A 72089-nucleotide genomic window follows, 5' to 3' on the forward strand; every position below is an offset into this window, starting at 1 on the left:
TGATACTAAAAGTGTGGACACATGACACTATGCATTTATCCAAATGCACTGAAACTTATAACACAAAGAGTGAATCTTAATGTATGCAAATTGAAAAAAATCATTTAGGAGGTTAAGGGAATCCCAGGATGGGATGCAGAATGTGACAAAACAACCTAACTGCATTAAAATGCATGAAGCAACCTCACTAAAGGGAGTGGGAGAAAAGGGTGCGAACCTGAGTAACTTTGGAAGTGAGTGGACTGAATATAAACACTGTACTGGGACAAATGTGAGGCTTAATCAACTATTATGAACTAACTCCATTGTAACCACACCACCATGTTATTCCTTTTTCTTCTGACCTGAAGTTTTGCTCTGAAAATTTCTGATGGCAATCTCCAATTTTTTCTACTATAACTTACTGGATAATTTATTTGAGTACTGAAGGGTTTTTCTTCTTTAAAGTATAATAATTTTATTATAATATGTCCTGTTGGTAATTCTGGGTCTATTTATTTAGTTTTGGAATATTCCATTTCCATGTGTACTTTCAAATTTGGGGGTTTTTTAATCTTAGGAATGTTTTCTAGAATTATATTTTCAATATTTGTTCTACCTCTTTGCTTTGGTTTTCTTCTTTGGGGAAACCTCTATTATATGAGGTCTGTCCAGAAAAAGTCCAACTATTGTTAATAGAATGAGAATGATTTGCACGACATCAATGTAAACTGGCAGTCAAGGAGAGTGGACTGAGATGCACATGTATGAACAATGGCAACTTCACTGTACTAGTCAGTGGGGGCAGTAGATGCCATTGAGTGAGCATGTGTACCATGTGGCTATCACATTCAAAATGTCTGAGCGAGTAGACCAACAAATCTGCATCAGATTTTGCATTAAACTTAAACATTCCTCTGCGGAAACTAGTCAGATGATTCAGAAGGCCGCAACTATGGGCAACTGGTGATTGGCAGCTTCATCACAACAACACATCCACTCATGCATCACATCTCATGCAGTTTTTTGGCAAAGCATCAAATCACCCAGGTGACTCAACACCCCAACAGCCAAGATTTGGCACCCTGCAACTTCTGGCTTTTCCCAAAACTAAAATCACCTTTGAAAAGGAAAAGATTTCAGACCATTGATGAGATTCAGAAAAATATGATGGGGCAGCTGATGGTGATTGGGAGAAGTGTGAGGCCCCAAGGTACCTACATTGAAGGTGTCTGAGATGTCATTGTCCTATACACAATGTTTCTTGCACTTTCTTGAATAAAGTCTGTTTTTCATATCACATGGCTGGATACCTTCTGGACAGACCTCATATAGATGTTGACATTTTTTTGCCTGTCTTCCGTATTTGTCGCCTTCTTTTCAATCCTTTTCATTTGTTTTACTTTGAATTTTTTAAAATTTCCTTTTACTCACCTTGTACTTAAGATATTGTCATGCTTGTTTGCGTTCTTTTTTAGTCTTGTTTAAAACTTTTTTTTTCCTAATTCTTTCCTGGGTTCTCACTAAATTTTTCAGCTTTTCTAATTGTTTTATATTGTTCCTGCATGTAGTGTTTTTAAATCTGTAAATGAGTTTTCAAACACCATCGTTTCCATCTGTTTTATGGGCATGTCTTTTTTATGTGGTTTCATTGCATGTCATTCTGTACCTTTTCAAGTTTGCATAGCTTTTTAAAGATTTTATTTATTTATCTATTTAGAGAGAGGGAAAGGAAGGGATAAAGAGAGGGAAACATCAATGTGTGGTTGCCTCTCATGCACCTCCAACCAGGAACCTGGCCCACAACCCAGGCATATGCCCTGACTGGGAATTGAACCAGTGACCCCTTGGTTCACAGGCCAGTACTCAATCCACTGACCCGTGCCAGAGCTGTACAGCATTTTACCTCAATCATTTTTTCTGTTATTTTTTTTTATAGGAAATTAATTTTTCTGAAGTTCTAGGAGGCTTGAACATGAATAGTTTTTATTTAAGGCTCTTAGACCCTTTCCCTCACTTTTGTGGTTGATTTGATGATGTTCAAAGTACAGTGCTTACCTTCTCCCATCTCCTGGCTGGTCCCGGACTGAACTTCTCTTTCCTTTGTCTCTACTGCACCTGCCTGGCTCCAGTTTGGACCGTTCGGGCAGCTTCTTGTCAGTGCGTCACTGTGCCAGCAGTTCGCAAATCCTCACTCACCAGCTGGAGTGTGCGAACAGCTCCCGGTTCCTTGCTGTTCTGAGTGGCTCACTGGTTATCCCACGTCCATCAGACCACTCCACCCCCACCCCAGTCACTTCCTTCAGCTTCCTACTGCACAGATGCTGATAGCAAGCTCATTGGTCTTCACCTGCTCATACTAGGGGGATGTGGGTATACTTTCCACCTATATTTGGTGTAGTCTCATACATGAGTCTTAGTTTTGCTATCCCAGTTTCTCTGTTTTCATGTAATAATCTGGAGAAATTCAAAAACTATACCTGCCACCATTTTGCCAGAATCTGCATTTGTTTTTAAATTATGACCCTATGTAGTTAATTTTTACTCTCTGTACTCCAAGTACTTCCAGCAACTATGAACACAGCATTGACTTTAAAATTGACAAGCACCCTCCCACACCCCCACACCCCGCCCACCCTATTCCAGCCCTCCTATTGCATTTTGTGTCATGTCATTGCTGGGATAGATCCCCCAGCTGTGGAAATACCATAGGCAAGCCCTCTCTCGTGGTTTGAGTACAACCTTGGCTCCTCTCACAACTCCCCACTCCCATCTGATGAGAAATGACTGATAGTTGTCAGTGCCAGGAAGTTAGATGCCAGGATGGGCCCTCGGGCTGAGCAAGTGCTGAGAACGGGGGTGGTGGGGCCGGCCCCCTCACAGGACACGCCACACAGATGGGTTTTTTTTTGTTGTTGTTGTTTTTTACCAGAGGGTGAACAGCTTCTGGAAGGGAGCCCCTGGGTGTTGACAGCAGAGGCCCTTCCTTGAATCCTCACTGTCTTGAACATAAAACTTCTCAAGGGTATGAAGTGAGCAAGACAAAGAAACAAGACCAGCTTCCCTAGAATTGTTCCATAAACTTAGCATTGGGTTTATTTTTGCACCGAACCTTTTTCTAAATCACTTATCTAAAAGGAAAGAAGAGAGTCTTTCGATCCGCATTTTTCTCTCATGTTTCTTCAGAGCTCCTGCACAGTACAGTTTTATCCTGGTCCTTCATCTTTCTGGGGCCACCTCACCTGGTTTGTGTCTCTTGGACTTAAATGCCAAGACAGGCTGGTCAAGGCAGGAAGCTCCAGGAAACTTTGCTTCTTGGGCTTGGGCTTGAGCCAATTAAATCAACTTTGCCCTCAGGCTGCCTTGGGAAGTGACAGGCCTAACAGCCTGATGAACAAACAGTGGATGTGCCGTCACACTTGAGTTACACTCTGTTTAAATTCCAAAATCAACTGACTCACAACCCCTATTTTCTGCGAGAGGGAAACCTTCCAGGTACCAGAGACGATGGCTGGAATCCTGAAGGGGAGGTCTTTTGACTTTTAGAGAAATGACAGATGAGAAACATCATTAACACATCCTATCATTTGAGGAGAAACTTTTAAGTCCAATCCTATGGAACATATTAGAATTACAAGCAAGTGGGAGCCAAAGGCATTCAAGAATTGATCTTGGGTGAGTCAAAATATATCCTGTTATTGTGAGACCACATTACAAACACAACCTGAGAACGGGCCATGCTATTTCACTCCCTCCCACAGAGCACGTTGGAATCAATGATCCTTGAAAGAAGAAAACAGAGGAGGGGCGGTGAAAGTTGGCAAGATTGTTTTTCAGCACTGTCATTTTAGGCTCACCCTATCAGTAACATTTTCTTTGCTGCCACCCTGGTTCTAAATGGTAAATATAGATTAGTTCCTTTCATTTCCTGCTCAGCTAGTTGGAGAAAGTAACGGACTTTGCCAACCATGCTTTAGGGAATGACAAAACTGATTATATTTATTCATCTTTCAAAGCCACCCAAAGCAGAGATTAGTTTTTTAAAAACATAGCCATAGAGTGCAATAGTCTACAGTCATTAAAAATAATTAGATCTACATGTACCAATATGGAAAAATAAACTGGCTATATTGCCAAGTTCAAAAAGCAAATTGGATATATACAGAATGACCCAATTTTTGTACAAGGGATATATGTGTGTATGAATATATTCCTTCATACCTACACACATACTCATTCTATATGTAACTGACTACTGAATACAAAGAAAGAAATCAGCAAATATATATAGCATATATTATTAAACATATAAATATACTCATATATTAGACATATATTTATATATTTAATGTATAGTATATATATCATATACAATAGTGGTTATACGGGTACATCATAGCTTGCCCCCTAGAGAAGCACACCCTAAAATAAGGATGTGCGTGTAGTTTGCTGAGGGAGAGCCCCAGGAAACAATGGTGGGAGAAAGGCAAATGAGAACCCAGACAGAAAGGAAGAAAATAAAGAACGTGTTATTAAGTGGGTTACCACGGTGGACAACCAGAGCTCAATCCCATGGAAAAACCTCAGGAGACAGTACAAACCACGCCTCAGACACCCCAGCCAAGGGGTGAGAAGTGAGTTTTCCCATCCCCGGCCGTGATGGTCTAAGGTCGCCAGGACATCAGCTCTGCCGGCCCTGTAGGCTTGCCGCACGTGTGCAAGTCGATAGAAGCCCATTGTCTACAAGTAATAAGACCGTGAGAGCCGTGGTGCTACGGTGAGATACCTGCCACGTCTACCGTAGGGCGGGCTGTGGAAGACTCTCTTTTGACATTATGTTTTTTTCATTGTTTTCTGCATATCAGTGACATTTTAAAATCAGGGGGAAAAACTGTTCATAAAAATATTCACCAAAATGTTAGGTTTTCCAAAGAAAAAGAGGCTTACCACTAAGCCAGACAATATACAGGGAGGTCAGGGATCTCTCCTCAAAGAGGGCCTTCCACCTGGAAAACGTCTGCGCCGGAGGCCACCAGCCCTGGAAACGGACTCACCTGACATGCAGGGTGGGCAGTGCCGTGAGGAAAGAGCCGAGACAGAGCACCTTTGGACATTTTATTCATTGGTCATAAATACCATCTCATGAGCAGCAAGTGATCAGGAATAATGTCCTAGCACCTGGAACTTGACAGTCACAGAGCACTCACTGTTTCACCACCACCAGCCAGAGAACTCGCTGTGGCTGCTCAGGCGGCTCCCCGATCACGCGTTCAGCTTTGTGGGGCCCCTGCTTCCGGTGCAGCAGGTTTATTCTTGGCTCATTCTCAACAATTTTTAAAAAATCATAAAAGATCAAGTGTTTGCAAGAAAATATCAAAGAGGATAAGAAGATTTTCAGGTCTTCTTAGAGTCTCAAAGTAAAAAGTAAATAGATTACTGAGTAGGAAAGGAGAGGAGTAAGGGGGAGAGGCCAGGGGCTGCCGGGTTTCTCCCTTCCCCAGAGCACTTTACAAAAGCAAACACCAGGGAGGGGTTAATGCCGCCTGGAGATGGGCTGCGTCTCTCTGATGAGCCACTCGAGCGCTTCCTGGCGGCCCTGCCTCTGCAGTTCCTTCCCAATCACGTCCCTGCAGGTCTGGTGGTAGTTGTTGAGCCAGTCACACTACAAGAGGGACAAGGACAAAAAAGCACAGGGTGTTCACCATCACACCTTTACCAAAGGCTACGCAGGCAGACAGGGAGGGCTCCCCGTGCTGAGATCCCAGACGGGAGTCAAACTCTTCCGCCCTGCTCAGGGACAAGGGACTTCCTTGTGTCTATTTCCCTAGGAAGAGGTGGGATGAGGCCACATCACTTATGGTGGAAATGCTCCCCGAATAGTCTACTACATGTGGATTGGCAGTGACTGTGAGGGGACCGTAAATACCCAATGGCAGCCATGGCCTTGGGCTTCCAAGAACAGAGAAACCTGTGACCAGGTGCTCCTCCAGCAGGACTGTGGGAACCATACCCAAAGGCCATTAGGAGAGGGAGGGGACAGGGGTCTCATAGCTCCTGCAACCCCACCCAAGTGGCCTCATTCCCCTACACCTGAGCCATCTTAGGGTGCAGGGGTGGAGAGGGAGGGCCTGAAAAATAGCCCCTGGGCTGCTATGAAGGCTTCTGCTAAGGGACACGCCCGAAGCTGGCCTGCCAACCCGCTGAGCTCCTATCCTGTACCCACTGACAAAGCTGAACAAGCTAGGCTGTGGGTCTTGGGAGCTAGGGCCAAGGACTCTGATACTGCAGGGTGGGGTAGGGAGAAAGCTGGACTGCCAGGCTCTCAACTGAATGCCGCCACCACATCAGGAGATAAAAGAGGTAAAAAGGAAGAAGGTCGGGCAGGACTTGGTGCCTGAGGGCAGGCTGATCCACTGGGTCTGATGGTTCAGGTCCCACATCTGTAAAAGGGTGAGACTGACCCCTAGTTGGGGGACAGGGTGGAGGCTGGAGTGAAGTAAGTTTCTACCAAGAGGACAACAGCCCTCTCCCGTCACTGTCCGTAAGTGGGCCTGACTGGGCGCCCAGCTGCAGCGAGGCTGGCAAACTGCCACCCCCATGGGTGTGGTTGTTGTGATGAGCCAAATGCCATTAAGGAAGGTAGTACTGTGACAAAATCATGGGCTCCAGGGACTACTGTCTGGACCAGGGACCAAAGCCCAGCCAAAGGGGTCAAGATATGAGAACAGACAAATGGGGTGATGGTGCCAGCTGGCTCTGACCTACATCTGGGGCTCTAATCCCCACGGATGAAAGGCCTACTAGCTCCTGCTGGCAGCTGGGGAAGGGGCAGTGTCAAAAGGAAGCTACGTGCTGAGTCTGCAGCAAGGCCAAGCCGGGCTTCAAGGCAGACTGCCGTCAAAAGCAGCTCAACAGTGAAGGCCGCAGCAGGAGCCAGCCATGGACCACAGCAGAGGTCCCAAGGCCCTTCTAGAAGGGAGAGGAGGAGGAAGAGGGTGTGCAAAGACAGCCTCATGGCACCTGAGCAACCTCCCAAAGGCTCTGCAGGTTCACATCCAACCCAAATCCTCTGCTGCCATCTGGTGACAATACATGGGAGTGCTGGCCCAACCCCAAAACCCCCAAAAGTGACAGTTAAGAGTAGGCTTGGGAGACAGTAAAGGGCCACAACCACGTATTTTACTATCCCAGTGAACAGAATCTTATTGTGGGGTACTGCATCATACTCTGCTTGATATGTTAAATACTACTGTCTATGGTTATCTGTGGAAAATGTTTATGATCCCAGAGTAAGAAGTTATCTGTCCTATAAAAACTAAATGGACAAAAGATAGTTAGTTCAGTGATCTGGGTGTTCAAGGTATAGTAATGAACCCTGGATGAGACGGAGCTATCTGGCTGCTCTGTCCACTGTCACAGGGCAGACTGGGAGTCATGGGTTAATAACACTCTCCTTCAAGGAAACAAGCCCTCCCTTAACCTTCCTCACGCACTACTTCCCTAGAAGTGGGATGTCACATGGGAGAAGTGCCTGCTAATTCGCACGCTTTTTGTGCACAGCAAGGACTGCATGACATAGAGAACTACTTGGCAGGAAGCCATTCCCTTGGGTTTCCAACAGAACCCAGTGACTTATTCCTGGAGAGTGTCTAGCTGAGACACTGGAAGCTGTGCCCAAGGGCCATTACACCAGATTGTTTCTGATGGGACAGAAGCTTCTAAGCAGGGTGGCTCCTATGGCCACGGGGTGTTCTCATCCCCTTTCACCTAAGTCCTCCCCCATGGGGCCGGAGAAAAGCCCCTGGACCGCTGCAGGGACTCTCAGGGCTGAAGAGACACTGCCAACCTTGTGCTGCAGGCAGCTTCCTGTTCTGCATCCGCCTACAAGCTGAACAAACCAGCAGCAGTGAGCCGGTTCGGGTCCTGAGACGGGGAACATCTGGCTGAACCACGGACACTGGTGGGCAAGCGGAGGTGCCCAAGCACAGAGGGAAGCTAAGCAGAAAGTGGGTGACGGTCCTCCATCACCCACCTGTGAGCCAGATATGGCAGAGAAGGCTTCCAGCCGGGAGGCTCCATGCCCAGCTCTGTAGGAGGGGCTCCTCGGGCCTCAGAGGGACTCTCACATAGCGCCATGCACCAGGCCCAAGCGGGCCCCCAAGGATGCTCCTGCCTCAGAGGCCCCAGGGCTGAGGCCAGTGGCTGCCTCGGGTAACAAAAACTTCTTATTTCTCAAGTAATCACCATGCCTGTCCAGCTTTTGGCTCCCGCCAGGCGCTTGCCTTCTGACGGCACTCCTGACCCGCCTGGTTCTGGAATTTGTGTCCTGGCTTCTGTCTCCCTGGCCTGGGAACTATTTTGTCTGTCCAGTGCTGACTGCTCCTGCCCTTTTCTGACCCTTGTCTCTGCTCTGACCATGATCCCTCAAGCCTTCCTCCAACATCCCGAGCCTGCCAGCTCCCTTGCCTTGTGAGCCTGGGGAGCCACCCTAAGATGGGAAGAGGTTTCAAGACCTGTAACCCTCTGAGCTAGACAGGTGATCACCATTGTGCTCCTGCTTTGTGAAGGGTGTCACAGCCCAGAGTGAGCCGAAGAACAGGCATCACCTCTATGTATGAAAACTAGGCACATGAAAATAGATTTGCTTTTCTTTTTCTTAATGTTTCACACAACCGCAGACAACAACCTGCTATGTGCAATAGCCAACAGACCCCACCACCATCTGGTTGCTGTAGGGAAGACACATGGCCCTTGTTTGCTAAACATGTCTCACAGCAGCCATGGCTCCCGCCCTCCTGGTGAGCAATGGCACACGCTTCCACCCAAAGAACTTGGGGGGAGCAGGGCTATCTCTACCTCGAGGTCCCACAAATACAGGACAAGTGCCTCTAGTGCTCAGGAGACCTAGGATCCTAAGACTCAGTTGGCCTGGACCTCTGACTTCAAAAGGGAGAATGCAGTAGAGAACACAAGGGGGCGCTCCACCCCACCCCCACTGCTGCCCTCGCCCGAGACTCGCTCATTACCTCTTTGTCGGTAAGAGAATCCACATCTATCATTTTGGTCTGTATGGGAACCAAAGTCAGAGGCTCGAAGGTCAGGCTCCCCCGGTTACTGAAGTTATACTGCGGGAGAAGGAAGAGAACAGAAGTTTTGACTCCTCCTTACCACAGTGAACCATCGCGAGGCCAGTCCCACCGGTCACAGCCAGCCCTCAGAGCCGGGTGGGACTGGCACCCAAGAACTGACTAGCTGGTCCGCGTTTCCGACAGGTACAGGAGCCATGATGAACACAACTGAGGCCACACTCTCCACGAGCTGCTCTAGGTGCAGACAAAGCCTGTGCCACCAGGAGAAGCCCTACCCAGGGGGCGCTGAGGGGCTCCCAGGAGCAGGGCCACAGGACTGCTCTCCACCATGATGGCGAGGAAGCAGGGCAGGGTCTGGGGCTGTGTGTGTTTGGGAGCTTCTCTGGTTTTGACTCTCAAGACCCTGATGAGGTATAATACCTAAAATCACTTTTTAAACAGTCAAATATGTGGCCAGCCCTGACCCAGCTAGGCCCAACAGGTGACAGACAGAAAGGGTGCCCCTCTGAGGAATATGGGACGGCCTGGGCACGTAGCAGCAGGCTGGGTCTCTGTTCCTGGCAGGGTCTTTGGGAGGGAGGCGAGAGGCGACTTTCAAGAACAGTGACTTCACTGCAGAAGCAGAGCACAGACCCTGCAGTCAGCCACACTGGAGGTGAAGGAAGCTACATCCCTCCACCTGTGCATTTCCATAGTCGCCAATGCAGGAGGAACAGACATGTCTTTCAGGTAAGGCTTAGCACCTAAAGCCCTGTGACCTCAGAGCAATACTGATGGGGGGAGGGTGAAACACCTGTCTTCCTAAGGGCAACACACCTGTCCTACTGCCTGCCCATGAGGCCTAATGTGTGGGTTCCTCGGCCTTACCTGAGAAAAAGAGCCTGGGGCATTTGTTAAAAATGGTTTCTGGGCCTGAAAACTAATTCGGGGTCTGGGAGGGGCCTTTGAACAAGCACCCCCAAGCAGAGGAGACTTCGTGACAAGATGCTGCCTCTAGTAAACTCAGAGCCCCTGACTGAGGCTCCTCGTATTCCATTTCCGGGTCCCAGCTCACTAAGGATTTTCTTTCTGGCTTCGCAGAGGAGAGTGAGTTCCACAAAAGTCCCTGGTGTCAGGGAAAGGACACTCCATTTTGGCTCCAGTCAAATGGCACAGTCTTGGCTCCAAATGTAAAAGTCTTCACCTTCCCCCATTAAGGAATAAAGAAATTTTTAAAAATAAATACATCAATTACTCACCTTGGTCTTCACAGGAACCACTAGTACAACATTCTCAATGCGAATTCCAAAAGCTCCATCTTCATAGTACCCTGGTTCTGAAACAGACCAAGCCCCCACATGAGAAGCGGTCCGCGATGAAGAGGACACACACAGCTTTCCCTCCTGGGGTGGCAGCCCGCCCCAAAGAGGGGGCAGTAGCAGATGAAGGGCCCGCTCAATCCACATGCAAGAGCCCAGAGATGCCCCCTTCTCCCAAGTGGCCACTTCTAGTAAGCACTTGAGGTACCAAAACAGGTTATGAGGTTCCTGAAAATGGGCTACAGAGCAGGGAAGACAGTAACCAGGGACCCGCCAAGTGAATCATGATACATATCCGAGAGGCATGATGATACTGGCATTACAATATATTCACAAGCATTTGGTGATGTTATAGGAAAAGGCAATATATTAAGAAAGCAGAATACAGACAGTAGGTCCAGTATAACCTCAATTTTAAAAGATATATACATATACGAAAGACCAAAAGCTAACATATCACAATATTAAGTCATGTTTTCCCTGGGGTGGTTAGATTATAAATAGTGATTTTTTTCTTCATACTGCTCCAAATGTCTCCCTTTTTCTACAATGAACATGTATCACTTTTATGGTCAGAAGAGGTTGTTTCATTCAAGGTGACAAGGAGGGGAAATTATTTCCAATTTACTTTAAAATAATTAAAATATAAGAAACAACAAGGAGCTTTCAAAGACACTGAGGATCCAGACACACATACAATTGGGGGGGGGGGGGGGTCAGGGGAAGCACCTACCATCAGTGACAATCATGCCTGCCTCCAGGGGCTCATCGGAGAACGTTTTGTAACTGATACCGCAAGGACCCTCGTGAACGTTCAGAAAAGACCCAACACCATGGCCTGTTCCGTGCAGGTAATCCAAGCCAGAATCCCATAATGCTGAGCGGGCAAAAGAGTCGAGAAGGTGGCCTAAAAGACAAATAAAGGACCATTGGCTTTTCAATTTACAAAGCACTTTAGAGATCAGACTTATTATGTTTAGCTCCAGAAGGTGAAACAGAAGCCAGGGTAAAAGTTACTAGAGGGTTCAGATTTCAGCCCAGCACCAGGAAGAACTTTCTAACAATCAGGGCTCCTGAGGAGGGCAGCTCCTTGGCCAGGTAGCTCAGTCTGATGCTGGAGGACCATCTGCCCAGGATGCTGGTGAGGGGATGGTCACCTGCAGCCGGTAAGGGCTGCATTACATAACATGGACGTTCCTTTCCCACTCCCGGGACCCTGGTGTTTCAGAATTACAAAGACAGGATTCTAAGCAGTCTACAAGCAAGTAGGTATATATATCTAAAGTCCAGTGCCCAGTAAAATAAATCCCACCAAAGGTCCTGAAAGAAGGCACTGGTCCAGGGCTGAAGGACAGACAGGAGGTTACCTCAACTTCCACTGGGGCCCTGAGGCCCTCCTGCCCTGCTGCCCTCTCCTAGAAGCCACCAGCCTGTGTCATCCAACACCAGCAGTGGTCAGGAGTGATGCCCACAGCTGATACAAGGACAAAAACCCTATGCCCAGCTCCTTGGGAGGCGCTTTGAGCTCAGTTAGCAGGTCCAGGAGACTCACTCTCTGCAGCACCCCACGCCTTGCCCTGGGCTAGGGGCCGACACAGAGAGGGAAGGAAATGTTCTCCACTCAAACTCAGGCATTTGTGATGCCTGAACAAGAAAAAGCCTGCCATGTGGCAGAAGGAACCACCTACCTTTGGTTCCAGCTGGGAAAATGGCTGCGCTCACAGCTATGTGGCCCTTGAGGACATACGTGAAGCATTCCTGCCAAAGAAAACCCAGGGGACCGTTAAAGAACAGGCAAGGGCACTTCGATCCAGTAGTTTTCTGGTAATGCAGAAAGCCTTGCCTCTGAAGCATTGTTAGGAACACCACGCAGGAAAACAAAGTAAAAGTTTAAAAATCTGGTGGAAAAAAGGATAGTCTTGGTACCAATTATCCAGAAAGTCTTGAAATGAAATGTAGTAAAAGAAAACTGTCAGAGAGATGAGCCCACAGGTCTTCCCCTTATAATGAGCATTCTGACACACTCTACTTCATCTAAGCCTTAGAAAGACTGGGAAGAGTAATACAGTGATCCCTCACTTCTCACAGGTATGATGTTCTAGACCCCCGCCCCGTGATAGGTGAAAATCCGCAAAGTAGGAACCTTACATTTATTTTAGTATTTATATATATATATTTAAGGCTTTATAAACCCTTCCCACAAACTTATAAACTGTTTCCAGTTCCTTATTAACCTTATTGCACACTTTTATAAACACTACTTATGTTCTTAAACATATTCTACACTCTTAAACCTCCGTAACTTTAACAACATACGTATACAGTACCACAAAATCCCACGATATAGTGGAAAAATCCGTGACAAATAATTAAATATAATATTTTTTAAATCCTGCAATACAGTGAGGCCGTGATAAGTGAACCGCAATATAGAGAGGGACTACTGTACTCAGTACTGATGACACTAGCTAACATTACTAAGTTATTCCTCAGTGCCAGGCATGATACTAAACACTGTATGTTTCATCCCAAGCTTCGTGACTGAGCACTACTGTCATCCACTTTACAGAGAGGAAGGTTATGTAATTCTTAAGGGGCAGCACCTGGGCTCAGGCAAGCCTGCTTCAACACCTGTGCTCCTTACCAACATGCTACACTCAGGGGTTACCCCTACTGCCCAGACAATAAAAGTGCTGTCTGGAAAGTTAGTGGCTTACGGACCCTGGTCAGGTAGCTCAGTTAGTCAGAGCAGTGTCCCAATAACACCAAGGTTGTGGGTTTGATCCCTGGTCAGGGCCAAGAATCAACCAATGAATGCACAAATAAGTGGAACAACAAATTAATGTTTCTCTCTCTCTCTCTTTCTCTCTCTCTCAAAAATCAAAAAATAAAATAAAAGAGAAAGTTAGTTACTGGCCAGTAAGGTGCAAAGTCAAGACTAAACCCCACACTCCTCAGTCTGGTCTGGGGCTCTTTCCACAGCTCAAAAAGGGTCACATCAAAGGTGTCTCGACCCAAGGTCACTCTTATAAGACACTGGTGCCTACAAAGAGACAAGGCAAGGGACCAAGACAATGAAATCTGCCCCACTACATAACCTAAAACCCTCCTTCCTTCGATAAACTCCTGAAGGAGCTCCCTGAGATTCACTCAGAGACTCAGCCCACACTTACTAGGCAGTGACTATGACCCAGGAGCTTGCTCAGCTCAGGGAACCTTCACAGTCAGCCTTGGAGGCGGGAACTTTTATCCTCATTGTTATGGATGGTCCAAGTGTTTCATTCAAGGCCATGGAGCCAACAGACCAAAGAGAAGATCTGAAGCCTGGTCTCCAGACTCCTGGCATAGCATTCACTACCTCAGAGCTGTTTCTTCCTTTCCTTGCCAGAAAGACCAGAAACTGAGCAATGTACAGCACTGCAGAGGATTCCTACAGACATGAGCCCATAAACAGAAAGGCTCAACTTGAAAAAAATCTAGATACTTTTTATAAAGAGCATATATTTCACCATCCCACTCCCATCCTGAAAGAGATTTCCTGACTCAAGAGAAGGCCAAGGCTGTTTAAACTTGAATCTGAGCTGCTTTGACCTGAGCAGACAGAATGCTTTTAAAAGTTCACCAATAATTAATTAAGTGAATATCATAAAGCAGATAAGCCTGACTCTACAGTAATGGGCCATTTCACTATCCCACACATAATTTTTACTGATTTATACTCTCTCTTTTCATAAAAGCAATGCTCTTCTGAAGAAAGAAGAGGGCTTCTCAAATCTCCTGCCCCACCTTACCTTCTCATAGGCTGTAGGGGTCCCAAAATGCACAGTCCTGGTCACGTCTGTGGTCCCATCCCTTCCCAAAAGGAAAGGAAAAGTTAGTTTTCAGTCAAAATAAGCTTTTGCTCAAATATGAGACAGGCAAGGATGTGGAGAAATTAGAACCCTCATATACCGCTGGCGAGCTTATAAAATAGTACAGCCACTTTGGAACACAGTTTTCAGTTCCTTAAAAGGTTAAACACCAAAAGAATTGAAAATTTTGTGTGTCCACACAAAAAACCTGTACACAAATGTTCACAGCAGCATTATTCATAACACTCAAAAAGTAGAAACAGCCCAAATGCTCATCAGCTGATGAAAAGATAAACAAAAGGCTGTCTATCCATACAAGGGAATATTATTCAGCAATTAAAAGGAATGAAGTATCGATACATGCTAGGACATGGATGAACCTTGGAGACATTATGCTAAGTGACGGAAGCCCAACACAGAAGTCCATATAATTCTATTTATATGAAATGTGTAGAATACGTAAATTCACAGAGACAGAAAACATAGCTGTGGTTCCCTGGGCAGGGGAAAACGGGAAAGGACCGGTAATAGGAATGGGATTTCTTTGTGGGGGTGGTGATGAAAATGTTCTAAAATGAACATGATGGTTACACAACTCTGTGAATACACTAAAAACCATGAATTGTACAGTTTTAAGTAGTAAATTGTAAGGTATGTGAGTTGTACCTCAATAAAGTTGTTAGACAAAACAAAATGAGACCATGTGTGAATGCAAGGATGGCCCAAGGCAGTGGGAGTGAACTCAGCTAGGCCCTGACACATATGCTCCTGGTCTACAACTCGAGGACTGTTCCATGGGAGACTGCACCACTGGGATTAAGAAGAAAAGGCAGGAGGACAAAGTCAACAGGAGCCCAAGTCCAATTCGTCCTATGAGGACAGCAAGGAGTTTAGTGGACCCTAAAAAGATCCAAATGCAATGAACACCCTAAGCCACACCCCTGACAGAGAAAGGATAACTTTCTGAGTCCTGCTGAAGTTTAGAAATGAACCAGAGTTTACCCATTACCCAAGTAATCCCAACACCCAAGGCTAGGATGTGGTCTCCACACACCTGGCTGAGCTCATTTAACAACTAGGTTCTCCCTCAGCCAGGGCCCCAGAGGCAGTGGGGAATGGAACATTAAAAGGCCTCGTTTGTGCTTAGTGTAGACACCACCTATCCCAGCTCCTTCTCATGGGTTCTATATCAAGACCCAACCGAATCTTGGGTTGTCCTCTGAGAAGCTATTCTAGGGCAGGACTAGGAAAGCAGCAAGACATAAAGAAGGAAATTCAGAAATTCAGGGGCAGCCTTCATTCCTCATTCATTCATTCAAAATTAAACTCCCACTTCACAAGGCCCTGGGCCGCTTGCTGCAGATCCAGGGAGACAGCAGGCAGTTTATGGGCTGGGGCAGAAGACTTTCCAAAGGCTCTGAAAGCTTGCTTTCGATTATTTATTTAGTCTCTAACAGCTTTCAGCCAAGGACTTAATGTTTCTATCAAACAGTCTTTCGTAGGAAGGGAGTCACAACTGGACTATTTCAACTAGGGGTGAAATAAAGGACAAGACATGGGAATGACTTCATTAATGGCCGGTGAAGAATGAGATTCCCAGCTGAGCACTCTCAGCCGGAGCTTGGCTCATCCCCCTACTCAACTGCCTTGACTCAACAGAGTTAAGTTCTACGGCAGCCCCAGTTCACTTACTTGTATTGAGCACCCGAGTCGATTAGGTAAACCTCATCTAGCGACAGGGTCCTATTCGTCTCAGGGACCGGCCTGCAGAAGTTAATTAAAAATTAATTATTCCACAAATGTAAACCCTTGCTAAGTCCGGGAAGAAGGCACACTTAATACTGTTCTTACAACTTCTGTAAGTCTGGAATTATATCAAAATGAAGTTACCCAATAACTTAATTATTCCAATATTAAACTTCCACTATTTAAAGACCCAGTGAACCTATCTCCCCAACTAGGTAAAGAGCTAAGAAAAGGAAGAATAACATGCTTCTTTATACCTCTCTCCATTTGTGTCTGGAACAAAACGGGTATTCATGAGATAATTGTAAAAACTACAAAGATAATAATCAACAGACACAACAGGACCAAGCCAAAGTCTTGAAAACTAGGGAGAGAGTGGCCCGGAGTCACTTGTCCCTGCGTGTGGGGGTCCCAGGCCCCTGTCTCAGCCACCATGTCCCTCCCTCAGTCCTGACCCGATCAGGTGCCTCCCCACTTGCTTCTCAGACCACCAGACAGACAGGTGAATGTCTCAATTTGGGAAAAAAACCACAGGTATTTTTGCTGGGAAAAGGAGTGGATCATGACGCTCTTATGCCAGACTACTTTTTCAAATGATCATGAGGTATTTCTAAAAAGTGATCTCATTTCCTGTGCCTCTTTCCACACGAGATCACTGCACTGGGAAACGCTACAAGGAATGAGAGCAGTCCGAGTCCCCACCCCGCAGCTGAGAGAGGTGCGCCTTCAGGTCCAGGCACCCCACCCCCCCTTCATCAGTCAGGCATCAGGAGCCTCTCCAGCCACACGTGGAGCCAGGTCCAGGACCCTGCTCTCAACAGGCTTGCAACAGGCTCCAGTGAAGAAATGCCAGAGGAGAAGCAAATGTCTCCCCCTTACTCTGACATTTTTTAGTGTGCTAATTATCTGGAAATTCTAGGACAGTATCCAGCCAGGGAATTCATCACCTAAGTTAAACACAGACAAAAGCTGAAGTCCTTTTGACACTTTAACGTCGGAAGAAGCATTCATGTGAGAGAACCGTGCGGTCGCATCTGTGACTATCTCGAATACACAGCTTCAAAATTTGCCCCAAGCCTAAAAACTTGAAAAGCAATTATCGCAAGGCGGGTGGGGAACCTGTGCCCTAGTACAGAACAGTGAGACAGACCAAGTGCTTTCACTGGCTGTGCACATCACAGATGGGGAGCAAAGAACTCAAAATGCCCAACGCAAGGCACAGCCATCCGACTGGGCAACGCAGAAGCTGGGGCCCCGTGGCCAGTCCATTTCCCACCAGCTGACAGGCAGAGCCACCAGTCCTAAACCCAGCAGCGTCCTTCCTGTCTCACAGTTCCGGGGTTCTGGGCTCTGGTCCACAGGCTCATGTGGATCACCTGGGAACAATCCCCACAGGCTGGGGAGCCAGGCTTTAAGCCCACGGGGAGGGGAGAGAAGGTGCTGATTATCTCCCTACACAGCACAGGGTGTTCCACAAACACAGTGACAAGTTTTTTTAGCACAGAGTTTTTTAGAACTAGTGCATCAAGAAAGCTGACGTTATCAGAAAAAGAAAACACACACTAAAAAATTCTAATCATCAAGATTCAAGGGCTATGACTACAGCTTCTGCAGCCTCGGAAAGGAGGGAGGAACAACCAGTTGACTACCTCGTGGAGAACGTCAATATCGTACACCTGAGCCTAGGAGGAGGCTCCCAAAGGCAGAGGCTTGGGGACTGAGAGCAAATAAGACCTTAAAGGTCTTAATTCCCATGTAAGGACACTGTCAGCAGACACACGGAGTGGGCTCTGGGGCCTCTGGTAAATAATGCCTCTCCCCGGCTCAGGCTCCTGCGCAGAAGCAGCAGCAAAGCCAGGCGGCGTGCTCCTCTGCAGGCCTTACGCGTAGTGAATGATGGCACCGTTGGGCCCCGTACTGGAAATCGTCGGGAAGCTCAGGTCCACAAAGTCAGCCTGCTGCCTGAAAAAGGAAGACACACAGAGCAGAGTAACTGAAAAGTCTTTTATTGTGCTGAGAATCAGGGCCCAGCCTCACTGAACTCGCCCAGGAAATGAGCACAAGGTTCATCGGACCCCAGACACACCCTTACCTGCGAAATTCCTCGGCTTTGTCAGCAGCTGAGATCTCTGTCACGCCACCTTTGGGAACCTAACAAGGAAGTTGTTCATAAATTACCTGGTGTGATAATTCACATGGCTCCTACTTATTAAAGAGGATACATTGAAAGCTTGCTTTTCCCTCAGCTCCCATGTCCCAACTGTCCGATGTATAGAGCACAGCTCACGTCTCATCTTTAACAAGGAGGGAATTTCCAAAGGCTCTCACCAAAGCTATCTAAGGTGAAGGATTTCTGTCTAAATTTCCACCCAACTGTTTTAGACCTCGGTATTACACCCTGAAACCTCCCAAAACTAAATCCACCTAAGTTTAAAGCTTCAGAAGCATCCATCCCCTCTAAGGAAGTCATCCTAAATAAATAATAAAGATCAATGCAATGATATTATTATAGGGTTGCTGATAATAGCGAAAAAAATTAAAAACAGCCTAAACATCTAGCCACTAAATGCAATCTCCATTTGGATTATTTCTTAAAAACCTCAAAGCATATGAAAATGCTCACACTATGATAGCAAATAAATATAATAAACAAAACAAAATCATGTTTGTGCACCGACAGACGAGTAAAATGATTTACACAGATGAACAATAGCCAGAGGGGGAAAAAAGACTAACACTGGTGGCAATAAGGGTGATATTTTCTTTTTCAAATGTAAGCTACTTTTAAAGAGTTGTTTATTTAATATTTAAAAGGAATATGATATTACATAATAATGGTACAAAGAAATCACCCACTGTCAACTCTAGAGAGTGAACTGGCAGGAAATTAATGGCCAAGAGTTGATTTAACATAAAAAGGTTAAGGGCTTAAACTGATGTTCCAAATGTATAGAAAGATGTTTTTCTCTTCATACAATTTCCTTATAATTTTATCATGAGAATCATTTTTCCTTATAATGAAATTCCACTCAGTTACAAGACAATTCCTTAATCCTAAAAGGATCCAGTCTGTTAAGGAATTTCTTCATCCTTGTTACTACTTTCTACAATTAAAGAATCTTTAAAAACACACACAGAAAATTTCCAGAAAAAAACTATTGAAAGAGAGTACTAAAATCAGATCAAGATCTTAGACACCATGGTCACCAGAGAATGGAAGTCTCGGTTAGAATCACACATACTAATTTCTGAACAAACTATATCTATATATTAAACAAACACTAAAGAACCAACCTCTTTCTCCAGCCAGTTAAAGAGTTCACAGAGGGCAACAGCATCTTTAATCTGTGCAAACAACGGAGACATTTTTTTAAGTTAAGACTGAAATTCAGATGAGCAGATTCAGAGCCCAGCCCCAGTGTGATACTGAGGGGGCTGCACCTTAAGGGCACAAACCACCAGCACATGGGGCTCCACACACACTTCCTGGGACAAGTCTGCAGCAATTCCCCTATCAGGGACAGGGCTCCCTGCTGTTCAGCAGTTCAGGCACAGCCAGGGAGAGTTCCCCTCAGGGCACCCGCAGCTCCCTCAGAAGGTTCACTCCTGTCCTGTGGGGGCCAGGAAAGACAGGCCACTGTCAAAAGCCATCTCTGGGCCCCAAATCTTTCTAGAACTTTCTAGGCCCTGCATTGGCTTTGAAACACAATCTGGGCCTTTTAAGAGGCTTCACCTTCTTCATTTTCATCTTCATCACCACCACCATCATCTACACTATCATCAACATCTTTTTTTGTGTTGTATGTTGTAGTTTGTAAAGATCTAGCCCATCAAGTATCTTATTTCATTCTCTCATTAAATCTAGAAGGCTCAGAGAGGTTCCAACCTTGAGCCAAGCTCAAGGCCACAGAGCAGGTGAGGAGCTGGGCCTTCCCACCACCACACATCCCCTCTTCTGCACAGGCTGCTTTACTCACGTGAGCTCGCCTCATGCCTTCTGATTCGGCAGAATTCTTCACAGCTTTGGCAATGCAGATGGGTGTGTAAGGCATATAGCAGCGATTCTCCTAGGGGCAAAGGGCAACAGGATGGGAAACCGAGGCTGCTGACCAAGGTGATCACCTTTTTACCCAGCACACCGTGTAAGACATTCATTTAAAGAGTTCCCACGCAGGACCCACCCAAGCTGGCCAAGCCGTCTGGCCGGAAGACCTGCTTTTTTCGGTTGATGACTCTGAGAGGAATGAAAGGGGCTTGAGGTCATCGAAAAAGAGAAAGTACCTCAAACAGGCTATTTCTTTTCGATCCATTCCCCCCTTAGCTCTTTGAGACTGCTGTCTGCCAGCCATCAGCAAGATACTGCTTTCCAAGCCTCCATATTTGTGGTCAGAGTTCACTAAGGGCTCAAAGCTTGACCGAAATAACCTCTTTATTGCTGCACAAAGGAGCCTTTTTCCCAACATCTGGGGACACACATGATTAATGAGGGAGGGCTCCTGCTCCTTCCCCCTTCTCGCTCAGGGATCACACATCAACTACCATTCATGGTCTGACCTTAACAGGCTGAGAAGACCCTTCCCAATTTGAGAACAAGTTAGAATCCAGCCTGTGTTACAGGGCAGCGGGACTCAGCAGCACCTCGTGCTTGCACAGAACTTCTCTAAGGGCTTTCGCTGCCTCCGCTCTCATTCATTATCCTCTCTCTCACATACACACCCTTCATGAAACAGAGAAGGCAGGTGTGATCCCCACTTAAGTCAAGGAAGAAAAGCTCTGAGTAACTGAGTATCTCACAATGTGACAGTGACATGAGTGTGATGACAAGCCAGGTCTAGGGGGCAAGGTCTGCGCTCTCCCCAGGTGACCCACAGCTTGATGGAGAAGAGGGACATCACTGGGCTTATCAATGGCCACCTGGAAGTCAGAGGCCCAGGGCGGGACAGTCAAAATGGTGACATCTAAGATGGCTTGGATTCCAGTCCTGCCCTGGGCCCCAGTTAAAATCAAGGGACAGGTATCACTCAGCAGAAGCTCAGTCAAGGGCAGGACTATCACTATTATTTGATCTTGGACAAATCCCCAATTCCCGAAGCTTCTCTGGGCCTCAGGTCTCCTTATCTATAAAATGTTGGGAGGTTGGGGGTGGAGTTATGGCCCCCAAACTTCACGCATTCTCTCATACCACCTGTACGGCTCCTTCCCTAGCCGTCTAACCCCTGGATTCTTACTTACTTAATGCTTTTCTTTAAACTATCTTTAAATCAACTTAGTTTATTAAACTCAACTTTGTCTTAAATAATTCTTATATCATGGTCTCACATGCTAGTTAAGTTTTTTCTAGTATACACTGAAACACTTTTAAAACAGACACATTTCAATAAACCAAAGTATCAAAGTGTACCACCTAAAATCATCTCTCACGCCACACTCTGGAAAACACAGGACTCGATGGGTCCTAAAGGCCCTCAGACTCTCCACAGGGCTCCAGCCCAGAGGGCTTATCCAGGGAGGCAACACCTCTGACCCAACAGCCAGCCTTGGCAATCTTCCTGACCAACCTCTGCTTCCAAGACAAAGCCACGCCATGCCAGGACTGGGAGGGGGCAGCAGTTGGAGCGTGGCAGGGTTTAGATGGGCTCCACTGGGACTACCAACCTTGGGGATGGCTTCGCTCACAGCATAGCTGGCCTTGTCGCTGACCCACACCTTCTCCTTCGGGGAGAGGCTGGTGCACAGGACCTTCAGCTCGCTCAAGATGGACTTATAGGGAAGCACCTGGATTCTGTATTCGGCTTCCTGGCTCAAGTCCAGAAGCAGGTGCTCCTTCACATTGGGGGCATCTATGCGGTCACCGTCAATGAAGAGCCTACAGAGGGGCAACAGGTGAGGTGACAGAAAAGGGAGGGCTCCGGAACAAGAGCACAGACCCACACATTCCACAGGCTCTATCCTCTGGCAATCAAAACCTAGTAGTTTTTCCTTCTTCCCCATTCCTTTCCCAAGTCCTTCTCTGCACACTGCACCCTGTCCCAGTGTATATTGTCACCATCCACCCAACTCCCCAAATCAGGACCTGGGCATTGTCCCCCTTGATCCCCCCCCTTAAGATCTTTAGGTCAGTAGCCTAAATGCCTATCAAATCTGTCCAGCTTTAGCGACCGCGGGCCCAGTCACTGCCCTGGTTTGAGCCACTGCCATCTCTCAGCTACGTTAGTGCCACAGCCTCCTCCCTGGTCTCCCTACCTCCAGCCTTTCCTACCCATACAATTTTTCACACCCATAATGTTCTTTAGGGTTTACAAGGCTGACCCATCATGGGTTCCCTGTAAAAAACACATTCAACAGCTCCCCAGTGTCCTTGGGGTAAGAGCCAAAGCTCCTGAACGTGGCTCACAAGGCCTCCCTCTCTGTGGCTCTGCTTACCTGCTGGCCTCACGCTCTTCGTTCCAACCACACTGACCCACTCTGGGTTCTCCATAAGCACTGTGCTCTCTCCTGCCCAAAGTCTCTGAAACATGCTTTCCTGTGCGTAGACCGCCATTCCCCTCGCCATCCTTTCTCCATTCACCTAGCCAGCTCGCATGCATCCTCATCTGTGCTTCAGTATTGCTTTCCCCAAGAGTCTGCTCTGACCCCAAGTCTAGCTCAGGCCCCTCCTACACAACACCTGTACCCATCCCACTGACCAGCTGGTGCCCACTTATGCACCCGAATCCCCCGAGGAGACCCTCATCTCCCCAGCTCTAACCAGGGCCCTCGTCTGTCTCATTCAGCCCAGCATCCAACAGACACTCTAGCACATAACAGGCACTCAATACATATGTTGTCTGAAAGCAAAAAGCCATCCAAATAGAAGAGCCATGGCAAGAACGCCACAGGCAACACTTTCAAAGATAAACTATGATTTGAAGAGGTGCGACTCCGGGGGGGTCTTCCTACGTCATTCAGACCTTGAAAATGACTGGGTTTATATACACCCCTTGCACTGGCTGCTAGAAAATTTGGAATCAAATGTGTAGCCTTAACAACACTTTGCAGTGGGAATTTTGTGAACTAACCTCACTTGATTTTGTTCTGAAGTCCCTGACTACTTATTCTTTTATCTCACAGTACTATAGAGACTGTCACAGATTTCAGTCATTTAGAATAAAAGCAGGATATTCGTAAATACCTACTGTCAATGAAGACAAGAAGGGAGAGGACAACAGAGGCAGGAGAGGAAGACCAGGAGAAAAGCAGCAAGTGGCAGCTGTTAGGCAGTGACCAGAGGGCTTCGGCCAGAAGGAGGGTACTGGGGATGCCAGGCTGCTGTGGGGGAGGACTTGCAGGGGTGGGGCAAACTCACATGATTGTCTCTAGTCCAATGATTGCATAGGAGAAAAATACCGGATTGTGTTCCACATCTGATCCTCGGAGATTGAACAGCCCTAAAAAAAAAAAAAAGGAGTCCCTGTCACCTTCCTGACCTGAGATTTTGAGAGGTGGCTTGTAGGAGAGTTGAGCACTTCAGCTTGCTATGGAAGGAGTCAGTGGCCTCTCCCAGACAGGCAGGGCACTGTGTTTCTTGGCTGCACCTCTGAGCTGCAGTCACTCGTGTCCACCAAATGGTGGCACCAGAACTGTTTCTTATGTGGCCACCTCACTGTCCCAAGGAAGGGAATGGAGGAGTAATTAGTCAGAAAACACAAGAAATGCCCTCCAAACAAAGAGCTGAAATGGTCTGCCTGGTGGTGACCTGCCAGGCCTAGACGCAAAAAAAAAAACCCTGGCGCTGCCAAATAAAGGAGAAGGAGCCAAGCACTGCCTCCCTTCTGAGGCAAACAACCTAGAGCAGAAAAACTGAGACCCACCAGGACCGAGGCCAAAAGAGGCCCTCCCTGTAAGGGTCAGCAGGCCCCATGGAGGTGGAGCTTCCCGGCAGAGGAACAAAAGCAGTGAGTCAGAGAGGCCCACGGATGAAACCTGAGCCTGCAGCCCACCCATGGGTTAGCTGTGCTGCCTGGCTGGACGGAGGGCCCGCCTACAGCCCGCGTCAGGGGGTTCGGTGAGGTCACTGCCTGTCTGGGAAACCAGAGGGATCAGCAGAGAGCACACAGCTCTGGTCCCTAGGCTTCTAGCTGCCGAAAGCTTTCTCTCCTAAGGATCAGAGCGCAGAAAGACTCTGGAGTAAAAAAGACTGCCTCTGTTTTAAAATAATGCCTTCCTAAAGTAAAGCAATGAGGCAGCATTTTTTTGCCTATTAGACAAAACTAGCACTTAAAGAAATATTGTACCTGGGGCTAGCAAGGGTGGGGCAGGGATAGGCCTATTCATATGTCCCCGTACCAACCTTTCTGGCAGGTAAATGGCAAGATAGGTCAAAGCCAAACCATGCACATATTCTGGAACCCATAATACCACCACTAAAAGCTGGCCCAACACAGCAAGAAAGTTATCAGAAACTAAGTCACACATTTTGATGCACCAAGATTTTGATAGCAGTATCATAATAAAATTGTGGCAATATCGGAATTAACCAAAGGTCATCATTAGGGGAATGGTTAAGTACATTATGGTATAATCATATGCTAGGATATCAGTAATCATTTAAAATCATGCTCATACAGGATTAGCATATATTGATACATTGGTAAAAATCAAGCTACAAAATTATATATGCACAGAATGTTAAAGGTGATTATCTCTGGGTAACAGGATTATTGGTGATTTTTTTTCTTTCTACTTCCTCTGCATTTTCCAGGTTTTCCACAATATCAATTGTCAGGGCAGCCATGCCCTGAGAAATCACCCAGAGACCACTGTGGGATCAGGCAGCAGGTTTATTGCGGGAAAGAGGGGAAGGCTGCGGAGGCAACTCCGGGACCAACTCGAGGGCCCATAGGAGCAAGGGGAATGGGGAGCAGGGAACAGGGAATGGGGAATGGGGAATGGAAAGTAGAGACTCCCGGTCCACCTCATGGCCTGTAGGAATCTCCTGCCTGTACTTCTGCAGGGGCCTTTTTTATACTTGCTAAACACAAATTTCAGTGAGGGTGAATTTGCTTATCAACATATTCATTAGGTCATTTACATCTTTCTGCTTTTCCCCAAAACTTGTTAACATATTGGGCTAGGTCCATTACCATTTCCTCTCGGAACCAGCTAGGACCAGGTTGATTTGCATATGGTTGATTTGCATATGTCAAAAGTCCAGGTGGGCATTCTAGCTGCCTCCATGTTCTGACAGCAATGTGGGGTTCTTTTAGTAATCAAGGGGAGAAATTAGCTTTATATGTTATTTTCTCAGATGCTGAGGTTATTAAGTTAATTAGGGATGTAAATCAGTGATACATTTGACAAAGTTTGGGGGCTGGGGGTTGGAGAGACAGGATACTTTGGGGTCTCTTTCAACAGAGAGAAAATAAAAAGTTAAGGCAGTGCCTCTTCAGTTATCCTGGGTCAAATATAGTCAGAAAATAGCAAACAGCACAGGAAGGCTTAACCTGATTTCTCCAGGCTCTAGAACAGGGGTCCGCAACCTCTGGGCTATGGACCAGTACAGGTTCAGGTCTGTTAGGAACAGGGCCACACGGCTGGAGGTGAGCTTGAATGTAATGCACTTGAATCATCCCGAAACCATCCCCCCACCCCACTCCATGGATAAATTGTCTTCCACAAAACTGGTCCCTGGTGCCAAAAAAGGTTCAAGACCGCTGTTCTAGAAGATAAGAGAAGGTATTGAATAATTACATGAGAATAATTTAAAGCTTAAAATTTGAGAAACGGCTGTTGTGTCAAAAAGCTTCACAAAAAACTCTCAGTCCCTAATTTTTCTGAGGTAGAAATATTTCTAGAATATTCTTACTGTAAAGACCTTAGGGAATCACAGGAAAAGTATATAAAGTAAAACGTGTCTCCTATGACCCCTCTTGCACAGCTATAGAGAGACATGGATGTTGACAGGCACACAATGTTTAGAGAAGATGTCCTTCCTCATAGGTGTCACAATCTAGAAGAGACTGGCCAAAGGTGGACATCACCACACATGTAATTAACATCAGCCCTGGCTGAAATACTACGCAGGGCCAGGCCACCCCTTCCCCCACTCCCTGGAGTTCTTTCTCCATCCTACTTGGCATATGCATAACCATTTGGCGACACAGCCTCTTCAGTCTTCACCGGCCACGCAGAAAGCTGAGTGGCATGAGAACACGGATTCCCAGAGAACCAAAGGGGAGATTAGGTAACGCACCCAAACAGTGAAACCGGAGCACTCACATGCGATCTCATCCAGGGCGGTGACCACAAACCACAGAACGTTCCTCTCAGACATTTTCGACCGAAAGTCCGCAACTTTGTCCTTCCAGGAGATGCCTGCAAAAAACAAACATGCTTGCAACTCCAGCCCTGGTCCTAGGGACCTGCGTCCCAAACATCCTTACCCAGCACAGCATCCTAGAGAACGTGTTGTTTGGGCAGAGAGGAAACCTGGAATCAAGCCCTACACAAGGTGTGATTCTGTCCAAGCCAGTTAGTTGACTGTTGAGAGGCCTGGTTACCTCACCAGCAAAATCAATTCATTTGTTTATCCAACAAATGTCTATGAAGCACCTAGACTTCCCAGGCATAGACATCTGCCAGGCACTGCTGGTCACTGCTGCTACAGCTCTGAGCTAGACCCAATCCCTGCCCTCACGGGGCATACAAATCTAGAAAAGAAGACAGGAATTAAACCAGCAATTAGTTACACTGTTGTATAAAAATTAATGCAACAGAGGAAGCACAGGGAGCTTTGAAAACATACTACCCTGCAGAGAGAACTCATCCAGTCTCTGGGGTGAGGGGAGAATCACCCACCACTTTACATTCCTGGAGCAGCAAGACTTGCCTTCCTTGCTAAGACCACAGGAATTCCCTGCAGCCTGACTCACTCTATCACTTCCAAATCATGCTTGCCCTGTCTGGTACAGCCAGGGCCTCCCCGCTGCTACCCAGGATGAAATCATGGCCCTAGAGGAGCTTACGCCACCGCCGCCACCAGCACCTGCCATCAGGCAGCACTTGTTACCCTGGTTACAGCCACCTGTGAAAAGGGGAGACATCTGTGCTACTCATCCGGCACCTCGCACAGTGTCCTGCACTCACACATTGGCCGAACAGAAGTCTCACCAGCAACATTTGCTCCCCCTCTCCTACAAGCAATAGGTCAGAGCCTCTATTTCAGTTTTGTTTTGTTTTTTTTAATTGCAAAACACACTGATGGAAAATGTTTAGCTAACCTGGGCCACTCACTGGACCCATCCCTCATCCCCCCCTCCCATATCTGCAATACTCTCCCCCTCACTGAGGGTGTCACAAGGAGAGTGAGCTGGGGCTGCCCCCAAACCAAAAGCTGCTTTGAAGCTCGGCACAGGAATGCTCTTTAAAACTTGGCTGAGAGTCTGGGCTGTAATGCTTTCTTCCCAGGACCCCTCTGGGCAATCTGCCTACATTCCAGACATCCCCCATCCGCCTCTCCTCTCCTCTTTCGACACCCAGGCTCCCTCCCCTGCAGCCCTACCTCCCAGGCCTTTCTCTCTGCACCCCTCACTGTCCCATAAACCCCCTCTTGCATCTTCCACAAACTGGTCACGGAACCTGCACCTCGCCCACCACTATCACACAGGCCGAAGAAACTTACCCACACCCAAAAGCCTCTAAAGCAGAAGGTACAAGAGGGCAGGAAGCCTAGGAAGGTAAGCCTACAAATGCTGGCAGAAGAAAAGGAAATGGCACCTAGAAACCTCTAGGCTCTTTTTCCAATATTAGATACGTTAAGGGGCAATTAGCAATTGCGTGGTAAAAAAATAAAAATAAAAATAATAATAATAATAATAATAATAATTTAGCAGCACCCAAAGGCTGCCCAGAAGAGCTTGGCAAGAGTAAACTCTGCCAGATAAGTAGGTGGCAACAGTGGGAATAAGTAAAGCTCCTGCTTTCATCAAAGGCCCTACTGTACCAGGGTGGGGTGAACCCTCCCGTCAGCTCAAGCTTAACTTTGATTCAGAGGACTGAGGTGGGGACGACGGTGACATGCAGAGGGGCAGCGGCTGGAGGCCCTGTTGGGCACAGCTGCAGTTCTGACCTGTGTAATCCAGACCCAGAGTAAGGAGGGGCTTGCACGGGCGCTCAGGGCGGTCTGTCCAGATCTTGTCCACAAGGTTCTCCTTGACAGGAAGAAGGTGGTGGCCAGCGCTTCTCAGAACCTTGGCCATCTTCTTCCAGTAATCTGAGGAGAAACGCACGTGGCCCAGCTGTGAACTGAATGCCTGTAACAGACCGCAGGGCTGTGAAAGCCTGGCAGCTTCTGAAAGACGATCCTTCCGTGGCCCTGCGCTGGATGTGCAGGGTGAGAAGCTGTAAAAGGGCATCTTCACCACCAACGGCCTTCCCCTGCCTCTGTGCTGGAATTCATCTCCTCACCTTGATCTCTACTGTCATATCAAGTCTTGATGAGCCCACAAACGTTACACAACCCACAAGCAAACAAGGAGGGTACAGGGGCACCTAGAACCCCTTCCTCACGCAAGCTGGAAGGCTGCAAGCTCACTCACCTGTAGAAATAATCAGTGGGTCCACACCGACCCTGGATCCTTCAGGAAGTACACTCACCAGCCAGTCTTCCTGAGTTGGCGTGTCCTTCAGACCTACAGAGGGAAGAACTGATACGAAACAATTCCCAGTGCGCCCAGGCTCACTGTCCCACCAGAAGGAGGCAGTTCACCAACAGCATGACAGCAGGGTTGTTATTAAGCATCTTCTTCAAGTGGATTGGCAGGATGTGGAAAATCTGACCCTCCCTTCCCTCTGGAAGGCTGCAAGAAGTCTAAGACGGTATGTGAGGAAAGTATAAGATGAGGGTGAGAGAGAAGAAGAAAAGCGGGATTTTTATTAGACCCCTGGGAAAAATGGCATCCTGGGGCTCACTGTATCATAGGTGCACTGTGTCAGCACTATGATCATCTCATCAGCCTTCAGTCCCTTGGATGGTGATATGGTCAGGGCTGGAAGCTGGGAGCTTCCCTCACATCCACACCAGGAGAGGGGAGCACAAGCCACGGCACCCTTCCATCATCGGGAGGGCAGCGTCGAAGAGAGGAGACCCTTGCCCCACAACCACACCTGACTAGAGGGCCATGCACAAGTCTCAACAGCAAAAAAAAAGAATCTTTCCAGAGATTTCAAGAGAAACATATAAGAACTACCACCACCTAACATGGCTCCCTGGGCTTCCCAGCTCCCAAGAGAAAACAGCCCTTTCGATTTCCAAGAGACTAGTCACAGGACACCAAAGAAGCTTCAAGAAAGGAACTGAAGTTATTTTTGATATCCCAGTTTTTCTTTAATCTAAGCCATCTATGTTTGGGATGTATACTTTTTAATCATATTTTTGCTAAATAAAATATATTCATATTTAGAGAGCAAGTTCACATATTCTAAAACAGTACTTATCTTTACTATTTTCTCGACCGAGACCTGATAACCTCATAACCACTGAAAGGAAGTCCAAAGGTTTAAAAGGATATGAGCTCATGAATCTCAGTTCTAAAAAACTTCCTAGAAGCTGGCACTGAATTATTATTTTGCTATTTGATTCTTTCTTATTTTTTTCAAACAGCTAAACAAGCCACTTATTAACGAAGTTTCTTTAATGCCCCTAGTATAACTTCCACAGGATGAAGTCCTGTCATCTCCTACCAGACAGGTATTTGGCAAAGGCCCAGGGATCAATCACTCACCAACCAAACCCACCAGAATCTCCCGACACAGGACGGATGCCTGACGGAAGGTGGACTTAGGGGTGAGCTGTCTCAGAAAAGCAACTAGAGAGGGGCCTGGAAGGAACAAGGACACAGCCCCTGGGGCCGCCACACACCTACTTTAAGGAGCAGGCAGACAGTGTTGCTCCTCTGACACTCTGACCCCGAAAGTGCCAACAGACCTAACAGCTGGAGTTCTGGGCCCGAAAGGGTGATGCCCATGCCTCAGGGGTACGCTAAGTGATCTACCGGGGTGCACCAGGAAAAAGGAGAATTTCTATTTGTATTTAGTTTCCTAAAAAATAAATTAATCTTTGTTCATATTTGAAATACAGATGGACACTAGCACATATATATATATAACATATAAACAAATACATGTATGTGTTTAGGATGCATGAGTCATTACAAAGGCATATAATTAGAAGTTTATAGGCCTAGTGGCCTATCCATTTATCATTGTCCCACAGCCCCAAATGTGTGTGAGAAAGAGAGACAGACAGAGAGAGAGAGAGAGAGAGAGAGAGAATAACCTCAGCAATAAATCCACTGTCAGACAAAAATGTTCCTAAGGCCTCCCTAAGATAAACAACACATATATATGAATAAGGAGAGGGTGAACCCCATGCATGTACACACAAAAACACATGCACGCAGACCCTCCGTAGGTCAGCTGCTTGGATCTTGGTGTCACCTCAACTCAACTCAACTGTAGTTCGTACAACAAACAAGAAATATGAGGTATTTGCATCATCTTGTCTTCCTGACTCGGCCCTGGTAGCCCCTTTCCCCTCATCTTCTACTCTCCAAGTTCAAAATTCAGGAGAAGGAGATCTTTGTACAACCACTAAAACCATGTTCCCACAGACTATTTTAATGACAAGAAAAAACACACACAGCACAAAATTAAATGAAAAAACAGAGTAGACGTACACACACACACACACACACACACACACACACACATATGCACTTATTATTCGATAAACACTGAACTCAATGCTTTCCGTGTATTATTTCTTTAATTCTCACCATTTTATGTGACACTTACTATTATTATCATCCCATTTTACAAATGAGGAAACTGAAGCACTGACAGTGGAGTAACTTGTCCAAGAAAGTTCCAGACCCATGCCCCTGCCCTGTGCTCTTCTCCAAAGCTGAGCTGCCAGAACTGAGTCCAGGATCCTCCGGGGAAGAGCTTCCTGGCCTCTGCTGTCAGCAGACCTTTAACTTCCTCTGAATGATGAGGCAGCAAAGAGCAGTGGAGAGGCCCCCAGTGCATGAGTCAAGTGCATGGCAAGCTCTGTGATCTGCAGCAAATCAGCTGTCCTCGCTGGCCTTCAGTTTCCCCTCACTCAAATGAGAATCCTGAATGAGGACCTTCCAAAATTAAATGCACAATGGTATGTATACACAAGCATGCTATTTTCTTGGTTTTCCTTGTGCCACAACTTGGACTGTGTCCCCTCAAAATACATACGTTGACACTCTAACCCCCAATATGACTGTATATGGAGACAGGGGTTTTAGGAGGTAGTTGAGGTTAAAGGAGAGTCATAAGGGTGGCGTTCTAATCCAGCAGGACTGGTGGGCTTCTAACAGGAAGAGGGAAAAGCGATCTAGCCATGTAAGGACACAGTGAGAAGTTGGCAAGCCAGAAAGAGAGCTCTCACCAGACCCTGACCACACTGGCGCCCTGATCTTAGACTTTCAGCTTCCAGACTGACCAAATAAATTTCTGTTGTTGAAGCGACCCAGTCTGTGGCATTTTGTACGGCAGCCGAGACGAAAAAGGGTCCATAATCCCATAAAAGGGTTAAGATCTAAGAGGCCTGAAGAGCTCTAGGGTCCCTTCCCAAAACTGGCCAACTAAGGGTGGGATGGCCCCGCCTCTACACACCCATCTTCATGAGTGTCCAGTTGCTGTCCATCTGCTTAGCAGCCTGGAGAAAGTAGCGCCCGTCGGTCCACATGGCTGCATGCTCTTCCGTGATGATGGCTGTTCCTGGAGCAAGGGAGCAAAGAAATGAGAAAGTTTTCTGACAACCACCCACAAAACAACAGCAGATGGACAAGTACGGTGAGAGTACCAGCTCTTGGGAGGCCTAGCCACCAGCAGCACTCTGAATGGGGAAGACAGGCCTCTGACTCCAGGGTAGCCTCTGGGCAAGAGAACACAAAGCCACTGAGCACCAGCTGTACACCACGCTCTAAAGAAGACAGTCCTGAGATAGCCCAGGCTGCCTGGACACTGATCCCTGCACAGAAAGGCCCCGACCTATGCAGCATGAGTCAAGGCCAGTAGAACAGAGGCTTGTGAATCTACAGCCCAAATGGCTTCATAATCAGTAAGAGAGAGGTAGAAACAGTTCTGTGCAGCAATCGCTGTGATCTTCTCCACCAGACACCCCAAAGGAGTGTGTCACCTTTCCCAAGAAAGACCAACCAGACCCTGTTGGTGTTCCCGATGATTCAGTGGGAATTTGTGCCTTCCACCTCTACCTGCCCTCAGTTCCCACAGACCTGGCAGAACTTAGGGCTTTTGGCAGCGGTGTCAGCCAAAACCAATGCTAAGTGCCAACCAACACAAGCACTTACATCAAAGGAAGCAGTAGGCTGAGAGAGGGGCTCTCGCCAAATCTAGCTAGCTTAAGGGATGCAAGAATCAAGTGGGAAACACACCCTAAATCTCAAGTGCACAACAGCTTTGGAAAAGTCAGGGCAGGGACCAAAGAGGCTAAACATAAACATTACTTAAGTCAAAAGTGAAGCGAGAAATCAAAAGCCAGCCATTTGGAGATTTAAGCAGGACCAGTAAGATAAGGTGGGGGTGCTGGAAGATATTAGGGCCCTATTTATTATTTGTAGTGCTAGTTGCACAGGTATATTCAGTCTAATTGATGATTTTCTGTACTTATGTTATATTCAATACAAAGTTCAAAAACATTTTTTAAGTAAAAACTTTTTAAAACTTTAAAAGCAAAGGCATACAGAAAAGGGTCACTAAAAGGGGACTGTCGGGAGCCAGAGGACGCTGGAAACTCACACTTTTCTGGAGGGGCTCGATGGGGAACGTCTGGTTTGCATTTTCTTTTTGGTACTATATCACAGGCTGGAACTCGTGCCAGTTATTTTTGGGAGGTGAACAAAAGTACAGAAAGAACAGAGAGAATTTAGCGACTCACCCGCAGAGCCATCGAATCCAGAGATGAAGGCCCGCCGACAGTCACACGGAGCAATGTACTCACTCTGGAAAACAAAGGGGAGGCACTGGACCCAGGCAGTCGCGTGCTGGCGCGGACCAGCTCAGCCGTGTGCTAGGCCCAGCACAGGGTACCAAGGCTGGCAAGTCCTTGGCACCTGCCTTCAAGGAACAGACGGTCTAGCTTAAAAGGCAAGCTGAACATTAAAAAAAAATTCAGCACACAGTGCATAAGACCCTAATTAATTAAGGGCTCAAAGAGCTTTTCCCATTAGCCTCTATTTCCTCATCTGCAGAGCAAAGCAAGTCAAGAGAAACAGATCAAAACTGCTCTTTCCTCACTGAGATCTTATTAAAAAAACAAACCAATAGCCTTCCCTCTTCCTTACCAGTGGCATTTAGGCATCTGTTATTTTTCTGAAAAGTAAGGCTGAATTTTGGTTTAAGTGCCAATAATTCTGTAACTTAAATCTCTTGTTTCTGAATTTTCTGTTTGTGTTCCTTTCTAAGGGAGCGTCACCAATTGCTCCCATGCAAACAGACCCTGTCCCTTCTTGTTACGGAAAGAGGGGAAACACTTCCTCCAATCCAGGAGGCTTTAGCAAAATAAAACATCATGTCCAAATCCAGGTCCTTCCCAGATGATAATCCCCCAGCCTCTGAATGGAAGGGAATTAGGGACTGAATTCCTAGGAAGAGAGTATGAGGCGACAGTACGCAACTTCTGGTAATAGTCAATGGGGCGTGTAACTTGCCCGAAGTCTCGCAGCTAGTTAAGTAGCAGAGGCAGGATTTGAACCTGGGCTGTCAGCTCCAGAACCTAGATTCTGAAGCCTTACACCATGCTGCCCCCATTTGACACATTATCTCATCCCCATGACGACTCTCCAGGATAAGACCAACATCAAATGAGAAGAGGGAGGTTCAAAGATAGAGTCTTTAAGTAACGTGCCCACTGCCAGGTCAACAGCAGGGCCAGGATCTCCTTGAGAACATACCTGCTGCTCTTCCTGTTAGTAGGTTTCTCCGAGCTAAAGTACCTGACAAGGTTAAGAATGCTTAGGATACAATATGGGGCTTCTGGCTAGACCCTGAGGCATTTTAGGTGGTCCACATGATGTCAGGGGAAAGGGTGCCCATGATTCACTACTGCTGTGTGAGTGAGAGCTTCTCTTTTCACCAAGGCAGCCACAATCATGTCCTCAAAACAGCCACAAGACCACTACCACAGAGATGCTAAAAAAAGCCAGCAGGTTAAAGGAGCTCTGAGCCACACCTGCCCTCTACCAGCCCAGCTATGTGGTCCACAACAGGTCGCATCACCCCTCCTGGGTGCAGTTCCTCATTTTGGAAAAGGGTCATTTCAGATTGTTAAATGCAACAACAGCAGCTGCCTGTTTTATCCCCAAACCATAAAGTAACATTTCATAGTTAGCACTAAGGACATAGAAATAAATAGCTGTCAAAGGTATCAACTGTAGAATCCTCATTCGTTTAATTAACCCAGTAATCATGGTGCAAGACTGAAAAAGGGGCAAAAATGGGTGGAGAGAGGGGTGTCACCCTTCTCCTAGGACTACTTTGAGGAACAGGAACTTAATGTTTAAAACAACTCACCAGGAACATAAGAGCGCTCTATGTTTGCAGTGGAAGGGATATTGTTAAGTTCCGCTTCCTGGCAGGTGAAAAAGCATCTAACAGGCTGGGAACACTGGATTAACAAAAATAACTCTTATGCTAAAAATCACAGTGCAGGAAGGCGCAGAGAGGATACTCTCGATCGACAAGGATGTTCCCCTGGCTTGGGGTTCTTCCACCTGTGACACACAGTGAGGACACTAACAAAGGTCTGGCAGAGAAAGTACTACTCATCTTGGCCAGCTGGGCTCTTCCACTCAGGGACACAGTTCTGGAGGAATGCTGCCCCCCAATCTGGGCAAGCCTCAGAGGAAGGACAGGGAACCCACAGGGTTTACCTAGAGTTTACGTACTCATCAGCAAAGGCAGGAGGAAGGTTTCTCTAAAGGAAGGTGACATATGAACAACAGGTGGAAATGTTGGGTTTGGAATCAAGATGAGGTCTGGGGCAAGAATGTCTAGACATGACCTAAGTGGTCAACGCGCCAGAGAGACATTGTTTACCAAATCTGTCACCTCCACATCAGCAGGCTAAACAGAGGCCAGACAAGCACTGGGCCCAAGCCTCCTATTCTTCCCCCAACCAGAAAGCTGGCAAAGCCCGGGCCCATTCTCCCCTGAGAGCAGCAAAAGGTCTAAAACAAGCCAAAGTTGTAGCATGCAAGTAAAGAAGCACAGAAGCACAGCTGTTGACTTCTTCTCCAAAATCCATCCAATTCCCTCCATCTGTAATATCAGTACTGAGTTCAAGCCTCCACCATCTCTACCTGGACCACTGCCCTTACAATCCACTCTTTGCACACACTCAGAGTGAGCTTTTCAAAACACTGACCACTTTAGACCTCAGACCTACGGAACTGCAAGATAATAAATTTGTGTTGTGTAATCCACTAAGTTTGTAGTAATTTGTTATAGCAGCAATAGGAAGGTAGTACTTTATCCAATAAGAAAAAGATAAGAAGAAATTATAACTGGAGCTTCAAACTCAGATGCCTTAGGGTACAGGCTGGTAAACTAAACTAGTGAAGCAGGACAAGGACATGTGTTTAGAGAGAGCGGCTCCTACTCAGCTCTGAGTCCTGCCGTGAAGGAATGCAGGCCACTCCCTGACAACCATCAATATTTTAGAAGATAAAGATATGTGTGTTCATGAGAGATCGCCCAATTTTTAAATTTTGGCATCTAATTCAAACAATGTAAATATTCAATAATACACAGCCAAATAAAGCATATCTGTAAACTAGAGGGATGATGGGCAGGGGGCGGGTGAAACTTAGCCATCTCTCAAACCCCAGCCTAAATGCACTGTCTTCCACAAGGCTTTCTGGCTCATCCAGTTTTCAACAACCTTCCACATCTCTGAATTTTACAGGAGCATCCTCGCTGGCATTTATCCATGCCCTGCCTTGAACGATGATAACCCTTCCTATTCACCTGATCTCACCCCGAGTGACTTTTTTTGTGTGTGCCCAGATGAAAAAGTCCTCAAAGGGAAACGTTTTACCAATGTGAAAGAGGTGAAACAAAAAACAGCAAAAGCAGTAAAAGGCATCAAAATAGGCGAGTTTGAATACATCTTTGCGCAGTGGGAAAACGTCTTGATAGGTATATGTTGCATCAAATGGAGAGTACTTTAAAGGTGACTGAAGTTTAAACATGTAAGAATACACAATTTCTTATAAATAAATTCTAGGTTTTTGGGGTCCCTCCTCATAATATTGGCTAAGATTTACTACATACCTACTAGTTGCCAATAGCTACATTCATTTCCTCCATTTCCTCTAATTCTAATCCCCAAAACTGCTCTGGAAGGAATCATCCTTCCCATATACAGACTGTTTAAAAATCAAAGTTCAGAGAAATAAATTATTTCTCCAAGGAACCACTGCTCTAAGTGGCAGAGCTGAGATCTGAGCTCAGGTCTGACTTTCAAAAGCCCTTGCCACACAACCAAGCGGCCTCTTTTATTGTGTAGAGAGACTGTGCACATCTGGTCTATACAACTGGATTGTAAACTCTGAGGAAACCAAGAACATGGCCTACATTGCATTTAGCTCTACCTTCATCAACCACATACAGATTTCCCCTATACCCAGGAGTCACACCTGTGGTTCAAGCCTGGCTCTCCCACTTAGTAGCTGGGTAAACCTTGGGCTCAACTTCATCTATTGATGACAAAAATGCCCACAATGGAGGGTTGAGGTGTCACATAAAGCAATCGACACATGACTCAGCAGGTGATGCACTAGACTCTATAGGAAACATAATAAAGTATGTTCCTGGAGTAGACAATCTAGCCAGCAAAATAAGACAGATATGCATGAAATATTAGCCCTAATAAATAGCCACATAAACTATGCTGGATATGCAACATCGTATTTACTATAGTTTCAAGGACACTCAGATCTGCTGTGAATCCATAGGCTGAGATCAGGGAGTTGACTGAGGCCACTATGGACAGGTAAGGAGAAGCCGAGAGCCATACAGGGAGGGGGAAAGATGCGAGAAGGCCAAGAAGGAAGAGGTGGGTGGGTGTGTGAGGGAGAGAGAGCGGAGGGAGGACACCAATTATCCTGACTGCTGGGGCAGAAAGTTCAAGGGAGTGGCAGCCGACAATCTTGGAGAGGGAGGCTGAAGACAATGGTCAAGGACTACAATCACACTTTTTTCATTGCTTTTAGAGAGAAAGGAAGGAGAGAGAGAAACCGATGTGAGAGAAACATCCATCGGTTGCCTCCTGTACGTGCCAGGACCAGGGATCAGAGGCACCCGGGCCAGGGATAAAATCCATAACCCAGGTATGTGTCCTGACTGGGATTCAAACCCACAACCTTCTGGTTACAGGACAACGCTCCAACCAACTGAGCCACACTGGCCAGGGCAATCAGAGCCCGGTTTTAAGAAGGAAAGTCAACGTGGCCACATGCAGATGACAAGGGCTAAGCAAGGCTGATAGCTGAGTGGAGAGATAAGCATAACTCAGGTCATTAGGGCCCCTGCTGCAGTGATGCCTTTGCCACTCCCAAGCCTTCACCCTCGTAAGCCGTGAGTCTGGCACGGTGCCTCAGACATACTAGGTTCTGAAACTAAATGAGCAAATGGCTACGTGTCCCACAGGTTAGATTGTGACCGGAGACAAGGGCTACTTGTCCCCAAATACTAAGGCAACGTCCACTCTTTGGCATTTTCTTCTCTCTTAAATGAAACCAAGTCAAGGTATGTGGGAAAAACAGCTTTATACCTTTTCCTTAGTGTATAGTTGCTGAAAACAGGCTTTCCATCCAGGACTTCATTTACCAGGCCACCTTGCATTTTGGAGGGTCACATGACTAGTGACTAGTTCTCACCAATGAAATGTGGGTGGAAATGATGCCTGGGTCAGGGTAGGGAATATGTGTGTGTCTTCACCATACTCCTTCCCCTCTGCCAGCTGGTGGTGTCATAGGATGGAAAGAGCCTAGATCCCTAAATCACTCTTCTTCCTGGTGAAAGGCTCCACACAACCAGGCCACTGAAACTTCAAGGCATATCACCACAGCTAGCATTACTCTGATTAACAGAATGGATAAAATTGCCCTGGGATGAAAATCACCACCCCCACCCCAGGAGAGAGTCTGTTTAAGAAATACAAAACAAAACAGGAAGCCGACTCCAGGAGGAATGAGAATAGGATACAAAGAGTTTAGGAAAATCTGATTCATGTCTTCCAGAAGGAGGAACCATAAATACAGTCAAAAACTCAGTTGGCAGAGTCACCCCTGACAGAACGTGAACCTCTGGCTACCCTGATCTTAAGAGGGGAGTGGGGAGCCTTAAAGATGGGGAGGATGAAGAATTCAGATTTCTAAGAGGTTCAGCCCCAACCAATGCCTCTCCTGGTTGGGCTCATGGTGCCCACCAACCTCAATGTTTGACTTAGATGGTCCCCGAAAGCACCCAGATTACCAGAGAAAATGGACAATTTCTCACTGTAAAAGGCCCCCTGGGCCCAAACTCATTAACACCACAAGCCTTGTTAAGAGTTTACATAGAAAAAGCCCTACAGCTGCAGAGAAGCAGACCCCTGGTGTGCCAAGTCCTTGCGTAATTATGCATTTGGGGTACGTTTTCTCTCTAACACAGAACAGTGTGTGGGTGTCTGTATTTGTCTTTTAGAAAATACACAGAAGACAGAATTCAAGATTCCCCTTCATTCTCCAGCACCCTCCCTTCTCCACCCAGAGGAGAAATTCCATCATCCCTGAATCTAGCCTGAAATGAAACAATTAGGAACAAGGGTTACAAAGAACAGCAAGCTCTCCATTACTGAGGAGGCAGATGCGGCAGGTCACACACTAAGCCAACCCATCCTCCTTGTCCTCACAGTCCTGGCAGGGACCCAGGATCCCACTGAACAGTCACCCCAATTATGCCCCACCTCTCCACAGAAACTGAAACAAGGAACTCAGGACTTCTTGTCTCTTTCTATGGATGGCACCAGAAACACCTGGCTTCCAGACTTCCCAATACCCCCTGCCATCTGCCTAGAAGGTCCACACTCGAGCTCTGTTCTCCTTCTCTGAACCCTTCCCCTCTTCTCTGACCCTAAAGCCAGCAGTCAAGCTCAAGCCCTCTGGGATCCTACAACAGCCTGCTAACAGGTTTCCCATGTTCTCTTCTCCAGTCCACACTGAACAACGCTCCCTCTGGTAAATCACGCCACTCCCTCTTTCAAAGACCTTCAGTGCATCCCTACTATCTAACAAAAACCTAAACTCCTGACTCTGGTGGTCAAGGACACCCATGACCAGTCACAGGGAGCTCATGAGTGGCCTTGACCAGGCCCCCCTTGTTTTTCCTCCTTTTTCAAGGTTATCATTATTCATGTTCTCCTACTTCCATGGATTTGCTTATGATATTTCTTGTACTTCTCTATCTCTTAAGCATTTAAATTCCACCTGTTCACATTCCAGTTAAATGTACTTCCTCCATGAAGCCTTCCTGGACCTGCCAGCTTAACATAGTCCCTCTCACCTATGAATTTAGTCCACACTTTATCTAAATTTGCACTGTCCATTACGGTAGCTATCAGCCACATGTGGCTGCTGAGCACTTGAAATGTGACTAATGTGCCTGAGGAACTGAATGTTTAATTTTGTTGCATTTTAATTCATTTAAACACAATTTTTAACACTGATGCTCAAGATCCAGTTACCAGAAAATTTTTAAGTATGTTTAGAACAACCTGGGTCTAGAAGCCTCCTTTTTCAACTGTAAACTTTGTGAAATATAAACACAGATCAGATATTTTCAATGAACACTTCACATTCAGATTGACATGTTTTGTAAATGTAAGGTGCACCGGATTAGAAGACAGACTATTATCAATACAAAAAGAAATGTAAAATAGCTCATTAATAATTTAATATTTTTTTATATTGGTGATACATTAAAATGATAACATTTTGGATATAATGAGGTAAATAAAATATATTTTTGATGACGTTCACGGTTTTTCACTTTTTTAATATGGCTACGGAATATTTAAAATTACACATGTACTCTACATGTTTCTACTCATAGCACTGAGCTGGTGCTTCCCTAACATTTTGTGTCAGCACCCGTGACTGGCTCATGTACTCTTAAAATCTCCTTAGGAGGCATCTTCCCTCATTCATCTCTGCAACAGTAATAACGACAATAGCAACATAATGAGACTTCTCAGGTGACAGACATGCTTTAAGCCTTTACATCTATTAATGCATTTAATCCTGACACCATTCCTATGGGGTGGATATGTCCCTATCCCCGTTTTGCAGATGGGGAAACTGAGACCCAAAGAGTTTAACTGATCCTCAGGAACCTGAGGTAATTTGCCTGAGGCCAAGCAGCTGGTTAAGTGTCAAATCCGGCATCTGAACCTAGACAGTCTTCAGAGCCCATACGCTTACCTGTATGTTAACCGCCTGCCCTCAGCACTTGCCCCAATACTGAGCCCTGAGCAGGCCGTCAGAAAACACGCACCAAATAAACACAACACAACTCCTCCCACCTTACAGGGCAGAAGGCGAAGCTACAACAGGAAAAAATTATAAAAGAAAAAGGTGAGGGAGAGGCGGAGGGAGTAGAGGACAGTACTAGCGTAAGAACAGAAGTTTACAAAGCTTAAACAGTGATGTTTGCAACAAGTGGCAGCTAATATAGAGCAAGCTTTATTTTATGTGCTTTTAGGATATTGTCGGAAAACACATGTTTCTAGGATTAGAGCCTCAACTGCCTAATCTAGGCAGGAGCCATACAATTCTGATATTCTAGGATCATTAAGTGATGAAAGCACAGAGGGAAAGCCTGGAGTATCGCCTGTGGTCTGGCCAGAGTCACTGCCATTTCCAAAATATAACAAAGAATTGCTCTGGGTATATATTAGGCCCCCACCTACTGTCAAAGAGAATTTTTAAAAATAAATAAGGCTATTGGACCAAAACCGGCTTTGTGATGACAAAAATAGTTGGCTCAGGAACAGCATCCAAGACCAAGAATATCAAGATAAACTTGCCTTGACTACAAGAGCCTCCCCTGCTAGTAATCATAGATATGTATCGTGACTCCAGGCAAAACAAAACTGAAACTGAAATACCAACACTATAAAACTTCTAACACACCCTTCACCAAAACCTTCACTTTTTAATTCAAGTAAGACTTACAGGTCAAATCTTTTTATATAACGAGGCCTCCCTGGAGGTGAAGGAACATAAAGTAGAACTATTAGGCATCTTTGGTTGTGGCTCCATGACTGCCTGGGAGACCTCTTTTGAAGGAGAGACCCAATTTCAGGCAACAGTGTGCTAGCAGAGTGTCATGGTTAATTTTGTGTCACCTTGGCCAGGCTAAGGGATTCCCAGAAAGCTAGCTGGTAGAACATTATTTCTGGAGGCATCTGTGACATTCTTTCTGGGAGAGATTAACACTTGAATCAGTAGACAGGATAAAGATTACCCTCACCAATCAAGGTACACGAGCAGCAGCCCATTCATTGAGGGTCTGAATAGAACAAAGAGGTGGAGGAAGGGCAAATTTGCTTTCTCCTGTTTATACTGAAACGTCCATCTGCTCCTGCCCTTCGACATCAGCATTCTAGGTTCTCGGATCTTCAGTCAGAGACAGACTTACACCATCGGTGCCTCTGCAGGCTGAAAGAGACCAGGAGAGCCAGAGGTACGGTTCTGTCCAAACCTGAAGATCTGAGAACCAGGGGAGCTGCTGCTGTGTGAGCTAATCCCTCACAAACTAAATCTCTCTACATACTCGTATAGCTCTCTCTACATATCCTATTGGGTTCTCTGGAGAACCCTGATTGATAGAGGGACTTACAGGAGACCCCAAACCAACTGCTACATAAAGTGGTCCAGACACAGGAACCACCATCCTGCTGAGACGGAGGCAAGCAAATCAGCCCAGGACAATGGCCTAATGCCTGAAAGGCAAGAGATAAAAAATACCACTTGTGAATTCAGCAGAGGATCCATGTGACGTGGAGCACAAGGCCAAAGGCTCAGGCCTGGGACTGACAGGAGGTGGAGAAGAGCCCATCATGGGGGCCTGGAATCCCTTGAGAACAAAGCCCAGGTCCACTCTTCTTAAAAAGTGGGGTACCTGGTTCCTTTACTTCTTATACCTCCTGTGCCAGCCAACCTACTTACTCATCTAGTCCTCAGTCAAGATGAAACTTTGGCTCCTATGAAGATGATGAATCTTATTCATCTATTCAAGAGAACAGAGGTGAATGGAAGAATTCTATTACCAACCCCACCCTAAACCTCACCAGTCACTGTCTACCAAATTTAATATTAACGTACCCAGCTTCTCCCGTGCCACCAACCCCCCTTCCAGCTCGGTCTTCTACTTCTCCTATACTCATACCTCGTACTCTCACCTCCCCCTCCATCTGCTTTTACAGGCTAAACCCTCAGCTTCAGTGGCCTCCCCTCTCCACACACTGATCTCCCCTTCCTCTCACCTCTTTGAGGAGCAAGTTCTAACCCATCATGATAGGAGAAGTGCTATTGTGGGTCAACATGGAACAGGAGTCCCCTAGGCCACCCATGAGACAGCTGTGGGAAGTCCATGGACATTTAAGTCTAAAAAATGCTCAATACTTCATCTAATTCTTAGAGTTACACAATGCACAAGAATATATTAAAGGCCCTGAGAAATTCTGTAATTAAGAAAGTATTCAAATGGGCAAAGGACTTGAACAGACATGTCTCTAAAGAAGATAGAAAAATGGCAAACAAGCGCATGAAAAGATGCTCAACATCAATTATCAATGGGGAAATGCTAGTCAAAACCACAGTGAGGTATCGCCTCATACCCGTTAAGATGTCAGTATCCAAAAAAACCCAGCAAATAACAAGTGTTGCTAAGAATGTTGGTGGGAATGCACAGTGGTGCAGCCACCGTAGAAAACAGTATGAAGGTTCCTCAAAAAATTAAAAATAGAATCACTATATAAGTCAGAAATCCAACTTCTGGGTATATACCCAAAAGAATTAAAAACAAGATCTTGGAGCGAACATACCCACGTTCACTGCAGAATTATTCACAAGAGCCAAGAGGTAAGAGCAACCTAAATGTCCAACAACAGATGAACGAATGAAGAAAACGTAGTATATATAAATACAATGTAATATCATTCAGCCTTAAAAAAGGAAATCCTGTTATAAGCTGCACCATGGATAAACCTTGAGGACATTATACTAAATGAAATAAGCAATACAAAATAAAAACAATACTTCATGATTCCACTTCTACAAGGTAAGCAGCCAAACTCAGAAATAGGGAGTAGAACGATGATTCTGGGGGAAGGTGGGAAGTTGTCCAACGGGTACATAGTTCTGAGAAAGGACGACGTTCTAGAGATCTGTTGCACAACAATGTGCATATAGTTAACACTACTGTACTGTGCACTTAGAAAATTAAGGAGGTAAACAATGCTAAGCCAAGAAAGTTCATGTTTCCAGGCAGGAGTCCCGTCTTGATGGTGTCCCCCAGTTAATATTAGCCTGCTACAGTCACAACCATTTGGTCCAGCAACTTTGAGGAGGGGCAGAAAGGAGGCCAGCTAACATGGAGGACGTCTTTTGGAAACTTTTCTCAAATACAGAAATACTCTTATCTGCCACCCCGTCCAACACGGTGGGCCCTCATCAGCCACATCTGTGCCATATGTCATCACACACACACATACACACACACACACATACACACAAAGGACCAAGGGTAAACACCAAGCTCCTAGCTCAATCTGGCATCTTGAAAGTAAAAGATAAAAAGATGCAAGTGTGGGAACTGTTGGGTGGCAACATATTTTACTATCTACCTTGTTGCGTAAGAAAGAAACTGATCTGCAGCAAGAACTGAAACCCTTCCCATCCCAGTTCTTTTTTTTTTTTAATTTTTGATTTATTTATTGTTTTTCTATTACAGTTGTCCCACTTTTCCCCCCATTCCTCCCCCTCACCCAGCCCACCCCTTCTCCCACAATCAATCCCCACCTTGTTGTACATGTCCATGGGTTATTTACACTAGTTCCTTCCAGTTCTTCCTCAGGGCTAGCTACGATCCCACCCCCAGGTCCATGAGAGCCTGACCTTGACATTGTATGACTGAGAGCACCATTCATAACCTGGAGCCATGCCAGCGCACTGGCCCTGACCCCAAACTCCTATAAAGTGTTTTTATTGCTCAAGCACCTCAAAGCAGTTTCTGTTACCTGTAACTAAAGACTTCTAGAACACCAACCATATTTCTCACTATTGCTTTTTACTTCCCTGGGCTTCTACTAGGGAACTGAAAAGCGCTCCAAGCTTCCCTGCTTCTCTGCCTAGAATCCCTCTCCACCCACCACCACTTATTCAACTGCACACATCCTTCAAGGTCCAGTTTAAATGCCTCCCCTGCCCATAAAGCCCTCCATCATCCTCCCCTCTCACCCTCAAACTTCCACAGCCCTCTGTTCAGATTTTCTTGATGGTGCTGCCACATTTCACCTTGCAAGAGACATGTGTATGCACATCTTAACTCCATTACTAAGCTGCATGCTTCTTGAGACCAGAACCATTCTCACCTTCATGTCGTGCATGAGACCAAAGGCAGTGCCTTGCATATTAGCAGAAGCTATAAAAAATACATAAGTATAGATGGCTCTATGGAAGAACAGTACTTTGTATATTGTCTTATCTCTCGACTAAACTGCAAGCACAGTGAGGGCAGGAATTTCATCTTCAATTAATCTTTGTAACCCTATCGTACTATGACCACAAAGACACGCAACCATTTGCTGACTCAATGGCCTGAAAGAGTAGATCCTAAAATCTTTTCATCCTTCTGCCTCTTGGCCCCATTACATGAGGTCTCCACCTCTGCAAACCCTATTCTCCCATATTTAAATCACTAGTGTTTTCAGAGGTAAAGGGCTTTCACTGAGTTGCTTTCATTAAAGATGGAGGTTGGGGTGAAAGGGGAGTGATATTCAGAACTAACCCTAAAACCTGCTAGGGTAGAGATCAATTAATGACTTTATTGATGTTCTTCTAGCTATGCCAGAGGATGTGGCAGACTGGATGAAGAGAAGGAGGGAGGACAGATAATTCTATTAGGGACAAGGCGTGACAGAGGAGATAGAGTAAAGTGTGTCAGCAACAGAAAGGTCTAGACTTCTGCCTCTTCGTTTGTCCACTAATTCTTCCACCATTTATTGAAAGCGGGCTATATTCATTGGAAACAAAGAAGCCAAAACCAAACCAATAGGCACTCAGTGGAACTCTACTGGACACAGGTCCCTCTGCCAAACCCTGAAGGACATGCTTAGCTGTGGGTTGACAACTACAGTCTGATAAACACATTGGGTCTAGGGGGAAAGAATGAAATGAGAGGAGAGACTGATGAGTTCTATCACCAGCCCATCTCCACCCGGTACCTGGTGGGCATCTCCCGATGGGATGATGTAGGCCTGGATCGGTTCTGTCACGTACTCCAAGTTCTTCATAGCTTGTCTCAGCTGCCGAAGCAGCTCTGAAGTTACCTTTGGAGGCATTCCGCCGTCTGCAACAACAGGAGACTTTGTTCCAAAACCAGCCTGTCCCATGCAACTCAATGACAATTCAGAGCCCTAGAGAAACACCCACTGTGTTCTGCCCCACTCTCAGATGCACCTCAAGCTGACCACCCACCATTAAACCAAACCCAAAGCTGCCACAAACTGTAAGGTTTACGGTTCTTAAATACCACTTCCAAATAGACATTTGTGGCAAGAAAACTTGAGCAACTACTAATACTAATTTCCAAATTGACTGGTTACCCCTTTAACTTCTAGGATTTTATGCTAAGGAGGTAATTAAACAGTTCCACAAAGACATAGGTGTTTATCTTTGTTTACAGTAAAAAAAAAAAAAAATTGAGCAGGGGATACATAATTGGTTAAATAAATTACCATACATACAGCAGTACACTATGAAACAATTAAAAATTATATATACCAAAAAAAATTACATAGGCCTATATTTTTTAATTTGCAAAGATATCAACAACACTGGCAGGTGATTATAAACAGATTACAAAAGAACATGTATAGATTGTCCTTACTTATTTAAAATTCTGCATGTATATATGCAAACTTTCTAGAAGGCCATTTGCCAACATGTTGATAGTGGCTACTTTTGGGTAAGGGGATTTTTATTCTCTTCTTCTTGTATTTTACTGCTTAAGTCTGCTTTAAGAAAGGTATGTGTTATATTTTTGTTAAACAGCCAACCACAGATGGGGAGGAAGGTCAGCCCACTAGAAGTCAAGAGACTTAAGTTGTGTGTTGTGGTGAATATATGCTACCAACTGGGTGTGCAACATCAGGGAAAAGGGGATCAGATCCTCAGTACTCTGTGTTCTCATCTCTAAAATATGGGGGAAGCAGAGTAGATCCAGGGTTTTCAAGCTGAGCCCTCAGGGGTCCTGAGGAGCCTATCATCCCCATAAAACTAGAGCTGGAGTCACCAGCTCTAAAAAATACAAAATAGAAACAGAATTGCAAAAATCATTTCTTAAAATGTTAGGGACATTAATCGTAGTCCTACTAGAAATTCTTAAAACTTTTACTAATTTCTAAGTAGTCAAAATGAAAAGAGCGTTGCCTCCTGGTGAGTATGAGACCATGTGATGAAGGCACAGAAGACACAAGCTGACTTTAAAACTACCTCACAGCTGGTTCTTCTAGACAACAAATACTGATATCCACAAACAGTTCTGATGAGTCATACTATATGCTAGCTATAGATATATGACTACATTAACTATAACATAGCTACAGTCCCATGGCTAAAATAACATAACAACTTCATAAAAAGTCAATTATAGAAGAATAATCGTACATATTTTACTATATGCCATATACTGGCACAAAAATATGTAATTAAAATTCAAAGTAGAGTAAGTCTTCCACATCATTTTTAAATGGATGCTTTTAGCACAGTTATAGATTCTTAGCTATATTGAGCAGAATGTAGAAAGTTCCCATTATACGCCGTAACCCCTCACACACACAGCCTCCCCCACTAGCAAGACATCCACCAGGGTGGTACATTTAATAAAACTGATAAACATCATTATCCCCCGAAGTTCATAATTTATATTACAGTTCACCCTGGGTACATGCTGTGGGGTCTGACAAATGTATAATGGCATATATCCATATTTACAGTATTATACAGAATAGTTTAATAGTTGTCATTGCCCTAAAAGTCCTCTCTGCTCAGTCTCTTCATTCCTCCCCCCTCCCCACCCACAGTTCCTGATAACACATCTTTTTACTGTCTCCATAGCTTTACCTTTTCCAGAAAATCAAATAGTTGGAATCATGCAATATATGACCTTTTCAGTTTGGTTTCTCTCACCTACCAGTAATAGAATTCAAGGTTCCTCCATGTCATTTCATGGTTTAAGAGCTCATTTCCCTTCAGTGCTAAATAATAATACATTGTCTGATATAGCATAGTTTACCCATTCGCCTACTGAAGGTTTCTTGGTTGCTTTCAAGTCTTAGCCATTATGAATAAGGCTACCATAAGCATCTGTGCACAGGTTATTGTGTGGACATAAGTTTTCATTTCCTTTGGGTAAATACCAAGGAGCATGACTGCGATAAAGAGTATATTTGGTTTTATATGAAACCATCAAACTGTCTTCCAAGCTGGCTGTGTCATTTTGCAGCCCCGCCATTAAATAAAAATTCCTGTAGCTCCGCATCCTTGCCAGTGTTTGGTAGTGTCAATGTTTAGATTTTGCCAACTCATTTTTAAAACAAATAAAAAAAATGTTTTACTTAACCAAAAATGTTCTGCTACACAATGCTCCAAGTAACGGAGTTACATTGAAGCAATTATACTGTAGGTCATCTTCAGGGACTGGCACCCTGATGCACTATGGCTTGTATCCTGCTAGGTATGGATCTTTTTTCTTAACTTTTTCATCTGCTTCTTTCTCCTTCATCATCAGCACCTTGGGCTTCCATATATCAGTCGATATGATTATCTCCAATAGAATCCCCTATAAGGTACCCACAGAAAAAGTGTCCCATTCGTAATCTGCAGCAAGGGCAGCTTTAGCCACCAGCCTCGGGGCTTCACCTAAGGAGTCTCCGAAGGACAACAGCAACTCAAAGAGAGTCACTGGACACAGTCCTGTTCACAATTCAAACATGTCCACGCTCCCTGCGTTACAACTGCTTCTGAATACTTTTCAGAGGGGCAGCCTTTCCTTTTCTCTGACATACTGAGCTATTATTTCTCACCCATCTGAAAAAGAGGGAGCAGAGGTATCTGGGCTGACCTAAGTTTATATGTCAACACCTGCACTGAGTTCCAAAGGGAACTTGTTGAGACCTCATAAGCTTGCCAGAATCTGAAAGCTTTATTATGCCACCTTGGAGGAACTTCGAAATAGACTTAACTTGTTTCCAAACCATCTTTCTAAGTAACTTAATACTCTTAGAGTCAAGTAAAAATGTAGACTTCCTTTGGAGCAGTATTTCAACCTTGACTGCCTATTAGAACTACCTGGGGAACTTCTGGTTTAATTAGAATACAGCCTGGGCATCTGGAATTTTAAAAAGCAAATATATGATAGAATCCAATTTAAGATCATTAATTTCTTATAGAATCTGCCTTCTATTTGAGCACTTTCGGACTTAAGAACTTTGATGGCACTGACTGGGTGTTAATAGTGTTGACTACAGTATCTACAGGTCACTAACTTCATCAATAAAGTCAACAGAACCAGTGGCAAGTACAAAACCCTCAGTTACAAATTGCAAACCATCAAAGGCAAAATGGAGCCAAAGACATCCTCTGCTTCCTGGTACCATACCCCGCTCCTCACCACCACATTCTGACCTTTGTCACCATCCCCTGCCTCATTATCAAATTCCCTCACTTGACAGACCTCCCTCCTCAAAATCACCAGTATCATCTGATGATCTTACTCCATGACAATGGCATTTTCACGCTTCCCTCCACAATGTCACCTGTCCCCGTCCCCACTCTTAATGCTTCCCCTGCTCCTTTCTCCTCATCCTTCATGCTCCTCACATTTTCCCTTGGTCAGATACAGCCACTTCTTTCTCACCTACATCAGACACAATGAAAGAACTCCTAATCCTGCAACCAACAGGTAAGATGTAACATGCACTGGCTGAGGCAATGTGCTGGGACAGTGGAAGCAGGATACAATGAGCAAGGTGTTGACATAGCTGTGGCCACAAGAACACCAGGCCTTGAAAATAAGTGAGTGGATGAGCAGCTAGAGCTGAGGAGGGGACAAAGCAGATGCAATTGTAAGACCCAACCATGGAGGTGGCAGCAGCTGAAAAGGCAATCAAAGAAGGAGAAGATGAAAGGCATGCTGGTGATCCCCATAGGGTAATTTTTATAAGGATTAAATGGGTTACTATATATAAAGCACTTAGAAACAGTGCCTGGCACATAGTCAATGTTATCTGCTTACAATTATTAAGAGTTAGATGCACTATTAACTAACTATGACATAAAGGTGATAAATGGTACAACAGGTGTATATACTGCCTCTCCTTAAAGCAGGGACCATGTCATCTTCATCTCTGAATTGATTATCCATGTCATCTTTGCTCATTCAAAGATGGCCGAATGAATATACAACTTTGTATCTATGATCTTTTCAGACTCAATAAACAGTAACGAACCTTCAGTGAAAGAAACCTAGGATCTTAGAAGATGCTGTGTTAGAGCATCTGTTCATTCCACATCCCATTACTTTTCAGAAATGTCAGAAGCAGCCAAGAGCTAATCAGGGTGTGCAGGGAAGTGGAAAGCCAAGAGCAACAAACCTAGTCCATGATGTAACATTAGCCCATACACAGCCAGGTATTTTTAAATCATGCTTTAAAATGAATGACTCATTTAAAAGTCTCTTTCATATGCGGATCTGCTTTTAAAAATTAGCTCCTAAACCTTCAACCTTTATCATGAACAAGACTTTTCACTCCCTGAAAGTACATGAAAAGCACACCCTCTTCACCACACTGGGTGGCTAGAAGAATTTAATATGACAACATGTGTGAAAGCAACATGCATAGCATATGGTACATTGTAGGAGCTCAAGAAATATGATTTAAATCTGGATCTGAAACACCAGCTGGAATTCCTACATGCCTTGCTATAAGAATAGAAGGGGCTGGTTTTCTCCAGTTTCAGCATCTTAACAGGTGCACAGATGTGAAGCTCCTCTTCTAGTATCAATAGCTTTAGAGGTGGTGGTTTGTTTCTCTACCCCACCACTGAGCAAGGGCCAAGGGCCTGGTTAATTCTCACAATAATCCTCCAAGGGAGGTTTCACTATTCCCATCTTTCAGATAAAGGTACAGGAGTTAAATACTTGCCCAAGTCACCTGGATTATTAGGTGACCAGGACCAGATCTATCTAATTCCCTAGTTCATATTCTATTACACCATATTATCTAGGGGACCATAACAGAGGCTCTCTTAAAGCATTCTAAGAGCAAGGGCACCAAAATAAGTGGGTTCTGGTTTCCAGCTGGAATCTGCAACCTCAGACTACTGAACTCCCTGCTCTATTTCTTCATATATAATAAAAAGAGTTTTCAACCTCTGAATCTGATGGTTCTATCACTTTTTCCCTTTACTTCCCCGCTAGTCCTCCTTTCTTCTTCCTCTCCTCCCTCCTAATATGGCCCAAAATGTGTTGCAATTTTAGCACTCATCTTCCAAAGAGAGATTTGTCATAGTATCTTGTGTGCTTCAAGGGATGGATTTTTCACTCCGCTAAAAGGAAACACTGTGATTCTCCTGGGTAGTCCATGGAAAGGCAGTGGCTTATAAGGGCTAAAAACACAGAAATAATCACCTTTCAGAATTCAGGTTTTTGGCAACTCAACAATACAACTAACCAATTCTGGGGAGAACAGATAGTTCCAAAATTTTTTCCCAAAAAGATTTTCCTGAATGTACATTCACTTTACAAAGCACAATAATACAGGAGGGGCAAAAGTAGGTTCATATGAAAAATAATGCAATAATTAATAAATAATAATATAAGAACAAACTCGGCATTTCACACACTCACAACTATAAACCTACTTTTGTCCCATCCTTTATATTACAAACTTTGCTCATTTCATAATCATATGGTAAAAACTGAAAGCTAACCTTTATGGAAGTCCATACAGGATTATATTAGAGATTAGAAAACCTAGACTAGGACTTTTTCAATAACAACCTATCACCACAACTACCCCTGGAATGGAAAATGCAGTAACTTTAAGTCTCTTAACTCACCACCCTAAAGAAAAAAGAAAAAGAAAAAGGTAGTAAATACTTGGAAACAGTAACCAACTACCCAGGAAGCCAAGAAACAAAATGGCTTCTAATTTCCAGATGTGCATCCTCCCACCCAAGCCATAATCAATTATGAGCCCCTTACCTGCTCTTTTCTCCCACCTTGAGGTTGAGGCAAGAGGATCTAAAACCCTTTTCAGATGTTCCATCAAATACTAGGCAAAATTATTACCTGTTTCCACACCTGGGTCTCCTGAGTGTGTCACCTCGTTAGGCTCGATTATTCTTAAATTTTTCAGCTGAAAATCCCGGTGACTTGCCCTTCAGAAGAGAAAGAACAGGATATTGCAGACTTTGACCACAGTAAACGTGGCAAGGCTTAGTCAGAGGCTATCAACTTGACTGAGCACTTTTCCTTTGTGCTTCCAAAGAACTCTCTCCCCAGTTATCAATAATGAAATAAATAAAAGCCTCAGATAAAACCTGCGGATAAAACATCACCATGACAGGTAAACCTTCTCAGACCTAGCCTGTAGTTCATGAATATTCTTTAGCTACGTCTAATCTTCTCTTTAACTAGGATAAAAAGTTTTGCAATGACTTTGTCACATACCCAAATTCTTGGTTCTTTTTCAAATTTGCCTGTTCTTTCTTTATGGTTTCCTATTCTTTCACTATGATTTCTCTTCCCTCTCTTAGCTTTAATTGTGTGGGGCCTTTATTTTATAAACCATTTCAGACTTTCCACTAGAAAGCCTGGGGATAGTAATCCTCAAGTGTGATGGGTCTACTGGCTCCCTCCTGGAGGATCATTCCTTGTAGGCTTTGTAATCTTTTAGTAAGAATTTATCTTCAGTAGAGACTATTGTATCTATGAGAATGAATGTGTCCTGGATTGTACAAGCATTACTGTCACTGTTTTTTGCTTCTGAGACTAACTTTTATTTTAACTTCTTAGCTAGGAGATTTGCACACAAGTTCCTGTCCCTTTATGGGGATAGTCTGACACCCTGGACCCCTGGTATGAAGGCTTAAAGCACCGGATAACTACCCCAAGGCTCAGCTTAACAGCTTAGTTCCCCAAAAATGTAGGCTTTAAGTATATTTCTGGTACCTGAGGATTTCTCTTTCAAGTCCATTCAGTCAACAAATATTTATTGAGAATCTTCTATAATCCAGGCCCTATTCTAGACGCAACAGTGAACAAAATATACAACATCTCCAACCTCGAGAAGTTTACATGGTGGGGAGGGAGGGAGGTTATTGGTAGGGAAGGATGGGAGAGGAAAGACAACAGACACAAAACAAGAATATAGTACGTCGGGTAGTAAGTATGTGTTCTATGAACAAAAGTAAAATGGGACAAGGAGAACAGAAGGTCAGAGAGGTAAGGGGAAAGGTTATTAATATGGGGTTGCTGGGCAAGGCCTCCTTGCTAACAGATGACATTTTATCAGAGACCTAAAAATAAATAAATAAATAAAAGCGAGGGCTCAAGCCTCCATTTCAGAAATGGAAAACAGCAAGTGCAAAGGTACTAAGGCAGGAGGACGCCTGGTGCCCCAAAGGGAAGGCAAGGAGGCCAGTGTGTTGGGAGATGGGGAAGTAAGTGGTTGGGAGACAAGACCGGAGAGACATCAGGAGCCTGTTAGGCTACAACATGGGTTTGATATGTTATTCAGCTGTGAATTTAAAGGTAATTTTGTTATAATTTTACCACATTTTTATGTGTTGGTAGAAGGAGGGGGGTCCAAATTAGCTCACACAGCCAGAACCGGAAAGCCAGACTTTTCAGCAGTCACTCCAGGCCTGCCCTCAGATTGTTGCTATTTTTTTAAAGTATATTTTATTGATTATATTATTAAGTCCCAATATTTTTCCCTTTGCTCTCCTCCACCCAGTAGTCCCCTTCCCTCCCGCAATCCCACCCCCCTTAGTTCATGTCCATGGGTCGCGCATGTAAGTTCTTTGGCTTCACCCTTTCCTGTATTATTCTTAACTTCCCCCTGTCTATTTTGTACCAACCGATTATGCTTCTTAGTTCCTGCACCATTTTCCCATTTCTGAACCCCTCAGCCCTCCCAGCTGATAACCCTCCAAATGATCCCCATGCCTATGATTCTGTTCCTATTCTGGTTTGCTTCGTTGGATTTTGTTTTCATTTTTTAGATTCAGTTGTTGATAGTTGTGAGTTAGTGGTCATTTTAATGTTCATAGTGTTGATCTTTTTCTTAAGTCCCTTTGACATTTCATATAATAATGGCTTGGTGATGATGAACTCCTTTAGCTTTACCTTGTCTGGGAAGCCCTTTATCTCCCATCCATTCCAAATGATAGCTTTGCTGGATAGAGTAATCTTGGTTGTAAGTCCTTGCTTTTCATCCCATTGAATACATGTTGCCAGTCCCTTCTTGTCTGCAAAGTTTCTTTTGAGAAATCAGCTGATAGTTTATAGGCACCCCTCTGTAAGTAACTCTCTGCTTTTCTCTTGCTGCTTTTAAGATTCTCTCTTTATCTTGAACCTTTGGCATTTTAATTATGATGTGTCTTGGTGTGGCCCTCCTTGGGGCTAGCTTGTTTGGGACTCTCTGTACTTCCTGGACTTGCATATTTATTTCCTTTGTCAAATTTAAAGCTTATATTTTCATATAAGCTTTCAATTTCTTGCTCCTCCTCTTCTCCTTCTGGCACACCTGTGATTCGGTTGTTGCATGTTTAAAGTTGTCCCAGAGATTCCTAAGCCTCTCCTCATTTTTTTAATTCTTGTTTCCTCATTCTGTACTGGTTGACTGTTTTTTCCTTCCTTATGTTCCAAATCGTTGATTTCAACCCCGGTTTCCTTCCCTTCACCATTGGTTTTGTGTGGATTTTCCTTCATTTCATTTAGCATAGCCTTCACTTCTTCCCTTATGCATTTGCCATACTTAAGCATATCTGTCAAGTCTGTGAGCATCTTCATCACCAGTGTTTTGAACTCTACATCTGTTAGGTTGGCTATCTCCTCGTTTGTTAGGTTCGCTATCTCGTCACTTAGTTCTCCCACTGGAACCTTGATTCATTCCCTCTTTTGGGCCATACCTCTCTGTCTCCCCATCTTGACAGGCTCCTGCATTTGTCTGCCTGGGTGTCTTAGGTAGAGCTGTCACACCTGTTACGTTGTAAGGGGCGGAGCCTTACACATTCGTCAGTACAGGGGGACCCATTTCACCATGTTGTGGCGCTGTGTATGGGAGAGGGGTCTGAGAGTGAACAATGCCGCTTGCTGAGCACTCACCCCTTTTCCAGGCACTTCCTCCCACTTCTATATGGGACTGGCGCCTCTCTAGCTGTTGCCCTGGCTATAGTTCCCAGAGTGGGTGGGTCTGTGAATGTTCTAGGATGGTGGGGACCCTTTAAACAAGCAGACTCTACTGAGAGATGAGCAGTTTCTTCCTCCACCCCAACCCCCACTGGCTTGCACAGTCAGAAGCAATGAGGCTTGATTTTCCCAAGCGCTGGAACGGTGAGCTGTGTGGTCTGGTCTGGATGCTGGGAGCACTCCCCAGATGTCCCTCCCTACTTTTTAAAATGTGTGACGGTGCTTTCCGCCAGCCTGTCACTGCCACTGCCACTGCTGCTGCCACCACCATACTGCATCCTCTCTGCCCTGGCTCCACCCCTCCTACCTGTCTGGATATTTCTTCTTTATACCTTTGTTTATTGGACTTCCATGCCACTCAGTTTTCTGGAACTTCTGGTTGTCTCTAGTTTTGAGGTAGTTGTATTCCCCTTTAGTTGTGGAGGGAGACACAGCATGTCTGTTTAGGCTTCCATCTTGGTCAGAAGTCCCTGTTGCTATTTTAATTTCATTGGAAAGAATGAGACATTCTTTACTAGGGTAACCATATATTCTTTCATTTTAAAGTAAGACATCTCAATATTTCTTATAAATATAAATGCAAGTACCCTAAAAAATACTAGCAAATATAAAAAGGATCTGACACCATCACCAAGTAGAATTTATTCCAGGAACACAAGATCAGTTCAACATACCAAAAAAAAAAAAAAAAAAAAAAAAAATGTAATACACAATATCAATAGAATAAAGAACAAAAGCTACATGATAACCTCAACAGAGACAGAAAAAGCAACTGTCAAAATCCAACACACTTTCATAATAAAAGTACTCAATAAACTAGAAGAGAAATTCCTCAGCTTGATCAAAAATATTACAAAACCCATGGCTAACACCATCCCTAATGTTAAAAGGCTGAATGCTTTTCCCCTAAGATTACAAACAAGACTGACATGTCCACTCTTGCCACTTCTAGTCAACATTGTACTAGGCAAGAAACTGAAATAGAAGGCAGCCACATTAGAAAAAAAGTAGTAAAACTACCTATTTGCAAGTGGCATTATGTTGAATATAGAAAATCCTAAAGAACTCATACACACACAAAAAAATCAGAGCTAATAAACTCATCAAGAATGAAGGATACAAAACCAACATACAAAAATCAAATGTATTTATATATACTTGAAATATACATTGCAAAAATAAAATAAGAAAAGTTCATTTATAATAGAATCAAAACAATAAATACCTAGCAATAAATGTAGTAAAAGACACACAAAACTTACTCACTGAAAACTACAAGATATTGTTAAAAGAAATTAAAGAACACCTGAATAGATGGAAAGCCATTCTATGTTCATGGATTGGAAGACTTAATATTGTTAAAATGGCAATATTCCCCAAAATAATCTACAGTCAGTGCAATACTCATCAAGTCCAGTTAGTTTCTATGCAGAAATTGACAAGCAGATCCTAACATTCTTATGGAAATGCCAGAAATCCAGAATAGTCAAAACAATCTTGAAACAGAACAAATTTGGAGGAGTCACCCTTTCTGATTTCCAAGCTAATGAAACTGTAGTAATCAAAATAGTGTAGTACTGACATAAAGACAGACTTACAGATCAATGAAGTAGAATTGAGAGCTCAGATAACCCTCACACATTTACTGTCAATTAACTTTATTCATAACTTATTTCTTTTTTAAATTTTTTATTGTTTTTTCCATTTCCATTTAGTCCCCTTATACTCCCGTCCTCCCAGCAATCACCACACCCTTGTCCATGTCCATGAGTCCATTCAATGGAGAAAAACAGTCGTTTCAATGAAGAGGCTGGGACAACTGGACATCCACATGCAATAAAATAAAGATACCATTCATATCCACTAGAAATATTATACCCTCTACCCTCATACCAGATACAAAAATTTTTTAAAGGGCAAAGGATCTGAACAGACACTTCTCCAAGGAGGATATACAGAGGGCCCGTAGACATATGAAAGAAAGCTCAACATCACTAGCCATCAGAGAGATGCAAATTAAAACCACAATGAGATACCACCCCACACAGGTCATAATGGCCATCATTAACAAATCAACAAACAAGTGTTGAGGAGGATGTGGGGAAAAGAGAACCCTAGTGCACTGCTGGTGGGAATGCAGACTGGTGCAGCCACCATGGAAAATAGTATGGAATTTCCTCAAAAAACTAAAAATGGAACTGCCTTTTGATTCTGCAATTCCACTGCTAGGATTATACCTGAAGAATCCTGAAACACCTATTCAGAAGAACCTATGCATCACTATGTTCATAGCAGTGCTATTTACAATAGCCAAATGCTGGGAACAGCCTAAGTGGCCATCAGTCGATGAGTGGATCAAACAACTGTGGTATATAATGGAGTTCTATGCAGAAGAAAGAAAGAAAGAACTCCTGCTTTTTTGCGACACCATGGATGGAATTGGAGAGTATTGTGCTTAGTGAAATAAGTCAGGTGGCAAAAAAAAAATACCATATGATCTCACCTAATACAGGAACCTAATTAACAAAACAAATGAGCAAATAGAACCAGAGGCGTGGAAACAAGGAACAGACTGACAGTAACCAGAGGGGAGGGGAAACGGGGAGAAAAGGGGAAAGAAGGCAAAGGGTCTAGTCAAGAAACTAACGTAAATGACCCATGGACATGGACAACAGGGCGGGGATTGACTGTGGAAGAGGGGTGACATAGGCAGGGCAGGGGAGAGCAATGGGGGAAGATGGGACAACTGTAATAGAACAACAATAAAAAAATGGAAAAAAATTAAAGACAGGTTGAACTTTGAGAAACTAAAAAAAAAAAAAAAAAAAAATTAACTCAAAATAGATCATAGGCAAAAATGTTTTCTTAGAAGAAAACAGGCATAAATCTGCCTGACCTTGGATTAGGCAATGATTTCTTAGATATGACATCAAAAGTACAAGCAACAAAAGAAACAGATATATGTACTAGATATCATTAAATGAAAGACTTTTATGGTTCAAAGGATACCATCAAGGAAGTGAAAAAACAAATCCATAAAATGAGAAAAAATACTTGCAACTCACATACCTGGTAAGCATCTAGTGTACAGTTCATATGAATAACTATTACAACTCAACAACAGCAGAAAGACAAATAGCCAATTTTTAAATGGTTGAAGGCTCTGAATAGACATTTAAATGTCTAAGATATACAAATGTGTAAGATATGTAAATGGCCAATAAGCACATGAGAAGATTTTCAACAGCATTATACATTTGGGAAATGCATATCAAACCCACAGGGAGATACCACTTCACCTCCACTAGGAAGGAAGAAACCAGACAACGACAAGTAAGGGCAAGGATGTGGAAAAACTAGAACCTCAGGCATTGCTGGTAGGAATGTGACTTAGAGTTCCTCAAACAGCTAAATATAGAGTTGCCCTATGATCCAGGAATTCCACTCTTAGGTGTGGAAATTGAAAACATAAATCCACATGAAACCTTGTATACAAATGTTCATGACAATATTGTTCATAATATCCAAAAAGGAGATTAAATAACTTGCTTAAGTCCTCACAGCTATTTGGTGACAGTGTTAGTCTAGAACTAGAGTCCAGAGACCCCAGCTACACTCAATGCTCCTCCTCTTCCCAGGACTTCTTCAGTCTGCACCTTCTCAACATCATGAAGTGTTATGAGGTGGGAAAGAGGAACGAAGCATGCAGAGATCGTCCTGCTCGATCTTTGCCTAAGAGGGCTACGGCACATTTTTCGCCCTCTCTCTTTTCAAAGAAAGCCCTGCAAGATTCTTGTTACCTTCCCACTTCCCCCAGCCCATGATGAGAAATCTACCACTCAGGATGAGGCAAAATGAGGGCCACTAAGACAATCACGCCTTGTGTGGTGAGGCAAGGATAGAATGAAACCAGTCCAAGGGTGATGTTGTCTTTGCCTACCCAGAATCCATCTCTTCTTCACTTGAAGAGAGCACCTTGGTTTTCCTTTTGAGAATGTCTCTTCTCCATTTTCAGCCCACAGAGTTGAGATGAGTCACCCACGAACTTCTGGGACCCAAGGCTTGGTCAATCCATCCCTCCAGCCACAATGACTGGATTGGGAATGGTCAAAAAGATCAAAGCAACCCAGAGGAAATCAGAGCTGAGATTTCTGCTCCAACCATTGAGTAAGAAGGCTCTATTTCTGCTGGGGCTGTCAGCCTAGAACTGTCATTACCTGCTATAAAGAAAGCCTGCCTATCAATGAAGCCAACACTGAAGAAATCAGGACCAGGATATGTGCAAGAGAGGGAAGTCTGATGCCAGTGTTGGTCTACTGGACTCAGCTGCACTAGAAGCCAGCTCAACCCATTTTTATCTCAGTCAATTTGAGTTCAATTTCCATCACCTAAACTGAGTCAGTTTTATATTGAATGGCACTCAAATTCTGCCACCAAGACCCCTTCTCTCAGCCTCTCAGTAGCCTCTTGTGTAAAGAGGCTGAAGAACCCCTCTGCCTCTAAAATGTTGTGATTCTATGAACCCAGCAAAGACAACCTTGGTCCTCAAAGGCTACCTCTCCACCTAGGACCTAACTCATCATTATTCACTTGCCTGATCCCATTTCCAGCGTTTAACATACGGGCAGCTCCTTCCACATGCGGGTTTGCCACACCTCTCACCTCACCCTTCCATAGGGCATGCATGGTTCTCATTCCTAACATGCTGTAGCAAGTCCAAGTCAAGGTTGTTCTGTGATCTGTCCATTTACAAACACCAGCGCAAGCCATGGTGTGTGTTCAGCAAGTGAGCCCGGCCATGCTGCCAACCAAGCATGTTCACTCAAATTTCAAATGGTTAGAGGCTGGTTGACCCCCTGTGGATCTCCAGGGAGTCTGGCTTCTGGCCTTTGTGAACTCTGAATGTGTCTCTCAGTCTCTCACTTTGTTAGCTGCTCTGATAAGTACGCCCTGGCTGTGGGGGGAGAACAGGCTGAAATGAATTTAATGTGAGACCAGGGAATTATTATTCTCACCTTCCTGTATCCCATGAAAAGACAGGACAGGTTACTGGTAGGAGTTTCCTGGAGATTATGCCCAAGTGTTGCCTTCCATAGACTCAGAAACCATTTGGGTGTGGAGGGGCCCGTGTATGCCTATATTTGTTATGGCGACAGATCAATAAGGAGAGTTGCTTGTGTCAATACTGTCAGGGTTGTAATTGGAGGATTAGATTCCCAGGGTACAGGGGCGAGGGCAGGAGCTCTCCGGAGGAGCTTCAGGGGACGTCAACTTCCAGCAACAGCGTGGCCTTCCTGCTGGGCCGGGGCAGCAACAGCCACCGCCCCCTCGGGCCGAACACAGCGGCTCAGTGAACACACTCTTCCAGGGACCGGACTTGGGCTCGGGGAGCCTGCGGCCCCGCCGAAAACAAACCGGAACTTGTCCGTTGCCTGGCTCCCTCCCCCAGCGGGGCTCCAGCAAGCCCCGGCCTTCATCAGATGGCAGTGGGTCGCCCGCTGCTCTTCACCCGCTTGTCCCAGCCCTCCGCACTGACACACAGGGGCACCCGAGCCCCGGGAGCCGCACCCTGCCCGGACGCTGGGTCCCTGGCAGTCTCCTCACCTTACTCGCGGTGCCTTTCTGGAGGCTGCCATTCGGCGGTGACGTGCCCCAATCCACGTAAGGGGTGCACAGACCAGCTGATCACCGCGGAAGGGATGGAGGAAGGGACGCGGGCTAGCGAGCAAGCTGCAGGCTCGCGCAGGGTCGGCCACGCCCTCGTCCATGGCGTGCTCGAGCGCCGCGGCCCCTCCCACCTGCAGGCCCCGCCCACTACCCGAGTCTCGGGCTGTGCGTTTTCCGCCCGTTTTTTTCTTGGTGGACATCGTGTCGCGGTGCGTCATTTCTGCTCATTTTTTCCCACCATTCCCCAAGGAGGAAAAAAAAGAGCTTTGTCAGCTGACACGGCTGCGGCACGAAGAGCCGGCCTCCAAGGAAGGAGAAGAGGAGGGGCACGTGATCAGTTCTGGAGGTATCGCAGCAGGGTCTCACTTCCCCAGGTTTTAGAGTTGTCCCCAAAATTACTTCTCTAGACAGCTTTAAAGTCCAGCTGCCCGCTCCACTTGGATGGCTACTAGGCACCTCAAACTTAACGTGTCCGAATGATGCTCCTGGCCCTACGCACCAAAACGAAATCGTTCGCCATCCAACAGTAGTAGCCATCTCAATCAGTGGCTACTCTATGCGTTCAGATGCCCAGGCCAAAATCTTAGAGTCATCCCTGCCTCCTCTTTCACACCCCACGTGTAGTCTGTCAGAAAATCGTGTTGGCCATGTCTTCAAAATAGATCGCCAATCCCACACTACTTCTCACCACCCCTGCTGTACTGCCTCTGGTCTGTGTCACTACTGCCTCACCTATGTGATTGATTATTCCGGCCTCCCTACTGCCACCAGGCACCTGCCATCCAGCCTAAAAACACAGCAGCCAGGTCAGTCCTTTGCAGTCTGAGATCATGTCCCTGCGCTGCTTAGTCTATGGTTCCTCATTTCACTCAGGCTAAAAGCTCTACTTGATCTTCCCGCAACTTCTGTTTTCACCTTGTTCTCTCTGCTGCGGCTAAACCCACCTGCTTGCTATTCTTGAAAAAGTTGGGCACACTCATGCCACGGAGTCTTTGGACTTGCTCTTCCCCCAAATACCCAGGCTCCCTTCCTCACCTTGCCCTCACTTTGCTTTCAAGCCTTTGCTCAAGTATCACCTTTTTAATGAGGCCTACCCTGACCACCCTATTTAAAATTGTAAACCCATCCAACATTCCAAAATCCCCTTGTTCTACTCTATTTTTTTTTCACAGTACTTATCATCTTTTTACATGATAAAAAATTTACTTACATTTATTGTATTCTGTTTCCCCCTAAATACACACACACCCCATAGCCATCAGTGCAGGAATTGTGTCTGTTTTGTTTACTGATGAACAATACCTGGTATGTAGTAAATTCTCATACATTTTCTGCATGAATGAATGTCCTCAGAACGTGAAGTCCCCAAGGATAGGGACAATACCTCTCTTGTTCATTGTTATGACCCTGGTGCTTAGAATGGCAGCTGGCACAGAGTCAGCACTTAAAAAATATTTGCTTAATGAAAGTGACCACGTTTTTTGCTTTGACCTTGATGAGGGCCTGTCATCAAATAGGTTCTGCTGCCTTCAAGAGCTTGAGGTTCTAGTTGTTATTCAATAAGCATTTCGACAAGCTAAATTTGGTCCTGTAGAAAAAAGTATGAAAAAAAAATAAACGATGTGGTACCTTGGAAAGTAGAAGATGTTTGTTCCATTTTCCCAAATTTATGAGCCAAAAAGAGAGAGCTTGTAAGTAAAATGACTGGTTCCAGCCCACAGCTGAGAGACAGTGGGAAAGATCAAGTTGTACTAGGAAAAAGAGATGTCAGAGAGATAGATAAGCAGGATCTAGAGGGAACCAGTATGTGTAATCACATTGCCTAAAGGAGTCTGCTGAGAATTTATGGCATCTGGCTTTAGGGGAGAAAAAGAAATACTTTGTGTTCCCTGAAACAGATTTGCATTCCTGTTTGCAGGATAACAAAGCACCCTCCCCCCTCTTGAACTTCTTTCAGCAGAACCTTAGGGAGAAGTTGAGCCAAATTATCACTAAAGGTTGAGAACACAGGGGTTATGTCAGGCTTTTCTCATGGCTGTTCAGTCCTCACATGTTTAAAGAGGTGGAACAGTCACACTGACTAACATCTACTGAGCGCTATGTGCCTGGCCCACAACAACCCAATGAGTGAAGAACTGTTATCCTCATTTTACTGGTTTTCAGAGATTGTCATTTGCTCAAAGTCTGCAAGCTAGTATGTGATGAGGCTGTGGTGTACATTCAGGCAGCAGGATGTATTCCTAGCCCCCAAACTTAATCACTAAATTATATGGAAGGAACACTACCAAAAGTTACATCATCCAGCCTAGCCCACACAATGGAAGGAGGGATCATCATACATCATTCAGACTCAGACTGGATAGGTTTTAAATGTAATCAGAAATATTATGTGGAAACATGGGTCGAAGTCTATCCTCCCAAAGTTCATATAGTGATGCCCAAACCCCTAGTACCTCAAAATGTGATCTTGTTTGGATATAGGGTTGTTGCAGATGTCATTAGTTAAGATGATATCATACTAGAGTATGACCCTCATGCAGTATGACTTGTGTGCTTATAAGAAGGGGAAATTTGGGTACAGAGAGAACACCAAGTGAAGATGAAAGCAAAAATCAGGGTGATGCATCTACAAGCCAAGGAATGCCCAAGATTGCCCACAAACCACTAGAAGCTAGGAGAGAGGCATACATCAGAGTTTCCTTCATAGCCCTCAGGAAGAACCAACTCTGTGGATGCCTTGATCTTGGACTTCTAGCCTCCAGAACTGTGAGACAATACATTTCTGTTTAAGCTGCCCAACTTGTGGTACTTTCCTCTGAAAGCCCTAGGAAACAATACAAAGTGAGTTCTAAAATGTCCAAGGATATGAATTGTGGGACCCTTATTTTGGGCACACAACATTCATTCATTCTCCTCATTACCATCCTATTTCCCTCTGAGGACCCATCCTTTCCTCTCCTCCCTGCCTCATTCTCAGTCTCTGTTCTCTTGTGGAAACACTTGGATCCCAGGAGTCCATTGTGACCCAGTGGTAGCCACAAAGATAGGCTCAGAGATTGCAGTGGGACCAGTGCAATGAAATTTTTATGGTAAGTGCTGGAACAGAGCCTTGTTCTCCGTCAGCCAGGCAAGAACCTGGCAGCATATACTCTGAAACTGTTGTTTCTACATACAACATGTGAATAGGACCAGAGCAGGAGAAGGAGGAGCAGAGAGGAAGAGAAGCTGAAACCTCATAAAATTATTTGAGCCCTGAATCCTGCCATGCTTGAACCTAATCTCCCGCTGGACTTTCCAGAGGTCAGCAAAAAATTTCCTTTTGTGTTTAAGTCATTTTGACATGGGTTTTCTGTTACTTGTAATAAAAAAACTCCTCACTGAATCATTTTAAGTATGTTTCATCTGTACATCTGAGTTTTATACATGAAACAGATACGATTTTTTAAATATTGATCATTAGTTATGAACTAAGAAATGGACAAATTATTATAAAGCAATGTAATACCCATTTTTATTACATATATGTAATTTCATAAATATATACATGAGGTCTGTCCGAAAAAAGTCCAGCCATTATTAATATAACCAGAACAGTTTGTGCAATATTGATGTAACCTGGAGCCAAGGAGAGTGGACTGGAATGTGCATGTGTGAACAATGACGACTTCACTGTACTAGTCAGTGGGGATGGTAGACGCCATTGAGTGAGCATGTGTACTATGTGGCCGTCACATTCAAAATGACCGAGTAAGTAGAGCAACACATCTGCATCAGATATTGTGTTAAGTTTAAATATTCCACTACAGAAACTATTCAGATGACTCAGAAGGCCGCAGCAATGGGCAACTGGTGATTGGCAGCTTCATCACAACAACGCACCCACTCATGCATCACATTTCGTGCAGTTTTTTGATGAAGCATTGACTCAGCCCCACTACAGCGCAAATTTGGCGCCCTGTGACTTCTGGCTTTTCCCAAAACTAAAATCACCTTTGAAAGGAAAGAGATTTGAGACTGCCAATGAGATTCAAGAAAATATGACAGGGCAGCTGATGGCGATTGGGAGAACTGTGTGAGGTCCCAAGGTGCCTGCTTTGGAGGGGACTGAGGCTTCATTGTCCAATGTACTATATTTTTGTATCTTGTATCTTCTTCAATAAAGTCTCTATTTTTCATATGACATGGCTGTATACCTTCTGGACAGACCTTGTATACTGATACAGATACATTTTTAGAATTAAAAAAAATTACCGACAAAATATTAACAATTGGTTTTCTTAATTTAGCAGAGTTTTTGGATTGATCTTAATTTTGCTGTGCTTTTTTGGGTTGGGTTTTTTTTTAATTTTTTTAATTTAAAAGTACTAATCATTTATCTGACCCTTTCTCCTCTGAAGATAGAATGCAGGACCTGTTACATCCTCCAAATCTGAGCACCACCAGCAATAGTCCTCCAGTATTGAATTTGATAACTGGTTGATGGCCTGATCATGGATTGAAGAAGGTGGCAACAGCCCTTTTGATAAACCTTCAAATGAAAGGACTGAAAAAAAAATTCTTATAGGATATTAAATAAAATTACAACTTCAGAGGAGGGTTTTAACCTTTTCAAACATTTCAATTTGTTTTAATAAAATTGATAGTTACAGGAACAGTGATGAATAAGGCTCTCATAAATTGTTATAACATGGCCTTATTTTTTATAATGTTAAGTGAAAGATAGGCTTGTGGTTACACCCTAGAAAGGAATGGCAGAAGAAAGGCCAAATTTCAGGATTGTAGAGTCTGCCAGAACAATGTACTGTAAATTAAGGGTTAGAGAATGCATCTGGCTCAGTTCAAAATTCACTCACCCTTTGTATTCAGTGAAAACTGAACTCAGACCTTTTGATATCTGAGTTCTATTTACTCTTGGCAAAGTTTACTTCTCTGGTTCAAATTTTTTTAAATGACCCAGAGGGTTTCTTGGACAATGAATGGTTCTTGCACTAACAACATATAATGAGCTAAGTGTAAATGAGTAAGAAATATAAAGAGTAAGTGACCCAAACACACAGAAACCTCCCATGCTATAGGAAAAAAAGGCTCAGGAAAGCGCTATGTTTGTCTGTTTCTTTAAGGAGTATTCCTTTTTACCATATTTTATCCTTTCCTCAGGAAGTCTTTGAGAGACCTTTGTAAAATGTGGGAAAGGGAAGAGAGAATATTCAGCTATTGCTGATGTTAACTTTTCACAATTCCTTCCTAGCTATGCCTTAAAAGCTGAGCTTTCAATAAGGCAGCATGGCCTAGAGGTTAAGGTCAAGAGACAAGTTTTAGTGGCTCTGACACTTAATAGACATGTGACTTTGGAAAAAGCAGATCTCCCTCTTCTCTGATTTCCTAAGAATGTAGGTTTGACCAGCCCCTTCCAGGTCTGCTATATATTTGATCAAGTCATGATCAGAGGACTTGAAGTTGACAGCCTGACAGATATTCTTTATGTGACCCTCACTGTATTATTTTTGTGTAACAGCTTTATATAATTCACATACCATACAGTTCATCCATTTAAAGCAATGATTTCCAACTGCTCTGCCTCAAGAATTTTTAAAACATTCAATACCTGAGTATTTAGTCAGGGACACTGACCTCTTTTTCCTGAGATTGTCAAATTTTAAAGAATGACAACATCCAACACAACAATAGCCATCTGGTGTGAATGAGTCAAAATTATACCTATTTTTTTTTTGTCAGATTGACCAAAAATATTTTTTTTGGGTGTGCTGCAGAACTTCATTTATAGTAATTAGTTTATGAGGTGAGAAAGGTTGAAAATCAATGCTGTAAAATATGCAATACAATGGTTTTTAGTATATTCGCAGAGCTGGGCAACCATCGCCACAATCAATTTTACAACATTTTCATCACGGCAAAAAGAAACCCGCATCCTTTAGCAGTCACTTCCCATTTCCCTAACTTAATATCCCTACAAATTTGCCTCTTCTGGACATGTCATATAAATGGAATCTTCTGTGGTCTTGTGTGACTGGCCTCTTCCACTTATGTTTTCAAGGTTTATCCATGTTGTAGTATGTATCAGTGCTTGATTTCTTTTTATTGCCAAGTAATATTGATATAATGTTTATCCATTCATGACTTGATGGACATTTGGGTTATTTCCACTTTTTGAATATTGTGAATAATGCCACTATGAACATCCATGTACAAGTTTTTTGTTGGACGTGTTTTCACTTTTCTTGAGTATATATCTATGCATGGAGATGTTGAGTCATATGGCCACTCACTGTGTGTTTACCCTTTTGAGGAATTGCTGAAGTGTTTTTCAAAGTGGCTATACCATTTCACATTCCCACCAGCACTGTATGAGGGTTCCAGTTTCTCCATATCCTCACCAACACTTATCTTTCTGATTCTAGCCATTCTAGTGGATATAAAATGGTATTTCACTGTGGTTTTGATTTGCATTTCCCTGATAACTAATGACATTTGAGCTCCATTTCATGTGCTTTTCAGCTATGTGTAAATCTTTATTGGAGGAATATCTATTCAGATCCTTTGCCCATTTAATAAAATTTTATTATCGAGTTGTAAGTATTCTTTAAATATTCTAGATGCAAGTCCCGCATCAGATATGTGACTTATAAACATTTCCTCCCATTCCATATTTTTTATTCTAATTAGATGGCAACAATTTAAAAAGGAAAGGTTTGCTATTTTAAAATTTCATATCTTCGGCTTCTTTTGGAAAATCAGAAGATTGATTTGGCAACACAGGTTCTTCTATGCAGCAACAAGCAGCATGAACAGACCGGGGGCTACTCCCTTGAAATGGGACAGGGAGCCCTCCATTTGGCCATGTACACACTTCCATTTTACCTGACAGTTTCTTGTAGACATCCCAGTGTGTGACTCCTTCCCCAAGAGAATTTGACAAAGCATGGCCTGGATTTCAACTCCACTGAAATTGCTCTTGCAATTGAGTTAAATCAACTACCTCTTGCCAAAATCTTTTCACCTTTGGCACTTAAACACAGAATCCCCTACACTTAGCAACACGAACTCAAGTCCTCTACTCTTCCTGTTTTGCGATTTGTATTTTGCAAGGCATGGGGTAACTCACTGGGGCTTGGCAAGGGTTCCAGAATTTTGGCAGCCTTGTTGGTACTGATGTCATGAGTGTCCCTTGCCATAATACATCCTTAATACTAACTCAAACCAGCCAAACTCAAACAAATGCTATTAAAAAAACAGTAACAAGTTGCCTAGCTTCAAAACACTGCATAAAACTGTCAAAAATAAAACAAAACATTTTCATGCTTAGGACCATAGCCAAAAATGAAAATCACAATTTCTGATTGTTAATCATCCTTTTCCCTAATAGCAATTTTCCTGCTAACCCTCTCAGAATAAACCGAAGATCTCTAAAAAGACTTATTAATAACTAACCTAGTCATATAAAATTTTTTTCACCTGTTTAACTTTTAACTTTTTAAAAAATATATTCCTTATTGATTATGCTGTTACAGTTGTCCCAATTTCTTACCCCTTTGTTCCCCTCAACCCAGTGACCCCCCCTCCCTCCAGTTGCCCCCACTTAGTCCATACCCATTGGTTGTGCATATAGTTCTTCTCAACATCTTCCTGTCTACTCCACTCACTCCTACTATGCTTCTTAATTCCTATATCATTGCCCTCCCTTTTCCCACTTCCCCCTCCCGGCTGACCTCCCCCCATAATGTTCCCCATACCTATAATTCTTTTCCCATTCTCATTGCCTACTTAGTTTGCCTTTTTTTCAGTTCCCTAGCTTCTGTTGTTGGTTGTTATGATACAGTTTTCATTTTAATGTTCATAGTTTCAATCCTCTTTCTCCTAAACAAGTCCCTTTAACATTTCATATAACAGTGGTTTGGATCTAATGAGCTCCTTCAGTTTGACTTTGTCCTGGAAGCACTTTCTCTGCCCTTCTATTCTGAATGACAGCTTCACTGGATAGAGTAATCGTGGTTGTAGGTTTTCGCTTTTCATTACTTTGGATATTTCTTGCCAGTCCCTTCTTGCCTACAGAGTTTCTTTTGAGTAATCAGCTGATAGTCTTATTGGGACCACTTTGTACATAATTCTCTTCTTCTCTCCTGCTGCTTTTAAGATTCTCTCTTTATCCTTAATTTTTGACTTTTTGATTATAATGTGTCTTGGTGTAGTTCTTCCTGGGTCCAGCTGTTTTGGAACTCTCTGTGCTTCCTGGACCTGTAAGTCTATTTCCTGCCCCAAGTTAGGGAAGTTCTGCTTCATTATTTTTTCACATAATTTTTCAACTTCTAGTTCTTCTTCTTCACCTTCTGGAAACCCTATGATTCAGATGTTGGCCCTCTTATAGCTGTCCCATAGGTTTCTGAACCTCTCCTCATTATCCTCATTTTTCGTTTCCTCTTCCTGCACTGGTTAACTGTTTGTTCCTTCCTTATGTTCTGATTTGTTGATTTGATCCTAGGTTTTCTTTCCCTCACCACTAGTTTCGTATGCATTTTTGTTCATTTCAGCAGGACCAGCCCTCATTCCTTCCCCATCTTGTTTAAGATCTGCTGTTAGTCCTGTAAGCATTCTTATAATCAAAGCTCTGAACTGTGCCTCAAAAAGATTTCCTATCTGCTCCTTCATTACATTAGATATTTGCTGTCTGATCAGCTTCATGATTGGGATCTCTATCATGATCTGTGCCATCCTGACAGTTTTGTGTTTACCTTTGCTTCCTGGGTGGGGCTGTCACACCTCCTACACTATAGGATCCGGATCCCCGTGCACTCATCACAACCGGGCGACCCTTGTATGGGGATGGGGGTCCAAGATGGATTCCTGCTGTTCACTCTCCACTGAGAGACCGGGAGCCTCCTCCTCTGTCCCCACTCCCTCTGGGCCTCACAGTCCAAGGCAGTGGGGGTCTGCTTTCCCCGGCATTGGAATTGCAAGTTGACGGGTCTGGTCCGCAGCCAGGGGTGCTCCCCAGGTGCTTCTCGCCTCCCCTTAAATACAGGGGTCTGTGCTTACCTACGTCCTGCCTCCATTGCCTGCAGCTGCCGCCGCCAGCACAGCTTGACCTCTCTGCCCCAGCTTTGCCCCTCCTACCCGTCTGGAAGAGAACCACTTCTTTATAACTTCATATGTTAGACTTCCATTTATTTTCTGGAACTTCTGGTTATTTCTAGTTTTGCAGTAGTTGTATTCCTTCTTAGTTGTGGAGGGAGACAGAGCGTCCATCTTGTCCGGAAGTCTCCTGTGTGTGTTTGCCTCCATGTCTTAGGTAGAGCTGTCGCTGCTGTACAACTTTTTAACTTTTTAGCCATCTATTTTTTCATTTAAGTATTTTTATTCTTACTATTCTTTTTTAAACAGCTTTATTAGGACATAATTTACATACAACTCACCCATTTCAAGTGTACAAGTAAATAGTTTTCAGTATATTCACAGGATTGTCCAGCCATCACTACTATCTCATTTCAGAACATTTTCATCACCCCAAAAAGTAATCTCATATCTTTTGGTATCACTCATTTCCCCCTTCATTCCCAACCCTAGGCAACCACTGTCTCTGCAGAATTGCCTCTTCTAAGCATTTGATATAAATAAAAGCACCTAATATGAAAACTTTGTGTTTGACTTCTTTCATTTAGTACAATGTTTTCAAGGTTCATCCATGTTGTGACATGTATCAGTGCTTCATTTCTTTTGGTTGAAGAAGAATATTTCATTGTATGAATACAATGCCACATTTTATTTATCCGTTAAAGTGGACATTTGGAATATATTTTTTTAAAAACCTCACATAATTCTATAGCAAAATAAATAAATAAATAATCCAATTACAAAATGGGCAAAGGACCTGAATAGAAATTTTTCCAAAGAAGATATGCAAATGACGAGCAAGTACAAGAAAAGGTATTCAACGTTGCTAATCATCAGGGAAATGCAAAACAAAACTACAATGAGATATCACCTCACACCTGTTAGGATAGGTATTAAAACCATGCTAATAATGGCTAAAAAAAAGATAAAAGATGAGTGTTGGCGAAGGTGTGGGGAAAAGAGAACCCTCTTGCCCTGTTGGTGGGAATGTAAATTGGTATAGCCATTATGGAAAATATATGGAAGTTCTTCAAAAAATTAAAAATAGAATTACCATATGATCCAGCAATACCACAACGGAAATAAAATCATCATCTCAAGGGAATATCGGCACTCCCATTTTCATTACAATCTAAATGTCTATTAATGGATGAATGGATAAAGAAAATGTGGTGTGTATACACAATGGAATAATATCCAGCGTTAAAAAAGAAGAAAATCCTCTCATTTCAGACAACATGGATGAACCTGAAGGACATTATGCTAAGTACAATAAGCCACACACAGAAATACAATTATTACATGATCTCACTTATATGTGGACTCTTAAAAGAAAAGGTCAAATTCATAATAAGAGAAAATTATGGTTACCAGAGGCTGGGAATAAGAAGGAAACAGATACTGATCAAAGGGTACAAACTTCTACTTGTAAGATGGGTAAGTTCTGGAGACTTAATATATAGCATGGTAAATATAGCTAATAATAATGTATTATATACTCAAAATCTGTTCTCACCACATAAAATACGTAACTATAGGAGGTGATGGATATGTTCATTTGATTATGGTAATCATCTCACAATGTATACATATATCAAAATATTGCATACCTTATATATATACATTTTTTATTTGTTACAAGTAAATATATAAATAAAAGTTTAAGTAAACTAGTGCTACTATGAACATTAATGTCTAAATTTTTTTGTAGGTATATATTTTCATGTCTCTTGGACATATACCTAGGAGTGGAATTGCTGGGTTATGTGGTAACTCTGTTTAATATTTTGTAGAAATGCCAAACTGTTTTCTAAAATGCCTGTATTGTTTAATATGCTCACCAGCAATGAATTGGGTTCTAAGTTCTGCACATTCTTATCTGTTCTTATCATTCTTTATCAATATATTTGTCCTTCTTCCTTCATCTACTCTTCCCAGACTTTAACTGAAATCCCTAATGAGTTTTTCCACTGGAGCAGTAAGGTGGCACTTCATTTTAGAGTACAGTATTCCCTCACTTATCGTGGGTATTACGTTCTAGACCCCCAACCCCCACCACGATAGCTAAAAATCCACGAAGTAGGACCCTTACATTTATTTTAGTATTTATGTATATTTTAAGGCTTTATAAACCCTTCCCATACACTTATAAACCGTTCCCAGTCCCTTATTAACCTTTCCCTCTGCTTTATTAACCTTTTCCACACTTTTATAAACACTACTTATGTTCTTAAACATATTCTACACTCTTAAACCTACGTAACTTTAACAACATACATATACAGGACCACAAAAACCCCGCAATATAGCAAAAAGTCCATGATAAATAATTAAATATAATATTTTTTAAAATCCCGTGATACAATGAGGCCGCAATAAGTGAACCACGATATAAAGAGGGACTACTGTAGATCTTTACTTGGCCTCTCTTTTTATAGAAGCCATTGGAAAAAAGTATACTTCGAAAGTGCCCCTTACTCTAGTAAATCAGATTT

At 44.1% G+C, this 72089-nt stretch overlaps 1 protein-coding gene across 2 annotated transcripts; it reads right to left on the reverse strand.

Annotated features, from left to right (window-relative positions):
• Positions 1-5080: 5080 nt before the first annotated feature.
• On the reverse strand, positions 5081-60523 carry XPNPEP1 (X-prolyl aminopeptidase 1). 2 transcript variants are annotated; one of them, XM_090278559.1, is made up of 21 exons: positions 60406-60523; positions 51676-51764; positions 45545-45669; positions 32933-32996; positions 31648-31752; positions 28539-28631; positions 28070-28213; positions 26221-26316; positions 23309-23390; positions 21619-21829; positions 19941-20030; positions 19258-19308; positions 18056-18114; positions 17848-17925; positions 15910-15981; positions 14158-14218; positions 12055-12124; positions 11100-11273; positions 10307-10383; positions 9006-9104; positions 5081-5641 (listed from the first exon to the last, which is right to left on the reverse strand). In XM_090278559.1, the coding sequence occupies exons 1-21, from the start codon at positions 60435-60437 to the stop codon at positions 5513-5515; spliced, it is 2001 nt and encodes a 666-aa protein (XP_090134685.1). In that variant the 5' UTR covers positions 60438-60523; the 3' UTR covers positions 5081-5512. The 2 variants fall into 2 exon arrangements, with proteins under 2 accessions (XP_090134685.1, XP_090134686.1); XM_090278560.1 differs by lacking the exon at positions 51676-51764.
• Positions 60524-72089: the final 11566 nt, after the last annotated feature.

Source organism: Furipterus horrens, unplaced genomic scaffold (assembly GCF_987537825.1).
Source record: "Furipterus horrens unplaced genomic scaffold, mFurHor1.1.pri manual_scaffold_5, whole genome shotgun sequence".
NCBI lineage: Eukaryota > Metazoa > Chordata > Mammalia > Chiroptera > Furipteridae > Furipterus > Furipterus horrens.

Excerpts from the sequence above, each read along its gene's own strand:
- XPNPEP1 (XM_090278559.1), bottom strand. The coding sequence starts at position 60,437 with ATGGCAGCCTCCAGAAAGGCACCGCGAGTAAG. Across the intron at positions 23,391-26,220 it reads CGCCCTGGATGAGATCGCAT|GGCTGTTCAATCTCCGAGGA; the intron begins GTGAGTGCTCCG and ends TTTTTTTTTTAG. Across the intron at positions 14,219-15,909 it reads GACTCGGGTGCTCAATACAA|GGATGGGACCACAGACGTGA; the intron begins GTAAGTGAACTG and ends CCTTTTGGGAAG.